We start from the raw sequence: 70,509 nt of genomic DNA on the forward strand, positions 1-70,509 counted from the left end.
AACAGAATGAGGTAAAGTCACATAAAGCAGGGCCCTACTTTCCAACTGTGTCTTGCATTCTAACTGGATTGCAATATGAACTTCTTACAGGGAATTATTGTTATGGCTGCAACGAATTTGCCTGACATACTTGATCCAGCTTTAACAAGACCGGGTAGATTTGACAGACATGTAAGTATATCTTCTCTTATTTGATGAGTACATTTTCTCATATTAGAAACTGCTTGGTTGACGCTGGAGTCAGTTCATCATTATCCATTGTGCCAAAGTTGTGCATTCTCAAGTATATCAGTCTAAAGTTGATTGAAAGTTATTAAACTGTTGGAACAATATTTAACAGTTGTAGACATACTGACATATCAACTTATGGTGTTGCCAGTAGATCTTAACTTTTCCAAGAGAAAAATATCTAAAGTCACATTTTTTTACTACTGTACATGGAAGCTTATTTACTCATTAATTAATATGAACATGTTGGACCTAATTTGTGTTCTTTTCAAACTTCTTTCTTTTGTTCTGTTTTTCAAGTGCATCAGACAGATTTGTTTAAGATTTTATCTGTATGCTTTCCTCAGAATGTTTTCATGCCTTGAATCTGACCCAAAAGACCTGTTTCTAGATTGTTGTACCTAGTCCAGATGTTAGGCGGCCGTGAAGAGATATGGAGCTCTATCTACAAGATAACCTTTGGGGAATGATGTTGATGTAAACTCAATCGCACGTGGTACCCCAGGATTCAATGGAGCAGGCAAGCTGTAGTTAGTCGTTATTCAATATTTTATCAATTCAATGGCAACTTGATATACAGCCCCGAAAACAGAGAACAGATATTGTATATTCTGTGCTGTTTCCTCACTTAGAATGCGTAAAACACAATACTCAACCAGTTTGCTCGAGGGTTGCTTGGGTTCTTTGTAGATCATTCTTGATTGCTTTGGTCAATGAAAATATAAGAAAAAGGACATTGCCTGATCTTAGTAGGATATATTCCGTTTTGTCCTTAATGTAATTGTTAATTATGAAACCTTACTAATGTGTTTCTGATCAACAGATCTTGCTAATTGGTAAATATTGCTGCCATTAAAGTGCTGTGGAAGGTGCTGAGAAGTTGACTGCAGCACAGTTAGAATTTGCCAAAGACAGGATAATCATGGGAACAGAAAGGAAGACGATGTTTCTATCAGAAGATTCCAAGAAGGTAACACTCAATTTTCACTTTCTTCTATATATGCTAAATAAATTCCTTTACGTGCCAAAGATAAAGATTCTCCTCCATTTTGTTTGTCCCCCTCCTTGTTTGTTTCATGGTGGATCAAATGTAATTTAGTATTACTTGAATCATTGGAAATTGTGCTCCCCTTATTTTAAAATGATCTATGTAATATTTTTTTATGTTGTCTGATTAACCTAGTTGCTTTCAGCTTACTGCATATCATGAGAGTGGCCATGCTATTGTTGCCTTGAACACTGAAGGTGCACATCCAATTCACAAAGCAACAATTGTGCCGAGGGGATCTGCTTTGGGCATGGTCACCCCGCTTCCTTCTGATGACGAGACCTCAATTCAGCAAGAGCAACTGCTGGCACGTCTTGATGTTTGTATGGGGGGAAAGAGTGGCCGAAGAGCTTATCTTTGGCCAAGGAACATATAACTACTGGAGCAAGTAGTGATCTTAACACAGCGACTGAGCTTGCTCAGTATATGGTATTTCCTGCAATGCATTACCTTGTCTGACATATTTGGATGCAATATTTATCATCACCCCTTGCAGAGGAATTTCAGATTTTCTTTCGATTTACTTTTATATGATATACAGTTCTGACAACTATTCCGGAGTAAAAGTATCTTCTTTTCCCCCCCCTTTTTTTTTCTAGGTATCATCCTGTGGGATGAGTGATGAAATTGGACAGTTCATATTAAGGAAAGACCTGGTTCAGAAATGCAATCTCGTATTGATGCAGAAGTATACTTCTGTTATCTCTTAGCATTACATTTAGTAGGATATATTGTGTCCATATAAAATTTTCTGTTCGTTTCTCAGGTTGTCAAACTATTGAGGGAGGCTTATAATCGTGTAAAAGCCCTGCCTGAAAAGGTTGGCTCATAATCATTATATTTTTCAAGGGTCACTCATCTTAGTTTCATGCTTAAGATAACTCTGCCAGTATAATAGCAGCTATAGAAAAAATAGACTGTAAAGATAGACTTGATTATATTATATGCATATTTCATTACATTTGTTTATGCATTCCCTAAAAGGTGCAATTTGTTGAATCTTGTGAAATGCTTGTTGCAGGCATGAGAAGGCATTACATGCTCTTGCAAATGCACTTTTGGAGTACGAGACTCTTAATTCGGAAGAGATAAAACGTATACTTGTTCCTTATAGTGGATCAGAGTTGTTCATAGAGCAGGAGCAGCAGGTGGAGGCGGAGCTTGTATTGGCTTAAGCCAGGATGCATCTCCGAATGGGAGGGTTTGTACAGGGTATAATTAGCTCATTAGCATTCATCATAAGTAATCTAGCCATTTTAATCTCATCCCAGAATTTTTTTTCTTTCTCATTCATGTTGGATGAACCATACGAAATTGGAAGGTAGGTCAATTACATTGGAAAATTGTGCCCTGTATTTGGGAAAAATTTTGGGTTTTTTTATATGAAAAATACAGGTTAGAATACTGTTAGAATACTGTGCTTTATGGGAGGTCTATTTACTGAGATATGTATATGTGTAGTTCTCTTCTCATTTCAATGCTTTTCAATTGAGCATTCAAAATAGAAAGTGCATCTAAAGATTCATAATGATTCAAAAAAGCCCCAGAAACTATCAAAAAGTTGTATGAGAATGTTTTTGTTAGTGTTTTCATTAAAAAAAATGTTCTACACTTCTTTGTGTAGATCACCTTGTACTTAAGTTATTTCGATCCTTGAGTCCTTTTTTTTGAATCACTTTTTATTAGTCATTTACGTTTTACATTGTTCCAATTCCAAAACAATTAACATGAGAGCATGTGTTAGTAATGTGAATCTGACGACAGATTATCAAGTGAACTACCAAATAACCAAACAATGAAACCAACCATTCCTAATCTGCAAGTGGAAATTGTAACAACCTAGTTCCTAGATTGATGGTTATCCTCATAGACTAATACAAGTCTTTTCAGCATGATTTGTCTCCATTCATACATTTAAAGCCATGATTTTTGAGTCATATACGATGGGCACAGGTCAATATCCCTCTTTGTGATACTACTATATGATATTTCACTCTTGCGTAATACTTTCACATTATCGATCACCACGTGTCGTATATTGATACGTCTACCAAACTATATTAATAATTCTGATTACTTATATATATATGTCACAGATGTATGCTGATACAATTAAAGTGACATGTACTGATGATTCCACGTACTTATCAGATGGAACATCAGAGAGTCCATCACAGGGCAAAGCAAAAGCAGGTCTACATCGTAACCATCCTCTTGTTCCTTTAGCATTAAAATTGATCGTTTTTTTAACCAAATAGCATAACTAAATAACTAATGTTTCTTACATGTTGTAAAGTAAAGCTCGGTGACCGTAAATACAAATAATATATTCTAGCTTAGATTTAGTCTATAACTTCACATAATTCGATCTGCTTACATTCCTAACTCAAATTTATGTTAGTCTGTTGCCCACATAGTCAAATTGCAATTGCAAAGCCAATAAGTACCTGAATCTCAGGTTTAGCAACAGTGAATTCATTCCGCATGCAAATCTAGAAATCATGGCTGACATACCTCTATGCCACCAAATACTTGATACAGAAACAATCGGAGTTCCTGATTCGGAGCAAAACAACGCCTCTGGGATAACTATCAAAAAGAACAAAATGAATATACAGATAGAGCATTCACTCTCAAGAAAGATCTTTGACACAAAACAGAACATATGTAAGAATGAGGAATTGAACAATGGAAGATTTTCACTTCATCAAAGTCCAGATTTATAATTATTCACCCAACTATTCAAAATTTGGACATAATGTTTGATGATATTCTCAATAAGATTTACCTTCAACATCATAGCATCCATGAGCCACCATGACATGTCACTATGCAATCCTCATTTTATGAGAGTAATTTTGTCCTTCTTACTCCAAACTTAGTCTTCTATTTGTAAAGACCATATTCAGTGTCATCCACTGAAATCCAACAGACAATTTCATGTGAGCCGTTAAGTGAGAGATTATTGTAAACAAACTCACTACTAAGATGTACTTCACCCCCGAAGATATCAATTTTTTTGGCTATTTACACAAACTTTAAGAAAAACACTCTAGGAAAAGAGTTGGCCATCATCCCAAAGAGGCAGATCAAACCATCCATCTTATCTTGGAAGCTTTAACAAACATCATAAAAGCTCCATGATACTATATCCATGACTTATGCTTCAGGAATTAAGAAAGTAGTAGACATGACTTCAATCACAACGAATCAGAAACAAATTCATGCAAATGTGAAAAGGGAAACAGCCAGCCAGAAGCAGCAGTACCGATATGTTGCAGTCAATAAAGCAGGTACACCAAGCATCTTGCATGTAACTTCCAATTATGCCAAAGAATGTTAAAAATAATTTGAATAGTTAGGGTATACTATGCTTGCACTGATTCATCTACGGGTGAGAAAAACTAGAAATAAGATCACATGGATGCAGAGTCTTTCAAAATATAGTATGAAAATAAAGATGCAGATGCAGATATTAGTCAGCAATCATACCTCCAAAATTTAGAACCTGATCCATCGTCATGGGGAATGCCTTGGAGCATAATCAAAGCAGTGGCAATTTCCTTCTGATGGTATGTTAAATAACTGGCACATGTACTTCAGCTGAAAACAGTAGGCACATAACTGAAGAGGACACAACACAAAGCTATGGCTGGTGCTTAGATTAAGAACCATCCATCAGTACAGAACATAGTTTTTGCACTTCTTTCATTGATAAAATCAATGTGCAGAAGGAGCTAGTGACATATCCTCGGGTAAATGACTTAAATGGAATCTCTATACATTGCTAATGGAGGTACTCATTCATTGTCATAAGACATTCATTACTAACAAAGTACTGTTACAAACAAAAGGCTTTTTTTTGTTAAAGATATTAGATGAACATCAACGATACACAGGTCATGACATCACTACTAATAACATAACTAATTTCTATTACCATGCCCTTTGCATATTGTTGTTCTACCTATACTCTTCCTTGTTACATCCCTTGATCTTGTAGTTTTCCCTATTGATCTATAATCTGGAGTCACTTAGCTTCTTCAGAATCTCCTTTTGAGTCTCGGGCACCAGGTTTCACGAGGTGGAAGCTCTCTGGTACTTCTTGGCTGACTGCAAGTGCCAGGAAATTCGTAAAACCCACACCCATGAGCCATTTATGTCCCAAAATTTCCTTGGGCCATACTGTTTTTTGTTTCGTATCCATTACTATCATCATCTACTTTTCCCTTTTTACAGCATTTTTTCATATTAGAAGAGGCATGTGATTCAATATGTGCTCTCTTCAAGTTATCATGTATGCTGAACAACATTGCCTGGATTTTCTGCAGCAGTATTAGCTGTTTTAGGAAGGGGAGCCTGCTGATAGTTTGTATACGTAAAAGAATTAGGACCGGTATGGCCTGATCCGGATTTTAGAGCAGCTGCAGCATTTCCTTTAGGATCATAAGCATTTTGACCACCAGGCAATATTTTAGATGAATGCTTCCAACGAGCCCAAGGAATCGGTTTCTCTGATTTGGAAAAGACTGGTGGAGCTATCTCTAAAGCCATAAACGGCTTTTACAACTGCGACAAAGAAGAGTATGGTTGCAATACTCTTAAGATACTCAAAATATATATTGCATCCACGGCAAACAGTCCAAAAGGTGTCGGATCTATGATGATGGGAGGCTGGATTTTGAGTTTTGGGCATCTTTGCAGTTTTACTCTGCGATTTCTGGGTTAAAGTTGAACTTCTTTCATTTCCCACAGATGGTGTTGATGAACCGCCCATTTGTGTTGAAACATTCTGTTGACTAGGCTGGGATGGTGCGGGAGGAACTTTCTTTTTACTCCGGTGCGGTGATGCTGATGGAACATTCTGTTGACTTGACTGTGGTGGCACTGATTTACCACAAGTATATGCGAAAACGGTTCTGTTGAGTGTGCCCTGCATGGTGCTGACGGACCACCAGTTTGTGTGGGACATTCTGTTGGAGTCCCTTATATCCTCTCCTTAGGTTGTATGCCGCCCCCTCTTTTCTTTATCAGATAGCAACCTCCAGGCTTCTGAAATGATTTTAAATGCACCATCTGCCCCAACAGATTTATTTTTATCTGGGTGCAGCAAGAGTGCCAGCTTCCTGTACTGCTTTTTTATGGTATCATGATCATCTGAGTGGTTCACACCTAGCACCCGATACCAATCTACTACCCCACTTATCTTATTCTCTGCAGATAGATACACATCCAGGGTAGTCAACAGCTGGGAAATACCACAAAGCCCTGGATATAGAGTCTGTGCTTTCAGGGCAAACTTCTTTGCACCGACAAAATCCTTTTCTCTAACTTACTCTCAGCAATTGACTTTGCCCTGGTGGCTTCATCTTTATTGCACTCCATATTTATAATATTCAGCACTTAGCATAACATGACAGCAGCTTAAGCAACAACATGGCAGCTGAAAAGAATTAAGTTGAATACCAAGCGTCTCCAGAAGAGATATTCATATAATCTTGATCAGGCCTGATTTACAGGAAAAACAATTAGGCAACAGATAATTATCCATGTGGCTATGTCATATCAACTTAGACAAAAAGTTATTGGTGAAAACAACTGCAAGGGTATAAACTGTAGAATCAAAATTTAAATAATCCAGGAAAAAACAAAGTGAGATTCAAGGAAAAATCTGATCCTTATTACTTCAACGTAATTGATACAAGAAATCCTAAAGTTCTCCTAATTTCAATTTTTTAAAGTTAGATTGTGGAATGTGATTTCAAGAAAGGTTAACAATAAAATAAAGTAGCAGCAAATATGAAGCTGCATTATCCCAAGCAAGACAAGTAACCCAGTTCTGACAAGTAACCCACCGCCGCACTAGGAATTACCCACTTCTGTAACAATGTCATGTTGAATGCCCAATGACGGCGAAAATCAAAAGAGATTGCAAGTTGAGGGAAGTTTTGTCATTTTAGAATGGATAATATTTTAGGGAACCTGAAAGAATTAGTTCGATGTGTGAAGTGACGAGTATTTTTCTTTTACAGTTAGATTACATAAATTTAATAAATTACACACATAATTTATATGCTAACTCATGACAGGCTCCTTCCAAACACGTTTGGAAGTTGACTAGTTTCATGACCAAAGTGATCAAAACAGCAACTGTTTTAAACACGTGTTGGTGATGGCTATTTTGTGCGAGATTGAAAGTTATGGGAAGTTTTGTCATTTCAGAATCGGATACTATTTTAGGGCACCCTGAAAAGGAATTGGTTCAACGCGTGAACTGACGAGTATTTTCTTTTAAGGTTAGATGTCATAAATTTAATTAATTACACACAACATTTATATGTCAGCTCATGACGAGGTCCTTCCCAACATGTTCGGAAGTTGACAAGCTTCAAACAAGTACTTAACTGATCAAAGTGGTGGTGGCTAAAACAGAAAACCATTTTAAAACGTGTTGGTAATGGCTACTTTGCGCGCAAATGCCTATCACTCAGAAATAGACTGAAGTTGGGGAAGTTTTGTCATTTTGAAATAGATTAAAAGGTATTAAACTGACAAGTATTTTCTTTTACGGTCACATAAATTTAATTAGTTACACACGACATTTACATGTCAGCTCATGACAAGCTCCTTTCGAACACGTTCGGCAGGTGACTAGTTTCAAATTTCAAACAGTACTTAACTGCCCAAAGTGGCCAAAACAGCAAAGCGTTTTAAACACGTGTTGGCAATGGCTACTTTGTGTAAATAATCTGTTTGCGTGCGAATAATCTGTTTTATGACGGCTAACTCAACAGTACAAATTTTAAGTGCAGCTAACGCATTTGTAGTCAATGTTTATTTGCGTACAATGCACAAATATGCAAATATGAACTTTACACATGACTACATATTTGGTCGACTCAGTTAAAGTGCCCTTAATCTAACTTGTACGACTAAATCAAAATGTTCAAGTTTCATCCATGACTAATCCATTTAATAAAATTTGTTTCTTCTGCACCGAACATTGCAAGAATGAACATAAAAATGTGAACTACTCCGGTTAATAGTGTTTTATTCATTTTCCAAGCTCACCAAACTCAATTTGAATTCCTATAACATCAATACATCGTGAAAGACACATGCAAAGAACAGAAAACATATGTGAACCTAGAAATAATGCGCCGCACACGTCAATAAAGCACATTACACAGGATTAATAAATTCGTCCGCAAAATCTCTAATCACAGCATAGACTTAGAAAAAAGCAATCTTGTTAAGCAACCAAAAACAAGTAAAACAGCCCAAAATCATTAAAACCTATACAATAAAAACAAAAAACAAAATGACAGCACACAGAGCGCGAAAGATGGATCTATAAGATTGAACACACTCAACAGCTCTTGATTAATTTCACACATTAGTAGGGGACAAGTTCCACGTTAAAATCAACAATCAAATGTAAGATACAAGACGAAGTATTACCCTTAAAGGTTCGAATTTCAATCAGCTGGACTTGAAGCTATTGGCTTTGTGATTTTATCTTCTTCTTTTTTTGGTGAACACCACCAATTGGAAGGGGGAGAAGTCAAACCCCCTTGAGAAATTTGGAAATGTTAATTTATCTGTAAATGGAAAAAATGGTGAGGCCTCCAAGGGTTTGTTCGTCATTTATAGTACTAAAAAATGTTTAACTATAGTTTGACATTAACCATGGTTAATACACGTTTTAGCTTAACTAGAGTTATTTTTTATCTTTTGAAGATAGCTATCTCACCGTAACAAATCAAATTATAGGTACTCTGCATTTAACGTTCGCCAAAAAAATAGTCTCATTTTTTTCACCAACCAAAATAACTGTCATTTTTTATTTATAAAAATTTCTCTTTAATGTTTTCTTGTGCTCTCTCCTATTTTATCTACTTTTTGTTTATATTTCTCTCATATTTATTGCCTTTTCTCTTTCTCTCATTTTCACATGTTGTGCATAGCCTAAGAGTGCTTCGCATTTAACTTTTTTATCAACATACTTTTTTTAACTTTTGAAGATAGGATTTTCTATCTAGTCGATACAAGTTGAGTTATACATATTCCACATTTAATATTTGTTTCCGTGCAATAAATAGTCTCATTTTTTGTCCACCTATCAAAATTACTTTCATTTTTATTAAAAAAAATCTCTTAACCTTTTCTTTTGTCCTCTCCTATTTCATCTGCTTTTTCTTATACTTACCGGTCTTTTCTCTTTCTCTCTCAATTACTTGTTGTGCATTAAAATTCGTGTCATAAAACAATGAGCGTTTTTTATGGATGGAAAAATATATAACTTGAATAATACTACATCCGTCCAAAAAAATAGACAAAGTTATGAATGACAAGGTTTTAATACACAATTGGTAAAGTAATAGAGAGATAGAAAAAACGTAAGAAAGAGAGAGGGAAAAGCCCGCGACGTCCACTTTATCAACCGCCGTCGACCTCACGTCGTCGTCGGAACCTTGTTAAGGGAGAACACCCTTAACAATTGGTGCTTTCATTGAGAGGGTGTGCTCCCTTAACAAGGTTTCCGACGGGACGAGAGGTCGACGGCGGTGATAAAGTGGACGTCGCAGGCTTGCCCTGGGATCAAAATCCAACGAACTAGGGTTGCCATACAATAAAGAAGACGATGAAGTAGGAAAATATTGTTATTTCATTGATTGATTCTCAAATATAACAATAGCTCTAGTTATAATACTAATACTAACTTAACGAACAAGAAAATAGATATGCTAATGATACGTTAAATCAAGCTAATAATTAATAAAGATATGGGATATTCTAATAGTTATGCACGTATCACTAAACACAACTTCTTAAAATCCAAAGAAAACCGTCTCAAGTAAGTGAGACGGATGGAGTATTATATTATTCTCTCCATCCCCCAGATTAAGAGTCATATTTGGTCATTTTCGTCCGTTCCCCATTAAGAGTCTTCTTTCACTTTTACCATAAATTACCAAGTAGGCTCTGGCATTCCACCAACTTATTTCACACACATTTATTGCTATAAATAATATATATATATATATATATATATATATCTATATATATATTATGTGTGTGTGTGTGTGTGTGTGTGACCATATTTCACTAACTTATTCAACCGACTTTTTTTACATTTCTTTAAAATCCTTGCCGAAACCAAATAGGACTCTTATCTGGAACGGAAAGAGTATATTTCATTCAATTTCATCTCAGTTTTTATAATTTTTAATTTTACTATAATAAACCTAATATTTTGGAATTTATATCAATTTTTTTATTGGAATCAAACATACTATTAATTATTCATATTTCACTCCATTTCATTCATGTATTATTTATTGTCATCGAGTTATAAGAATGAAATTAACATAGGATTAATTATTCCATTCCTGTTGTATTTTTTATCAATACAAACAACTCGTCCATCCGATGTTCATTCCATTATAATGTCATTTCATTCCCTCATTATCTCATTTAATCACACCAAGAAGGGCGTTAGATTTTTAATTTGACAGCCTGAATTTATTTAGCCCTGTGTTTTGATGCTTTGGTTGAAAATATCAACCATAATCTTCCTTCTTAGCAGAAAAAAGCAATCCTTGTGTTTTATTTTTGAAAATGTCTATCTCTGGCTGATATCCTCCTTCCAGATCTACTATCCATGCCGTTACCGGCGGAGGCAACTGTCGCCTTCGCCGACTGTCTCAGACCATGGGAAAGAGTAACAAAATCTATGCCGAAAATAACTAATCAAGTTGTACACATTAGTTAATTTTTTTATCACAACCAGAAATTAATTAAGACGAATGGCCCCGTTTATGAGAAAAATAAATAAATAAGTAATGCATTTAGAATGAAATTTTGAGTTTACAAAGAGTGCACAACTTTTGAAATTTTAATTGGCCCATTGTCCCGATACTTTGTTCAAGACATTAAATATTTATTACTATACTACTATTACTAGTACTGTTTTCACTTTAAGACAATCTCATATTGAACGACGAGTATTTGGGCTAATTAAAAGATATTGAGATTTTATATATTTGGGCTAATTCGGGCTTTGTTATCGCTTTAAAAGTATGGTCCCATTCCAATTTATAATACTATTGTTATTTGACGATTTTTTTTTGGTTCCTTATTTCATAATAAAATAAAAAACCCAATAGTCCCCAATGACCAACTTATTCCTCATTCGAGTTGTGAATTCACGTGCTCGTCATCCAAATTCTATCTATAACACTAGTTGCAAGTTGCATCATACATAAAAAAATACCACTCCACTACAAGATATTTTGTCAAATGTATTTATGCCCACAAGCCACCGATGCTCAACAGTCAACAAACATACACTCCTACTATACATATAGGCAAATTTAATTCGACTCTTTGCATTGGTACTTCTTCCACATTTATTAATTCCCACTTCGGTATGTTTGTCATAGTATATTTTTCACAGTCACCAAAATATCATATACGTATATAATACTCATTAATCAATATATTTTTCACCTAGACCCGCAGTCAATAAGTCAACTGTATTAATGATTTGAACCAACAGTTCACTGAAATCAATTGATTTCACCAAAAGTTTCATATCCATACATCTATATCTTTTCGCTTATAATTGGACGAAGAAATTTTTTTAAAATTTTTCTTATTTTGTACTCCTTCGTCCCATAAAAATATAGTCAATAAATATGACACGAGAGTTAAGAGAAAATTGATAAAATAAGAGAGAAGCTGAATTATATGGTAAGTAAAGTAAGAGAGGGGAAGATAATGGTAATTAAACTAGTCATAGTGAATAATGAGACCTACATTATTAAATTGCTATAACTTTTCAAAAATGAAATGCACGGAGTATTTTTTGGAACAGACAAAAATGGTAACTGCACATATTTTTATGGACGGAGGGAGTATAATTTGCAAATCTAGAGTTCTATTTACTCTCTCTGTCCCATTTTAAGATAACCATTTTTCTTTTTGGGATGTCTCACTCTAAATGACACAATTCTAAAAATAGAAACATCGCTCTCTCTACCTTTTTCTTCGCTCTTACTTTATTATCTCTATTTTACTCACAAAACAACACTACATAAATCTTGTGCCGAATTAGAAATGCTCTACTTTGAATAGGAGAGAGTATTTTTCATGGGATGACAAATCAGAAGTGTTTTTATAGTTGAGTCTTATTCATCTAGACGTGTCATTTGGGTAGGCATTGAAATACAAAGCTTGTAACATCGTAATAGTATTTACATTTTTAAACTGCTACCTCCATCTTCACCTGCATTCAACCGTCTTTTGTCTAATCGAATGACTCAAATACTCGACTCCATGTGAATGCTCCCGCCCGCCTTGTCGCTCCGAACGAGGTTGATCGAACTGTTAATGGAGAATTGATCGTCAATTGTCTGCTTTGTTCTTTTCGGTCATTGTCAGCCTATTTTATGCAATTTTATTTTGTATCTTAGGTGGAGAGAATAAAGTAAGAGAGAGAAAATAAAGTAGAGGTAAAGACATTTTATATTTAGTAACGAGTTATCTTAAGTGGGACAAACTAAAACCGAAATGGATCATCTTCTGTGGGACAGAATGAGTACTTCCTAGTTGTTTATCACATCTTTAATAGTAGTAGTTTGTTCCTCTTATCTAAGTTGTTCTTTGTTTTGACTTATGAGTTAACTCTGTTGTATGAGTCTCCACCCATACTATATGGGCGCTTTGAGTTGCTTGTTGGGCGTACTTGCGATTTCACCTCTTCTCAAGTTTTTCCTAAATTACATTTGATTGTTATTAGTTGACATTAATGATTGGATATTCACTCATACAGACTTTAAATATTTGCATGGTTTCAACCGCGAAGTACTGCGCTCGTACTTTCGGAACACCGGGTGAATGAAATTCCACACTACTTCGGGTGGAAGTGAGGAATAGTAAGGTAACTAGGTCAAAACATATGTTTTTCTTGCTTAAAATCCCATTTTATTTGAAAATAATTAATAGTACTACTTGTTACGAATTACTCCCTCGTCTCAAGATATTTGATCCACTTCTTATCTACATTATTCTCACTTTTACGTTACTATTTATCCACTCTAACTATTTATTGCAATTTTTTCAAAACAGTGTAAAAAAGAAGTCCAATCAAATATCTTGGGACGGAGAGAGTATTTAACACCAACTTATTGAATAAAAGAAAATGTGTCATATCAATCAAGTTACATTTCATTATCAACTTAAAACCTAGCTATATTTTATTCAACAAAGATATTGTCCCAGTTCATGAAAAATAGTTATTTGTGACGACACAAATTGCAAAATTTGGTAAAGCAAGTGAGATGACAAAAAAAGTGAGTAAAAATGAATATAACATTATTAAAAAAGAAAGTAAATAGAAATTAATTTTAACAGACCGATCTAAATAGAAAAGTAATACTACATTTGTCCATGAAATATAGACTAATTTTACCATTTAGGACGTCCATAAAAATTAGACCAATTTCTAAATATGAAAATTTTAAACAATTAAATATTAATAACGTGGATCACACAATCCACTAACATTACTTCCATCACTTTCCCTCATCTATTGCGCATTAAAATCCGTGTTATTTAGAACTTAATATTTTTTGTGGATGGTTTTGTGGGTGAATATAATAATTTTTATATAAAAAAACGTGTAGTAGGACGAAATAAATAAATAAAACTCCATGTATCTGAATTTAGATAAGGCGGAATAGACACTTTCTTTTTGTTTTTATATTGCTGCTAATCTGCTATTATTTGGGCAAAACAAGTTGTTAGTTGATAGATCCGCGAATTTTTGATGTTAGTAAATGCTGGTAGAAGAATGAAAATACAGACACAAAGAAATTTACGTGGTTCGATTTACTGAAGTAAATCTACGTCCACGGGAAAAAAGGGAGGGCAAGATTGTATTGCTTGATCTGGGATTACAGCTTACAAATATAAACTTGCTATTTGCTATATGGTGTTTTATCTCTAGAGAGCTTAACCTCCTCATATCAGATCTAAGTTCCATTTATATCTTGGACTAAGATCGTGGCTTGCATCACCACCCTAAGTCGTGGATGTCGTGTAGGTCATGGCCTAAGATCGTGGATGTAGCGTAGGTCATGGCCTACGATCGTGGCCTGAGTTGACACCACGTGGTAGTGGGTGTGTTGGACCTCCTGTATGGGTCCACTAACTCCTTGTTCGGTCGAATACTGAGACCGAACTGCTTTGGTTGCCGATCTGAGAGTAGAACTTGATGCCGACCTGAGAGCAGAGCTTGATTGGTTGGCTTTTACCGAGCTGTAGGCTGAGGCCGAACTCTTTGGTAATGCCGAACTCATACTCCTGCTTTGGTTGCCGATCTGAGAGTAGAGCTTGATGCCGACCTGAGAGCAGAGCTTGATAGGTTGGCTTTTACCGAGCTGTAGGCTGAGGCCGAACTCTTTGGTAATGCCGAACTCATACTCTTCCTTGGGCTTTGGGCTGATGGGCCGTCATTGCTGTTGGGCTTGTTTAGTACGCACCCCATCACTACCCCCCCCGAAAAGCGAAGTGAATCACTTCGGCGAAGCGAGTCACTTCGGCATTCTGGAATACGGGGGGAGGCTGAAGTCGGGGGACGTGCCCTGCGCGTGACTGCATTAAATGCGGCATTAAATGCGACAGTAAAATCTGGCCGTCGAATCCTGAAAAGGTGGGATATGAAACGGTGCGATGATTTGAAATCTTTTCCAAATCTGATAAATACCGCCTTTCTTCATCATTTGAACACCTTTGCTATTGGCTTCTTCTGCACTCTCTATCTTTTGCGTGAAAAATTTCCTTCCGCTTTCAAAAATTTCTTCAGGATTTCTTCAAACTTTCAAAGAGTAAGAACCATGTCTGCTTCTTCTTCGTCTGAGTCTGGTAGCGGTAGAAAAGGGGGTAAGGGGTCTTCTAGCCGGAAAGAATCCGGGGAGAAGACCGTAGAGTATTTTCACAGTATCTTGAGTAAGGATACTGTGATATCCCTTTACGAAAAATACTCTTTTTCCTGGGGGGAAGGCGGTGGTTCCCGACGATGATCATAGGGCTAACGATCCGCCGGAGGGTTATGCCACCGTTTACGAAGCCTGCTTAGAATGCGGGCTTCGTTTCCCTCTTCCCCCACCTTTTGTAGAGTTTCTTGATTTTTTTCAACTCCCTTTAGGTCAGGTGACTCCGAATTCTTGGAGGCACCTTGTCGGCTTTTGCTGCCGAACTCCGTAGGTTAGATAAGGATCTGTCTCTGCGGGCAATCCTTAATTTTTTCCAATTTAAAAGGAAGGGATCTTGGTTTTACTTGATCCCCTTACAGCCTTTTAGGGCATTCTGCAAACCAAGTGGCCGAAATGGCAAAAACCGCTTCTTTTTTTATAATAGGACAGCGGCTCCGGGCTTCCCCTGGAGAGGGCCGAAGTCCGTGATTCCTCACCCTCGGTTAGAACCATTGGCCGAGCTCGATGACGAGCTCAACAAGATTCCCATAGTTAGGAAACAATACACGGAGTCTGAGCTCGTCAAGGGCGACGTCGTGTTCGACATCTCGTCTTCGGACGAAGAGGCCGAGGGTGAGGATTTCTCTTTACCTTTATGTTCTACTGCTTTAACGAAGAAAACTAACCTTGCTTTTCTTGCTTTTTGGCAGTGTACATGCTGAACAAGGCTACCCGAAAATCTTCGGAGTCCAAGGAGCCGGAGAGGCCGAAAACCGCCAGCTCGGCGTCTGATGCCGAGAGGACTCCGAAAAGGCAAAAAACCTCTTCGGATCCGAAGAAGCCGGAGTCAACTTCGGCAAAGGGGAGGGGAAGGCCCAGAAGCCCCCGAGAGCGCCAGAGAAAGACGTGGTCTTGGCGCCTCCTTCGGAACATATCTGTGAGCCGTTTTTATGGCCCACGGACTTTGCCGAGGTGAATTCTCTTCTTGATTTTCTGGCCTTGCTTTTTTTTTTTCTGTATTTTTTGTGGTCCCTTTGTTGACTTTTTTCTTTATTCATTTTCAGAGGAACGATATGCTCTCCAAGCTCGTCGCCGTCGAACTCTCCAAAGCGTCCAATGACTATGCCGAGATGCAGAGGAAGTTGGCAGCTGCTTGTCATCGGGCCGAACAGGCTGAGGCTAACTTTGAGAAGGCCAGAGCTGCTAGGATTTCGGCCCAGGATGAAGCTCAGTTTGCCAAAAACCAGCTCGTCATCCAGCGAGAGCAGGCGAAGCGGAGCGATGCTGCTGCCGTGGTTGCCCAAGGGGAGGCTCTCCGTGTTTACACGGAGAAACTCTTTTTGCGCAGCCAGTTCTCGGCCTTTGTCGGTAGCCTGGTAAGGCTAATTGCCGATAAGGGCGAGCAGGGGGCCGACGTCGTGCTGCCTCTGTACAGCCGAGAGATAGCAGCTCGGCTTCAGAATCTGCCGCTCCTTGAGGAGCTCGCTTCATCTTCGGTCCTGCTTTCTGCAGACCGAGTCCGGAGTTGTCGAGCTGATCGGGACGAGAACCTGGAGGCTATCTTTGCCTCCGTGGGACCCGTTTCACCCGCTTCGACTTACAACGGAGAGGGTGAGGGCCGAGCCGCTGGAGCGGGAGGCCGAAGTCGATCAGGCCGGGCATCCGGAGAAGGAGGCCGATCAGGAGGCGGAGGCGAGGCCGGCAGGGAGGCGAGGCCGAGGCTGAGGTAGCCCAGGAGAAGGAAGCTGTACCAGACCGAGGAGCCGGAGACGAAGCAGGCGGAGTATGATTTCGTCTCCCTTCTCTTAGTCTAGTTTCTTCCTTGTAAAATGGCCTTGAAGCCCTAGTGTAAAAATTTTCCTTGTGAATGAAAAATTCTCTACATTTGTCTTCGTATAGCTTTTCGTACTCGCCTTTATTCCTGTTGTATTTTACTATCTGCTCGGTATAGCTGCCGAACTAATATAGCTGCTTTGTACCCAAGGAGATGGAGATACTTCACTGGAAACGGCTGTACTCTTCGGCTTTGGACGAAGCTGAGAGAAGAGCTATAGCCGATCAGACGAAGAATGACGAGCTTCTGGCTCGTTTAGTGAAGCTGGAGGCCGATATCAAGGACTTAGAGTCCGATAAGAAAGATCTGGAGGCCGAGCTGAATACGGCCATTGCTGAGAGGACTGCGTATGAGGATTACATCCGTGTGCGCGGGGGGAATGACCATATCAGAAGTTCAGGAACGAGTTGACGAACTGTGGGAGGAGTATAATGTACTCCGGAGGAACAATGCACTGGAGAGCTCGGCTTGCCAACAAGTCGTGAAATCATTGCGGCGCTGGGCTTCTCGGTACGACATTGTTCTTGCCCGGCGTCCCTCAATTGAGAGATTCCTCCGGCATATCGCGCCAACAGATGCTCGCACTCCAGATCAAACCTCTGGTTCCCTTGTTCAAAATCCTACTCCCAGCCAACAACGAACTCCGGAACAGCCGGAAACGTCAAGACGAGAACGGGCTCAGGAGCAACCGGAATCGTCAAGACGGGGACGGACTGAAATTCGCCGAGGAGTTGTGACTATGAGCGAGCAAGATCAGCAGATGCTTATTGCAGAGACTCTTCATCGCCGAGGTGTTAGGACTTCTCGGGCTCGGGGAAGAGGCGTTGGGTCGAGGATAGCATCTCGTCGACCTGCTTATTCTTCATCTGCTCGGAACAACCGAACTCGGCTTCCAGAGGATTTTGCAGATAGGTGGCTTAACTTCAGCAACCCTGGACAGTAGAATAGTCCTTTGTAGTAGCGTAACGCCATTTTGTAGGGTAGCGGAGTTGTATGCTGAACAAGATTTGATAAATGAAATTTTGTTTTCGCTTCTAACACTGTATTTACAGCTTAGCGAAAAAATTTCATCGTACTTGTCCTCGGTCTTATGAAGTAAATTTCTTTGACCGGACTTGGTCCTTGGTCTGATGAAATAAACATCTTTGACCGGACTCGTCTTTGGTCTGATGAAATAAACGTCTTCGACCGGATTCGTCTTTGGTCTGATGAAATAAACATCTTTGACCGGACTTGGTTTGTGTTCTAATTTGGCGATTTTTGTCGCCGGGATCGAACTTTCCCTTGTCCTAATTCGGCGAGTTTTATCGCGTGGATCGGACTTTCCCAGTTAACCGAAGTGGTCTTATGCAGTAAACCTCTTTGACTAGACATGGTCGTCCCCGGTCTTATGAGGTAAACTTCTTTGACCGAACTTGGTCGTCCTAATTCGGCGAGGTTTATCGCGTGGATCGGACTTTCCCTAATTGCAGTTCGTTTCAGACGAAGTGCTTATTAAGCTGAATTGCGGTCTTGTATCCTCCTTGGAAGCTTGGACTCACAATCGTTGGCTTATTGCAGTTCGTTTCAGACGGACTGCTTGTTAAGCTGAATTGTGGTCTTATATCCTCCTTAGAAGCTTGGACTCACAATAGTCTTTAATAATCGATCTAAAAAGGGGATCAGTCTTTAAAGAACGATATACCTTGGTACCATTTGTAAGAGACGACAAGCACATAGAGACAAAACACATAGGGAAAAAATGAAAAAGACGAAGGAAAAAAACTTTAAACCTTTTTTTTTAAAACGACAAGTAAAAGGTACAAGTAAAAAACAAACAAATAAAACACATACCCCTATGACCGAACTAGACACGAGACGGACTGACCGGACTTTGTCTCTTACAAGTGGAACTTCTTGAGGTTGGAGACGTGCCATGTTCGGGGTACTTGTTCTCCTGACATGTGAGTCAATTTATAAGACCCTTTGCCGAGGACTTCGGACACCCGATATGGACCCTCCCATGTGGGTTCGAGTTTGCCCAGCTTTTCTGCTCGGCTTACTTCGTTGTTTCTCAAGACGAGATCTCCCACTTGAAATTGAAGCTTTTTCACCCTTTGGTTATAATACCGGGCTACTTGCTCCTTATACTTGGCTGCTTTTATGCACGCCAATTCTCTTCTTTCTTCGGCGAGATCTAGTTCTGCTCTCAGTCCGTCGTCATTCATTTCTGAGGAGAAATTTAGGGTTCGGGGACTGGGTACGCCGATCTCCACCGGAATTACGGCTTCAGTGCCGTACACCAGGCTATACGGAGTTTCACCGTTGGAGGTTTTGGGTGTAGTTCGGTAGGACCATAGGACTTGAGGGAGATTTTCTACCCATTGTCCTTTGGCTTGTTCTAACCGAGCTTTTAACCCTTTCACCAGAATCCGGTTCGTTACTTCCGTTTGTCCGTTTGCTTGGGGATGGGAGACCGAAGTGAACCGCTGTTGAATGTTCAGCTCTTGGCACCAATTCTTGAACGTCTTGTCGGTGAACTGAGTCCCATTATCCGAGATGAGGATGTGGGGTATGCCAAATCGGCACACTATGTTCTTCCAGACGAAGTCCAATGCCTTTGAGCTCGTTATCGTAGCTAATGGTTCAGCCTCCACCCACTTCGTGAAGTAGTCCACGGCAACGATAAGGAATTTCATTTGCCGAGGAGCTTGAGGAAGTGGTCCCACTATGTCTATGCCCCATTGCATGAAAGGCCAAGGGCTTTGCATAGTGTATAGATCGGTCTGCGGCATCCTTGGGACATTTGCGTGAATTTGGCACTTCGTACACTTCTTGACGAGCTGCACTGCCTCTTGTACCATGGTTGGCCAATAATATCCCCATCTCAGAACTTTTTTAGCTAAAGCTCTGGCTCCGATGTGGCTACCGCACGATCCTTCATGAACTTCTCTGAGGATGTAGTCCGTCTCTTCTGGTCCTACGCACCGCAATAACGGCTGGAGGTAAGACTTTCTAAAGAGGACTCCTTCATGAAGTTCGTACCGAAGAGCTCGGCACGTGATCTTCCGAGCTTCTCTCTTATCCTCGGGCAATTGTCCTTGATCCAGATACTGCAAGATCGGCGTCATCCAGTTCGGCGAGCTGGATACAGAATGTACCTCGGCTTCATCAATGCTTCGATGCATTAATTCTTCCGCCTTTGAGCTCGGATCTGAGGCCAACTTACTTAAGGTATCTGCTCGGCTATTTTCCGCTCTGGGAATGCGGATTATCCGAAAATAGGAGAAACTTCGGCTGATGCTTTGCGCTTTGTCCAAATACTTCTTCATTCTCTCGTCACGGGCTTCACTTGTACCCAACATGTGATTTACTATGACTTGTGAATCACAATGGACTTTGAGAGATTTGACGAGTAGACTTTGCGCTAACTGGAGTCCGGCCAGGAGGGCTTCGTACTCGGCTTCATTATTAGTAGTGGGGAATAGGAAACGAAGTGAGTAGGTTACCTCGTGTCCGTCGGGAGCGACAAGTAAAATACCAGCTCCACTTCCCATCTTGTTTGAAGCTCCATCTACGAATCCGCTCCAGCAGTCCGGCGGCTCTACTTCGGATTCCAAGGGCTGTGCTAGTTCGGCATTGGCAGAATTCTTCTGTTCGGCAATAATAGGAATTGCTTGATCGAACTTCGCTTCTGCAAGAAAATCTGCCAAGGCTTGTCCCTTGATGGCTTTCCGAGGTAGATATTCAATTGTGTGCTCTCCCAACTCTATAGCCCACTTGGCGATTCTGCCCGATGCTTCTGGCTTGGTCAAAACTTGCCGAAGAGGTAGATCGGTTAAGACGCATACCTTGTGAGCATAGAAGTATGGCCGCAGTCTCCTTGCTGCATTTACTAACGCCAGAGCAATTTTTTCCAGAGGTTGATACCTTGTTTCTGGACCTCTTAATGCTCGGCTTGTAAAGTAGATGGGAAACTGCTTTAGGCCTTCTTCTCGTACAAGCACCGCGCTGATGGTTTGATCCGATGCCGCTAAGTATAAGAATAGTACTTCGGCTTCGGCTGGAGCAGAGAGAATAGGAAGCTCGGCTAGATAACTTTTGAGCTCGTCAAAGGCCTTTTTCTGCTCGGCTCCCCACTCGAACTTTGGTGCCTTTTTCAACACCTTGAAGAACGGCAGTTGCTTTTCGGCTGCTTGGGAAAGGAATCGACTCAGTGCGGCTAGACATCCGGTTAGCCTTTGCACGTCATGTATGGACTTCGGCATTGCCATGTTCTGAACGACTTGAACTTTTGAGGGGTTTGCCTTGAGTCCGTCTTTTGAAACCCAACAACCCAGAAACTTTCCCGAATCTACCAAAAAGGTACACTTTTGGGGATTAAGTTTGAGGTTGGCTTTCTTGAGCACGTTGAGAGTGGACTTGAGGTTGTGCTCGTACTCCGAGGTGCTTTTGCTCTTGACGACTATATCGTCAACATATACTTCGACTTCCTTTCCAATCAGGTGCCGAAAAAGCTTGTCTACCATCCTTTGATAAGTGGCTCCGGCATTCTTTAAACCGAATGGCATCTTTTTATAAGCGAAAATGCCGAAATCAGTAATGAAGGCCGTTTTTGAAGCGTCAATCTCATCCATTAAAACCTGATGGTATCCTTTGTATAGATCAAGAAAACAAAAAATTTCAAAGCCTATCAGAGCTTCTACTTTTTTATCTATGTTCGGAAGGGGATAGCAATCTTTGGGACAGTGCTTATTTAGATCGGTGAAATCTATGCACATCCGCCATCCTCCTTCCTTTTTCTTGATCATGACAGGATTGGCCACCCACGAAGGATACTTCACTTCGAATAACACATCCGCCTTCAATAATTGACGGACTTCGTCATGGATGACTTGACTTCGTTCTGCCGCAAAGAGTCTTTGCTTCTGTTTTATCGGCCGGACCGAAGGATCAATATTTAAACGATGAGTGATTACCTCGGGGGGCACTCCGGTCATGTCCAACGGAGACCATGCAAAGACGTCTTTGTACTCCTTGAGGAGCTGGATGGTTTTTTCCCGAAGTAGAGGCGTTCCCGCGAAGCCGATCTTAACCGTTCTGGATGGATCGTCTTCGTACAGCTGAACTGTCATCGAGTTCGGCTCCGGTATGACTTCGGTCATCGCCTCTGACTCCGGCTGCTGTGATTGCTATGCTTGGTGGTGCCGATCTGACTGCTCGGCACTTCTAAGCGCAATTTGCAGGCATTCCTTTGCTCTTTTTTGGTCACCTCGGATGACCGCTATCCCTCCTTTAGTAGGGATCTTGATGGTGAGGTGATAGGTGGAGCAAACGGCCCGAACTGTGTTGAGCCAGTCTCTTCCCAGGATGACGTTGTACGGGGACCGAGCTTTTACCACGAAAAACTCAATCATCGTACTGGAGCTAGTAGGCGCTTTCCCCACCGTGATCGGAAGGCTGATAATACCTTCAGGGCGGGTGTCCTCCTGGGCGAAGCTCTTCAGGGGAAGCGGAGCCGGGCTGAGCCGAGCTGGGTCCACTTCTAGTTTGTCGAAGCACTCTTTAAAAAGAATGCTGACTGACGCTCCTGTATCCACAAACACCCTGTGGATCAGTTTGTTTGCCACTCCGGCTTGGATGACAATGGCGTCTTGGTGAGGAGAGATGGCCGGGACGGGATCAGCATCCGAGAACGTAATCACTTCGTCCTGCTTCAGCCTTTTATGCGTTGGCTCCTCTCGATTGGAGCCCCTGCGCTCTGACTTCAGGGACGACTTGGTCTTCCCGGCAGGGAGAGCGTCAATAGTCAGGATTACTCCATCATATTGCGGCTCGTCATCGTCTTCGGGATCCGGCTGCCTTTTCGGATCCTGAGGAGCGCAGTTCGCACCTCTCTGCTTCTTATTCTTCTTTGACTGCTTGCTTTGGTATTTTTTCAATGTCCCTGCCCTCACAAGAACATCGATACCTGCAGCCAAGTTTCTGCACTCCTCGGTATCGTGACCGTGGTCTTGATGGTAGGAGCAGTAGTTATCCTGGGGTCGGCGCGCGGCAGATTTCGTCATCCGCTTTGGCTTTTCGAACAGGTCGGAGTGTAGTTCGAAAATTTCCGCTCTCGGCTTGTTCAGCGGTACGAACTGAGCGGGCGGCTTCTCGGGATTGAGACGGGGTCCCAATCTGTCTTGCACCGGAGTCCTTTGAATCCTTTCAAAAGGAGTTCGGCGAGGATGTCCCTGATCGCCAAAAGGAGTTCGGCGAGGATGTCCCTGATCGCTATGATCGGGCTTCCTCCTGTCTCCTCGGGACGATGAGCTGTCTAACGACCGTTTGCGACGGTCTGCCTCATCGGCCCGGGAGTACTGGTCCGCAATGTCCCACATTTCCTGAGCTGTCTGCGGACCGCACTCAACGAGCTTCCTGTAGAGAGCTCCGGGCAGGATTCCATTTTGGAATGCCGAGATGACAAGCAGATCGTTGAGATCGTCTACTTGCAGGCATTCCTTGTGGAATCTTGTCATAAAGTCGCTGATCTTTTCGTCGCGACCTTGACGAATGGAAAGCAGCTGAGCCGAAGTGATTCGGGCTTCCGCTTTCTGAAAGAACCTCCTGTGGAAGGCATCCATTAGATCTCGGTAAGATCTGATGCTGCCCTGGGGGAGGCTATCGAACCACCTTCTCGCGTTCCCGATGAGCAGCTCGGGAAACAGCTTGCACATGTGGACCTCGTTGAGACCCTGGTTCGCCATGTTATACTGATAGCGCCCCAAGAAATCGTGAGGGTCCACGAGCCCGTCGTAAGTCATCGACGGAGTTCGGTAGTTCTGTGGTAGGGGAGTTCGGGTGATGTCGTCCGAGAACGGAGTCTTCAGTGCTCCGTACACGGCGAATCCGATATTTCGTCGGTATGGAGGAGATTGAGTTCTCCTGTGATTCCGGTACCGAGGAAGAGCAGGAATATGTCGGGGTTGAGGATTCTTCTTCCTGGAAGACACGGCACTACTGCGGTAGTGACTTTCATGTCTGGATGAGGAAGGAGAATCCTCCGCTTTCGTCTTCGGCTCTTGGCTCTTTTGCAGGAAGGCTAAGAACTCATCCTGCTTCTCAGCCAAGAACAGCTTGACAGCCTCATTCAAATCAGGCTGCTGGGAAGACTCAGTGGGACGATTTTTGGAGCGGCCTGTTCCTTCGCCATGAGAACTGGTGGTGGATTTATCCCTAGGCTGTTTTCCAGACCTATGGGATGGATTGGCTTCCTCCTGGTTCTCACGGGCAGGAATACGGGTACTCTGCGATCTGGTATGCATTTTTTGGGTGGAAAAAAATGGATCAAAAATTCGCTTTATCACAAATTTTGTTCTCTGCTTCCCACAGACGGCGCCAGTGATAGATCCGCGAATTTTTGATGTTAGCAAATGCTGGTAGAGAATGAAAATACAGACACAAAGAATTTACGTGGTTCGATTTACTGAAGTAAATCTACGTCCACGGGAAAAAGGGAGGGCAAGATTGTATTGCTTGATCTGTTTTCTACAGCTTACAAATATAAACTTGCTATTTGCTATATGGTGTTTTATCTCTAGAGAGCTTAACCTCCTCATATCAGATCTAAGTTCCATTTATATCTTGGACTAAGATCGTGGCTTGCATCACCACCCTAAGTCGTGGATGTCGTGTAGGTCATGGCCTAAGATCGTGGATGTAGCGTAGGTCATGGCCTACGATCGTGGCCTGAGTTGACACCACGTGGTAGTGGGTGTGTTGGACATCCTGTATGGGTCCACTAACTCCTTGTTCGGTCGAATACTGAGACCGAACTGCTTTGGTTGCCGATCTGAGAGTAGAACTTGATGCCGACCTGAGAGCAGAGCTTGATTGGTTGGCTTTTACCGAGCTGTAGGCTGAGGCCGAACTCTTTGGTAATGCCGAACTCATACTCCTGCTTTGGTTGCCGATCTGAGAGTAGAGCTTGATGCCGACCTGAGAGCAGAGCTTGATAGGTTGGCTTTTACCGAGCTGTAGGCTGAGGCCGAACTCTTTGGTAATGCCGAACTCATACTCTTCCTTGGGCTTTGGGCTGATGGGCCGTCATTGCTGTTGGGCTTGTTTAGTACGCACCCCATCACTAGTATTTGGGTGTATAAACGTAGGCCCTATATTAAATGAAATACCACTGAGTAATTTCTTATCATAAATTATTTTATTATTAAAACGGAGAAAAAGAGTACTAAAAAGGGAGATAGTGCATGCGTCGTTTAATGAAGAGCAGTGCTCCATTTTCTAGTGAAGATGGTCGTCGTGCATGTCAAACAGTAATTTGAAATATGGGCCACCAACGACGCCACTCAATACCTTCAAGTTATTGGTGAGTCGACACCAATCCAATGCCAGAATTCTCGTCTTTCTCTCTCTCTAAAATCTACTAATGCAAGTGACAAGATTTTTGCGTTCACTCCAATCTGCAAGCTCCACAATTACTCTCTCATCCTACAGACATACAAGTACAAAAAATGTTGGAAATATCCACGAAACTTCACCCCTTCCCTCCCTCTCAAAGAAAGAGCAGGCAGTGGTGTACGGACTCTTTATCATTTATAACGACTCACGACTTCATGTGCATGATTGTTGGACTGCTCTTCTCTTTTTCTCGCTTCTGTTTCTGGTTCAGACTCTTCAATTTATTGCCGAGGAAATAAATTTGAAGTCACGTATCCCTTTTCCTTAACTGCCTCAGCTTTTTATTTCATTATTTTTGGCTGTTTCTGCAAAACTTTGTTAGATTTGGATTTCTTCCACTTTTCCTCTTTTCGTATGGGGTTTTAAACTATGGATATTTTCTGATTTGAGAAAACAAAACTTGGTCAGGAGTTGAAATGTGCTGGGTAGGTCTAAATTTGAACTTCTTACCCAATGAAGGATGTTTCTGTTTCACTAGGCAATTTCATCGAATTTTCTAATAGAGCATATATTTATTCAGGGTTTAATTTAATTTGCTACACAAATGTGGAGCTAGCAGCAGGATCCTATTTTTCTCCCTCCATTTCTTTGTCAACCTAATCAGAAATCTATATAATCTGCAATTGAGCGGGATTATGAGTTCCCGACAAGAGAAGACTGTCAGGTTAGTTATTGTGATCACTGTTATGTTCATTCACAAAAGATAGCTAGAGCTCTACAATCAATTTACATTATATGTTGTATATTAACTTGTTTCCAAATTTGCATCATATCCAATCAGGTTAGTTTATGTTTTGTTGCTTTAGTTTAACTGGTACTTGTTGAATCTGCTGTTGTTATGTATCTCTATTTTTCCACAATCATATAGTGTCACATTATCAGGTTTCAAGATTGGAGATCACAAGGAAGGTTTGATGCACAATCCTCCTCTAGAGGTGGGCTGGAACTGGGGAGACTTAAATCAGCAGCATATTCAGTTTCCGACAAGTTTCATAGAGGTTTTGAGTATGGCTCGGAGAGAATTAAAAGAATCACAGGATCACTGAGATCTTTTTCTATGGGAAAGTTGAAAGCAGATGAAATGGGATCTGTGAAAAAAATTCTGGATCCTCAAGGATCATTTCTTCAAAAATGGAATAAAGTTTTTGTTCTGTCATGTGTGGTTGCAGTCTCGCTGGACCCCTTGTTTTTCTACATACCAATTATAAATGGCGACAAGAGGTGCCTTGAGCTGGACTGGAAATTGGAACTTATAGTTTCTGTTCTACGGTCATTTACTGATATCTTTTACCTCATCCATGTCATGTTTCAATTCCGTACTGGTTTTATTTGCCCTTCTTCTCGTGTGTTTGGAAGAGGTGTTCTTGTTGAAAATTCGTGGGAGATTGCAAAGAGATATCTGTCTTCCTACTTCATAATTGATATTCTTGCAGTTCTCCCACTTCCACAGGTAAGGGAGAGAATCTTTATGCACACAGATATAGTATGATTTCATTGTAGCTCTACTTTACAAGCAGGATTACATATCTTTATTGTCCATGGAACTTGTTTTTTGAAAGTTTTATTGTTCATAATTTTGATGTATAGTTTAATGCATGAAAGGAAAATTTAATCATAGCAACTTCTGCTGTATTAAGTATAGTCTTTCAGTCTCATAATTTATAATTATGATATCTGTTCTCAGATACCCTATACAAACTTCTATCTCCCTATATGCATTTTCTTCTTCTGCAAATTTGCCTTCTTATTTGTACTTATAGAATTACACAAAAGTATACACGAAATTCCTTCAACTCTGAGTGAACATGACTGCAACTATACGATGCATGTGGTACGCATAATGCATATTATGTTTAACAAATTGCTTTAGTGCAATAAGTTTTCTGCATGTATATAACTGGATGATCATTCTTTGGCTTGCACAGATTGTAATAGTGATCATCGTACCCAGATTGAAAGGTGCAAGGTCTTTGAACACAAAGAATTTGTTAAAAATTGTGGCGATCCTTCAATACATTCCAAGGGTTCTCCGAATCCGTCCTCTATACAAAGAAGTCACAAGAAGTTCTGGCATACTCACTGAAACAGCATGGGCTGGAGCTGCCCTTAATCTTTTTCTTTATATGCTCGCTAGTCATGTAAGTATCCCCAGAAGTTTTATGCATGTTGGTTGATCTTATAAGCATCAAGTAGCTTGGTTATATTATTTGTAACATTGTTTTCTCCTTTCATTCTTTTATGGAGTATGTAAGTTACCTTACTTGCATATTTTCTTTTCTTTTCTTTCTGGTTTCTTTTTCCCTGTCCAAAACTTTTATGGTGAAGTATCATGAAATAGCTGCATCTGGCCTTCAGCCAAAATGGGGCAGGAACCATGATGTAATTTTTGGTATGCCCCTTAGATGTTGTGTAAATGTGGTTTGGTGTTCCATATAACGTATTAGTATATTATTGTTGCCATGTTGATTGGCATATACTTGTTAGTTCTTACTGAACCATAGAGATTGGGTAGGATTAGTTTAGGGGTGATTCTTGCTGGTTGGCCTACGAGTCTTCTAGACTTTTCACATGAAAAATAGTGCTCCTGCCATAACTACGTTCTTTGTTCTCTGTTTATTTTTGCTCCTCTGTTAGGTGATTGGAGCCTGTTGGTATGTGCTTTCTATAGAGCGTGAAACTACCTGCTGGATAAAAGCTTGTGGGGATGAGTCTGATTGTAGGAAGGCTTCCTTTAATTGCCAACTTAATCATGCTGGACTGCCTCAGATTTTGAACCAATCTTGCCCTTTTCAGCCACCTGATGCTTCCATTTTTTATTTTGGGATATTCCTTAATGCTCTTCAGTCTGGTGTTTTTGAATCACAAGATTTTCCCAAGAAGTTCTTTTATTGTTTCTGGTGGGGACTCCAGAATCTAAGGTATGTTTCCTAATTTGATGTGCCTGACATAATCATATCTATTGAGGCAGATATGTCTAAAGAAGAATGCAACAAAAAAAATTTAAAAATGTGGTAATTGTTTTTTCTAGATAATATTTTGCATGCTTGGCAGAGTAATTATTTTCAGGGTTTCTTGTACATAATATGTAAGCTTAACTAACTTTGCAGTTCTCTCGGCCAGAACCTTAAAACAAGTACCTATGTTTGGGAAATTACCTTCGCAATTTTCATATCCATATCTGGCTTGGTCCTATTCTCATTTCTGATTGGAAATATGCAGGTAAGTTAATTCTTTATCCAAAATAGGATACAGTATTTGCACTCTTTCTTCAATTATTACCAATGTTTTCTGTAAAATGTCTTGGATTTTGTTGTTGCAGACATATCTGCAGTCTACCACACTGAGATTGGAGGAGATGAGGGTGAAAAGACGAGATGCGGAGCAGTGGATGTCTCACCGTCTCCTTCCTGAGAGTTTGAGGCAGCGAATCAGGAGATACGAGCAGTGTATGTTACAAGGGTCTTGGTTACAACTTGCACGCTCTTGATCAAGAAAGGGAATTGGAAAGCTTACATTCTAGAGTATTTTACAAAGAAGACAAAAAATATTAGGTGTCACATAAACCAGATTGTTGAATTGCTTTAGGTTTTCTCAAATCCACCAAAACCACACTAACATTGTGCTTGCTACCTTGAGCCAGCGCCATCTCCGCCATGACTGCCGCGGCCTTGTCCACCCCATCATCAAGAGGAGTGGCGCCGCTGCAATACCTGGAGGCAATCTGGTAAGGCAGGTCGTCAGAGATAACATCCCAAAATCCATCACTCCCTAATATGAGAAACTCATCCTCTCCACTCCTCCTCACACCTCTCACCTTCACTTGCTCTGCCTCCTCGCTCTCCAACAGCCGCACAACCTCCCCTCCGCGGCACAGCACCGCCTTGGAGCCCGCCACCACCACCTCAGACTCCCCCACCACCGCCACCGAACCCAATCCCATCAGGGGCGCCACCTTCTGAAAGGCCTCCCTCATCACCTCCTCCCACGCTCTGTCTCTCTCCTCTCCGACAATCTCAGCGAGCCTCTCGCGGCAGGCGCGACCCACGCGGTGGCCCTCGAACACGCCGAAGAAGTCGTAGCTCTGACCATCTCTCTTGAGAAAACCTAGTTCCACCGCCACGGCGTCGTGCATCTCCCTACGCCGCCCGACCACGGATATCTTGCCGTAGGAAGTTTTGCGCCTCAAACTCGGCGGTGAATCATCCTCCACAGCTGCGGCGGAAGTGGATAGAGGTAGTGACCGAATGCGGCGGAGCTCGCGTCTTCGGCGGCGAGCATCTTTGGCGGACTTGGAAGAAAAGCAGGGAAGAGTGGTATCAGGCATGAGGCTGTGAGTGTGGAGCAGAGGAGGAAGTGAAGTAGGAGGTATATGTACGTGGCATGCCACGCTTAAGGAACTGACACGTACCCTAATCTGCATGACTCATCATTCCCAAGTCCCAACTTAACCTTCAACGACGCCAAGAGGCTAAAATCACCACTAAAATATCCTCCGTGAGTCCACAAAGATTTTAATACAGTACTTCATCTCATATAAATACAAAATTTTAAAATGATAGTATGTGTTTTGCATCAACTTTAACCATATACCTAAATTATGAACTTTAACCGTACAGGCTATAGCTAATAAATTTTCATGAAATCTTGTGTAGCAGAATTTTGCGTGATAACTGAATCTATTAGCAATGCAACGTTTAAATATTATAATAATAATAATAATAATAAAATCTTAACTCATCTTCTCTTTTCACAGCATGGAAGATATTATAATTCAATCATACCAATAATTATAAATTAAATTCATGGCTATCGAAAACTTAAAAGAGATGAAAGTAAATACATGAGGGAATACTACTAGCTAGCTAGTCATAATGCATGGGTCTCTGGAAAGGCATTGGTGGCAAGTGCAGCAACTCAACTCCTCCTTGAAGCATGCCAACAACTTTCTCCATAGTTGGCCTATCTCCAGCCTTAATCTGAATGCACCATAATGCTGCTACAATCATCTTTCTCATCATCTCCTTCTCTTCTTCTCCACCACCTCTCATTTCCAACTCCCTCCCTTCACACAATTGGTTGTAAATCCACAAGGGGTAGTAAACATGGCTTGCGTGTGACTGCAGCCGCGCAGTCATTTCCAGCACCAGCATTCCAAAACTGTACACATCAGCTTTGCAAGTAACCTCTCCTCCAATGTTCTTGTACACCATTTCCGGAGGCATGAATCCCATCTTCCCCTTAATCCGTGACGGCTCAAGTTTTTCAAGTCCGGGATCTGAAATCCCCATCAAGTAGAATGTTCTGAGGCTTGATTGCAAGATGCAGGATGTTAGCAGCATGCAAGCACTGTATCCCACGGGCTATCCCCACAGCTATCTTGAACGTCTCTCCACAGCTCAGATCGCATTTCTTGGTCCCTTCCTGCAAGGAGATGTATTTTTCAAGAGAGACACATTGCACAAACTCATGCACCAGAGCTCTTTTGTTTCCCTTTATGCAGAATCCAAAGAGTTTGACCACGTTTGCATTGGTGATCCTTGAGATTTCTGATGCATGCCTGATGAACTCCTTGTCACTAGCTGAAGAAGAAGAGGAACTAGTCAGCATCTTCACTGCAGCAATGGGGCCGCTTCGTAGCTTGCCTCTGAAAACAGTTCCATGAGGCCCTCCTCCTAATTTAGCTTTGAAATTGTGAGTCATCTTTTTAATCTCCCTATAGCTATAGTTTATTGGCATGTGATTCAGCTGGTGTTTCATGAGTTCTTCGATGTTTTCACTATCGTTTATCCATGAACGCTGCCTTTTCCTCCTAATCACTACCATTCCAAGTAAACATGGAATCCCAACTACAAATCTTAGTGCTATAAACCCTCCTGCAGTGATGAAGTAAAGAAATAAAATTCCAATTAACGTATGGAAATGGTATGTTTTGTAGTATTATTCCAAGGAGTAGTGAGAACTTACCGATTGCTAAGGCCGGAAAGTACAAATAAACTGTTCAATGGAGAAAGCAGATAATTAAAAAGATGAACAATATATGTAGCAAATTCAAGAAAAGGTTTTATATGTAAAACTAATAAGAAGCTAGCTAGCACAATGAGAACTAACCTGCATAATACTCCAATTTGCCTGCATTCCCAAGTGAAGTTGAATGTTAGTAATCTTCTTGTACACGAATAAGGCTATTCATAATGAAATCCATCTAATATTTTGGAACTAAGAGAACAAGGAAGGCATAAAAGTTTGCTTACAGATGAAAGTACGCTCTTCAAAAGGGGTGTCCTCAAAGCAATAGTAGCGACACCGGATTTTGTCGCCCTCCAAATTGCATTCGCCATTGCTCTCGTCGCATTCTATACACAACGCCTGAAACCATGATAACTCAAATCCATAGGCAAGCAGATCATGAATCTGAGCATACGAATAGTTATGGTGATCTGTTGAAGGCCAAACAAATGTAGCCTGAGTCGCGGTGTCAAAGGTGCAAGACGCCTCCAAATCGGGTACTAATATTTTTTCAGCCGTGACATAGCTGTAAATTCTGGAGGTGTTGGATAAGGTGCTCGTGTTGGCACAGAAAGGATTCTCAATGTATAACGGATTAGCTACAGGACTTAGACAGTTGATATATGTTATGTAAATGCCGATAGGGTAATATGTGTATATATAGCTTGAGTACACAAAATCATTGTCTACGTACGAATAAATCGGACAGGATGAGATATTTTTGCTGTCTAAACCTGGATCAGATATCCGAATGGAGAAGTTGCTGTAAGTGATTGCCTCAACATTGTATCTTCTGGAATTTGTGTGCAGTGTGAGTTGATCTTTCTTGCATTCGAGTGCAAAGATGGAGTCCGGATGGCCACAGTTTGCAGGATCACTTCTCAGCCTAAAAGGGTAGCTAATGCTGATATTCCCACATGAAGAAGTGATGCAATGTGAGCTGTTTTTAGCTCTGCACCTTTCTGTAAAACATAGAAGCAGAATCAGAAGGGCGAGATGCGAATGAAAGAGCGTTCGGTTTGCCATGATTGTTGATGGTGAGAAGATGTGAGCAATGAAAGAGTGTTTCATTATGCTAATTAATATGGAACTTGATGGTTAGTTTCTTGGAAGTTTTGGAGACATTTCTGTTATTGCTTCAGTTGGAATGTATTCATGTAATGATCAAGTGGATTAATGCGTTGACTTGCCTAATTAATCAAAGTCAATGCCACATTCTTGTCACTAATTGCTCTATTTGGCTATAAATAATTCAAGAATCCACATTCAAATCATCATGATAATTGAACTGGACTCCATTATCTGGTAGCTCAAAGCATTCCATTCCAAGTCAGAAAAGTTGGCAAATGAGATGAACTAATTCTATTCTGATTCATTCAACACGTTTTGGTTGAGTGAGGAGGAAGAAGTGGAGGAAAAAGCACAAAGTCAACACAAAACTTAATCACTTGTCTTTAATTTATTTAATCAATCATTCTACATAGGAATCTTGAAAATGAGTTAGTTTAAGTAAGATGAAGATGATCTATGGAAAGTAGTAAGCTATTCGTTTCACAGAGAATCCATACCAGACATGAAAATTTTCCTTCTTACCTTGATATCCATTTTCCACCTTGCACTAAGCCAAAATGAGTGTCTCCCAGCAACATGTGGCCATTACGCGCCCTTTGTCCGTTTCCCATTCTGGATAAAAGGCCAGCAACCGGAGCATTGTGGATACCCGGGGTTCGGATTATCATGCAACGAAAGCAGAGCAGATCTTGATCTACTATTCCCAGTGACAGCAGCATCAGCCACAAATGTCATGCTTCCATTAAACATGACAGTTGCAGTGTGGGATATCGATTACAAAGCTCAAAAGATGCTGGTTGACTATGCCCGGCCTCACTCCTGCCTCCCGGAGAAGCTCCCCACTGTGAACTCTTCGGCTTCTCCAATATTCGAGGCAGAGGCAATAGGATATGGTGAAGGATCAACTCTGTTCAATTGCTCCAACACAGGGAACTATGAGGCAGTTGCTTGTCTTAGCAGCCGCAGTTACAAAGTTATTGAGTTTGGTTCTGTGTATGACATCACATCCTTGCCCCCGTACTCGTCTTGTTTCAAGATGTACAGCATTTCATATGTTCCAGACCGCGCATTGACTGGAGGAAACGATGAATATGGTTCTCATTTTTATCTTAAATGGAGCAGGCCTTCTTGTGGTAAGTGTGAAGCACAAGGGGATTATTGTAGGTTGCAAAATAGCTCTGCTGCAGAAGAAACTGAATGCTTCACCCCTCAATGTGATATAACAGGTAACGAAATCGATACAGGTGCATCAACAAACCACAAACCCCTGGCTGCAGGTAAGCTTATCGATCTTCTTGCTTCATCGTATTTTATATGAAATCTTTCGATAATAATCATCCTGCTTTACAGGGATTACAGCAGGAGTAACACTCCTGGCATTTACTGTGATTGCCTCGTTTTTCATCTTTAAGGTGGTGACGAGAAGGAGAAAAGATAACGAAAGGATAGAAAATGCTGTGAAAAATCACAAGGATATGAGGCCAAGAAGATACAGCTATGCAGATGTGAAGAGGCTCACAAATCATTTCAAAGAGAAACTCAGCCACGAAGCACTGCACAAGGGGAAGCTCGCAGATGGAACTCCTGTTGCTGTCAAAGTGCTCGATGCCTCTCAACAAGACGATGAGGACTTCATTGCTGAAGTGGAGATTATAGGTGGGATGCAGCATGCAAACATCCTTCAAATAATCGGATACTGCATAGATGGAGGCACAAGAGCTCTCATCTACGAGTTCTTGCAAGGCGGAACACTTGCTGACATGGTTTTATCTCCAGAAAACCAAAACCAAACAGTTGGTTGGGAGAAGCAACATCAGATTGCACTAGACATAGCCAAAGGAGTTGAGTATGTTCACCAAGAATCTGCCCAGAAATTCCTCAACTTGGTTTGGAATCCTCAGAGTATCTTGCTAGACCACAACTTCAACCCCAAAATCATAGTGTCTACGACGTCTGCTGATGGAAGGACATCACAATATACTGCTCCTGAGTTATTTTCATCTTCATCAAATGTCATACCACAGAAAGCATATGCTTATGGTTTTGGCATGCTGTTGCTGGATATGGTAGGCACACGTGTGAGTACTTATAGCCGTGGAGACGACATCAGTGATGTCCGCTTTCCAGAATGGTTGTTTAGGGAGGTGGAGGAGAGAGAAGAAGGGAAATTAAACGAATCAGTGAAGAAACTGTTGATTGTTGCGGTATGGTGTATTCAGTGGTTTCCATCAGATCGTCCATCCATGAAAGCAGTGATCGAAATGCTTCAACAGCAAACCATGCCTGCTAATGCTATGCCTCAATATCCTTTTCATCTCAACACCCAAAATTGAAATACTTATTTACATTATGCCTCATTGTATTTGTATTTTTGCTCACTTCCACATGACTTGTATCATGAAATTGACTACAAGGGGACATTGTAATCAAAATTTCACAACTGAACTAGCTCAGAAATATATGTTCACAATCAAATAATAACACTCTTTCAATCAAATACAAGTATAAAACATCAGCTATGAATAAGGATATACACTTGACACAATGTACTAAAAATCAGAGAAAAGCATAATGAAGCAATAATAAGTTAAAGGGGCAAGTCGTGCCGTTTTCTCCATTGGAACACCACCAAAACCATCAGGAGCACGAATCCAATCACGAATCGCAGGCCTATAAGTCCACCTGCATAGACAAAATTAGCAATCTCCTACATTGAAACAAACAAAACAAGGTTGGAAATCTTACCATATGCAACCACTGTATATGCTCCATAGATAACTGTCCAGAAAAAAAATGTTAGAAGAGAGTATTCCATAAGTAAAAAAAAGTTTAACAGGAGAAGAAGATCTGAGAAGATGGATCACTCACATCCCCAATACTCCAATTGACCTGCATTAATCCATATGAAAAAAATAGCATCAGCAAACAAAAAGTTGAAAGAAATAACTAGAAAAAAAATGTGCCTACTTACATCGAAAACCTTGCTGTGAGAGAGTTGTTACATCATCCTGGCACTGGCGTTTGCAAGTGATCCGGCTGTCCTCCAAGAGGCACACTGTGAATCTTGGGCAGTCTCCGCAGTGAACAATAAACCACGAGAGCTCCACCCCATTGCTCAAATCGCCATAGATGCCGGCCAAAGAAGGATTGGAGATAGTGCTAGTGCCCTTAGCCCTGGAGCTCCAAACCACATGATCAAGCATGCATGAGTCCTCCACGATCCCATCTCCCTCAACAACGTAACTGTAAAGTCGGGAAGAGTTGGAGAGAATGCTACTCCTGTTGCCGCAGAAGGGGGCTTCGACATAGCTGGAAGAGCTGACAGGAGCTAGGCAGTGTAAAAAGGATACGGGGCGATTCATGTCGAAGAAGTAGTTGTGGGAGAACAAGTATGGCCAAGAAGGAAGGTCGTTGGGATAAAGAGGGCATGAAGAGAGATTTGCATTTGCTGTGTTCATGGATGGATCAACCATCCATATGGAGTATGTAGCATAGTTTATGTCTCGGACGATATACCTCGCGTTTCCCACCTTGAAGATGGTCTCATTGTTGTGGCATTCGAGCTCGGAGCCAGAGTCATCGTAGCCACAAGATTTGGGGCTGCTTGTCAATCGGAAAGGGTAGCTAATTTTCACATTGCCACAAGATGAAGAAGGGCAGTTGTCTTGGGCTGTGGAGTTAGCTGTTAAGAAAAGAAGAAGGATCAAGATGGCAAACAACATTCTATTTTTTTATTTTCTTTCTGGGAATTGTCTTTGATGTAGTAGTAGTAGTAGTAGTACTGTGATATTAGTCCACAAATGAAGGAGAACATATATATATAGTTATATAAACACGCTCGCGCGCGGACATATTTGACTTATCCTTAAAAATGATTGGCTTGTATGCAAACCAACTTGCTGAAAAGGGTAGAATAGTAAACCCCCATCAAAAGTGGGTAAAAACAGAGAAAGAGCCAAAAGGACTAAAAAGTTCATTCAAGTGAAACGATGGAGAAAGAAGAATTATTTGTAGACGGTAATTATAGCTGTTGAAAAGGGTATTTTAATTTCACTTTTCTACTTTCTTGTGATTATGCGAGTGACGATGCTCAACACTCGGCGCAGGTGAATACGAGCTATCACAATGACCAATCCCCTAACAACTTGTTACATTTCCCTTTTTTCATTTTAAAGATGGAATTTAAAAATTAATACCTCAAGAGCTTTATTAATGGATCGTTTTTAAAGTCATTTTAAGTTTATTTTCATTTTCATACCATGAATACCCCATTTACACAAATTCAAACTAAAATTCTACCTTTTCCAATTGGTTTTCGAGGTAGAGACATGATCATGTAGAGTATAGTATATACGCAGACATTCTATTATAGCTCTGTGAATTGTTTTCGCGTCGGGCAGAAATAGGCGAATAAGTCAATTATGCGTCGTTGACTCGTCAACAATGAGCTTTGAGGATTCAACTGAAATTAGAAAATTAAGATATATGCGACTGCCAAATCGCTGCTTTCGTTTTCTTATCACGGTTATTTGAACCTTTTATTATTAATTAATCAATTAAAGGAAAAATATCCTACTAATAATGTGCACTTCATCAACAACATTCCACTTATAAGTTTGCCCGCAATAATTACCACACCACAAATGTTTAATGAATTATTCCAGTTAATTAATACTGTAAATTGTAAATACTACTAGCACTGCACTATTACTTAGATGGGATTAGTTTTTAGGTTGAGCCCGTTGACATAATCTTAGTTTGAAGTCAATATTGGCTTCTTCTCCATCGCAATTACCTGTATCTTTGTGTCAGAAAAATAAATAAATAATGCACCTTTATTCAATATCTGTTTCTTCCATCGCTGAATTTCCATCCACATCTCGCAGATCCTCGCACCATGATTCTTTTTCTTCACTAAATATCCAGCAACCAAGATTTGCAGCAGCCCAGCAGGACTGCCCTCCCGCAAGCTGCAGCCCCATCGTCCGCCACCCCCAGCACCGCACCGAATTCGACTTCCAATTTCCAGTCCGTGCCTCGGCCCGCAATATCATCCTCCCACTTTCAGCAAAAGCTACCGCAAATGAAATCGACTACAGAGCTCAAGTAATCCGACTCAGCGTCTTCGTGCCTCCCTGCCCGGGTGCCTGAAGTCAGCTCCTCTCCCTCTCCTTTCGAATTCCACATCAAGATCATGTACTATGGTGCACGCTTTTCAATTGCTCTGGAGCGCTGGACAACTATAAGGAATGGGCCCGATCACTTGCCTTGTTTATGCTTACCGATCCTCTACTTCGGTCACCGAGCTGCCTCTCTCCAGATGTGTGAAAATGTACAACGTTTCTGATGTCTCTGAGGTGCTTTTGGACGGGCTGAGAGAGAGTATTCGGTCGATGATACCTACCTGCATTGGCCCCAACCCATCTGCAGCAACTGCGAAAGCCGAGCCAAGTACTGTGGGTTCAATACCAATAACCAACCTCAATGCTTTGACATACCCAAACAATCTCACCACGAGAAACAAGGTAGTATATCAGATAAGGCAGTCATTGCAATTGTAGTAGTTGCTGTTTTCACGGCGCTAGCTTTTGCTGCCCTATTTTACTTCTATACACTAAAGAGGCGAAAACAGAGCAAGGAGCGAAGGACTGAGCGTTTCTTAGAGGATCACAAAGCAAGAAGGCTAACCAGATACACTTACTCTGATATCAAGACAATCACGGACGGTTTCAAACACAAACTGGGGCAGGGAGGCTACGGATCAGTCTTCAGAGGGAAGCTCTCGACAGACATTCTGGTAGCGGTGAAAGTCCTAACCAATATCAAAGGGAATGGCGAGGACTTCATCAACGAGGTAGGAACCATCGGCAACATCCACCACGTGAATGTGGTGCGTTTGGTCGGGTACAAGCGCGCCCTAGTGTACAAGTTCTTGGAGAATGATTCGCTTAACAAGTACCTCTCATCGGGCAAGCAGAGCAGCTCGGTGGGGTGGGAGAAGCTGCTGGAGATCGCGCTGGGGGTAGCCAGAGGCCTCGATTATCTCCACCAAGGCTGCAAACAAAGGATCCTTCATTTCAACATCAAGCCACACAACATCTTGCTGGACCATAACCTCAACCCCAAAGTTGCCGATTTTGGTCTGGCTAAGCTGTCATGACTGGGGCGAGGGGGACAATAGGGTACATTGCACCTGAGGTGTTCTCGAGGAACTTTGGGGGTGTCGTACAAGTCGGACATCTATAGCTACGGGATGGAGTTGCTGGACATGGTTGGTGGACGAAGGGAGCTTGGAGAAGCGGGACAGGATGGCGGGGAAGTGTACTTTCCAGAGTGGATGTACAATCAGCTGGAGAAGGGAGAGGATATAGCTATCCATGTTGATAATGTGGAGGAGACTGATATTGTGAAAAGGCTTATAATTGTGGGACTTTGGTGTATACAGTGGTATCCTGCAGATAGGCCATCCATGAAACTTATCATCCAGATGCTTGAAGCTCAAACCATGCCCATTATGCCGCCCAATCCTTTCGCTGCCTCAAATTCTGCAAATTCAACTTCATCTTTATCTTCATCTTCTTCCACCACGTACACCACCTCAACAACCACCACTTTTACTTCTTGACATTTAACCATCTTGCTTGTGAATAAAAGTATACAACTGTTCATTTTCATTCAGAAAGTAGAGGAATCTTTTTTAAGATAAACAATCTCATAACTGAAATTGATAACAATTTTGCTCTTCACAGCAATTAATTTGAGCATGTTACATCAACAAACTCAAGTAGATTAAACATCGCAGGAGCGAAATCACAAATTTCTGTTTTATTCTAATTTTATACTAGGATACAAAAACATCAGAAATCAGAGCACCGACCGTTCTTCTCCCAATCGCCGTAGCGAGTCGGTTCCGGTCCGCGGGGGCCGCCGACTTCACCAGTACCTTTATTCACGAACTCGTCGCCGCCGTCATCTTCTCCGTCTTTTTTAGAGTCGAAGTTCCTCTCATCATCGATATGGCTGTTGATGTTTTCCTTGTCGTCGGAAATCGCAGGCTCTTTGGTTGCTGGTTGCTGATTTTGCAGGAGGTGCGCCGTCGTGGCGATGGCTCTGCAGCTCGCGGCGTTGGACAGCTTAGATCTAGAGATCGCCGATGAGATTGCTCGACATAGTTTGCTAGCCATTTATTGATCCCTAACGATTATGCTTTCCTTGTGGCGATGCTGGAACGACGAAGCTCGTAATCAGAATCAAATTGAGTCGAAATCACTATCGTTGAGATCTGGCGGCGGTTCTGCCAGAGCATATATGGTGATCGAAACGACGACGTGTTGGACCACGGAAGATACACGTTTGACGATTCCTTTATTGTGGCCCAACAGCCCAATAAGGAGCCCATTTCTTCTTCCAATGTGCTTTTATATAAAATGGTTCAACCAAATTCATGCATCTCTACGAAAAAATCATGTGCAAAATTTAAACCTAGTATAATTATTAAACCCTACCTCAAACTACATTACCAGATTAATATACAATCAAATCCAATATTAAAACCAGAAGAGAAGAGAACGCTCTCATAGCCTCCCAGCCAGCAATCTGGAGTATATAATAAAGGGAAATTGTAACTACAGATTGATGAAATCATACATAGTATTGGTGTAGCATTAAACAAACAGTATATACATATCTAGTTTAGCCACGATGGACATTATGAGGGATGTTAAGATAGGTTGGGAGGTGAGTTGATGATCATGGTGATCACTTCTACGTATCCTTATCCATAATCAATAATACAGACATTACTGCATCTTAGGGCTTTCCATTTCCTCCGTCTTGGCAAATCTTCCGCGGATTCGAGGCTGGCTGTCAGCCAAGGCTTTCCTACAAGCATACTGCAGCGAAACGCGTCATTAGTTAGTCTTTTGCTGCCTCAGTATGTATTTTCGTGACAGAATATGATGAATATGAGTGAGATTTAATATGAGGTGGATGGATAATATTAGACTTTGGGAAATGAAGGAAGATTATATAAGTCTCACCTTGATTTTTCTTCCAAAGTTTCGCTTGGACTTCTTGTTCCAGTATCTAGACAGCTTTTCCTTGCGATCTTCAGAACGGCAGCTGCTTATAACCCGAGGTTGCACCACCGAGGACTGCTCTAGACTTGTTTTAACATCGTTATCAAGAGTCTGCCATAAAAACTCAGTATCAGTCACACCCACCCCTATCCTGTCCAAGAGTCCACAAACATCTAACCATTTCTCAGTTCATACACATTGTTGCACAACCAATAAATTTGTGTGGTAGTCACGAGCAGAGGTAAATTGCGAATCATTCGCTGGCCCAATTCAATATAGAGGTGTTTCAAGATACATTTTAGGTATGTGACTAACATTATCCAATTCTGAAGCCAAATTACTTGGCATATAAGATTCATGATACAATATTTAGTATGAGAGAGTAGTGAGTCCTAACAAAATGTGCATAAAGATTGCTAGAAGAGTTTACCTTGATGTCTCCTTCGCTAAATGCTCTCCGCATCCCATTAAAAGCCCCGAAGTCCAAAACTGGGAAATCGAGAAATCTTGGCCTCAGTGGAGCCTCATGCACACCGTCCACAGGTCTTAGACAACTCGAGCTAAGACTTTTCTGGAGTGCGCCCTCTGCAAACAGCTTCTCGTCAACAACAATGTTCTCATCTATCTGTAGAGACGGAATCTTGATACTCAGGGCATCACAGAGTGGCGTCCCATTCCCTTGCTGTGCCAAAAGATCCTTTCTGCATTCATAGAAAACCTCACTGATGAGCTTTCCACTCTCAATAGACGACTCGATATCAGATACTGTTAGCGACTGGGGGGAGATCACGTCTTCTCCACAGGAGATCATTGAGATAGCAGCTGTCATTGGATCCACAGCCATTAATGGTTCTCCGATTACTGGTTCAGGTGCCTTGAAGAGATCACCTTCTCCCCCCAGGTTGTAATCTGATATGGTGGATGTTTGCATGAGGCTGCTTGTTATGCCCTATATAGGAATTTGGGGGGGAAAATTCTCAAAGTTAACTAAAATATTTGATAAAAATATCTCATGAAGCAGAGTAAAAAATGAGCAATCATGACTAGTGGTTTGCCAAAACTGTGGAGCTGTAGGCACACATCTAGCAAATAAGCTTTTTTTGTCCAAACATGATGGTTAGTATGCATCAGTACAACCTATAAAAGCAAACGAAGAAGCCCACAACAGACACAGAAGTTCAACTCGAGGGCACCAGTTAAATCACATGTTAGGACAAAGATTCACTATAGTTGGGGCCAAGCCAACATTAATAAATAGAAATCATGGTAAGATGGTTAAAATTTTACAAGAAATACCAAGTATGGAGTATATTATCTTAGTTACCAAAAACTAGCTAGACAAATAGGTGACTTGGCTGGATAATTCATCTCGCTCCATTACAGTTATCGCCACCAGAAAATGTCATCTACTAGATCTCAGACACCTCCCTATGCCAAAAGTAAAAATTAATATCAATGATTGAGGTGTCTATAAGTATCTGCAGGTGCAATTTCTCATAACTAGGACTAACTTTTCAATCAGAAACTTATGTGATAATTCACTTGAATCAAAAACTAAGATGCTACTGATTTTTAAGCTGCCTTTAAACACTCTAGCACATGAAAAATAGGGTAATCAAGATCATTTTAGCTAAATGTGTAACAGAAATAGAAAATCCCATTGTAAAACAGAGCTTCAAGAGTAACCACCAATAATTGAAGGCTTATTCACTCACTTCACTTCTCTATCTTGAACCAGCATACAACAGAGTGTGAAAAGAAAAGGTACCGAAGGGGGAGGAGAAAAAACGAAGACCTTCACAAAAATAGGAACTCTTTTGAAGTTGGGAAAGATGAGAAAGGTCGGAAATTATTTCATAACCTAATTAATGGGTTTTCAAAGAAACGGAAGTAATGATTGTGATATTATGTTCCAATAATTTCCCTTTTCACCATAAATAGAACTCAAGGTGCTAACCATTAATGGTGCCAATTGAAAAAGCACATTCGAAGAAAAATCTAATCTAAGCTCTTACATAAGTCAACATTTGTGGCAGTCAAATCGAAATTCATCATGATAACTTTCATTTAAGAGAAAATGAGCAGTAATAAAAAACTCAGGGAAAAGAACCATGGAGATGCCCCAATTAACATGAGCAAGCAAATAGCAATTCATAAAATAAAATAGAAAAAAGGTTTCAGCATAATCCATCTTGCAGGAAAAGGCAGGGTGCATAAAAATCTTGGAATGAAGATAATTAAGTGGAACAAAATGTGAAAAGAGGAAAAGATCATTAACACACAGATGAAGAGTGGAAACCTCAGATATTTTGACACCCTTTCCCCAAAAAATGATCAAAAAAGCATAAGATAATTTACCAAGGAGGAATTAGGCCTTTGTGAGCAGCCAAAATCATCAAACTGCTGAGCTTCTTGAGAGAAGTATGGGAACATAAGCCCAGTTTCTGCATACATTCTCTGTTTCTCTCCAAAAAATTGGGGGAAGGGGAGAAAGACACCGAGCTGTGTATCTAAGCGTAGGTATAGACTATAGATGGAGGAGAATAGCTTTAATGGGGGCGAGGTCTTTTTATAGGTGTCAAACAGTCAGAAATATCACCAGAAGCAGCAGCAGAGCAGCGACCGTAACAGCCGTAAAGGAGAGAGAAGAGAGTGAGGAATCTGATTTTGTTTGGGTCTTGGCTCGACTCTCTCACTTCGATCGTGGAATGAAATTTGATTTTGTTTGGGTCTTGGCTCGACTCTCTCACTTCGATCGTGGAATGAAATTTGCAATGAGTTGAAAAGGTTAAAAGTCATATCATACGGGTCTCTTATCCGTCTATTAACCGTCTCATCTCTTAACTATTCATGAACCTCACAGTATTTTTTACTCCATCTCTTAACTAAGAGACAACATATGCAACCCTTCATCTCTTATCCGTCTCTTAAGAGCATTCACTACGCTGTCCCCCACCACCCCTTAACCGTCCCTTAAACTACTATTTGAGGGCGCCACTGTACTTTATTCCTCCATCCCTTAACTAAGGGACGGAACCTGTAACGCTCCGTCCCTTAACCGTTCCTTATTCCGTCCCTTAAATTAATATTCATTCAATTTCATTTTTTATTTTTTCCAACCCAATTCAATTAAAACAAACACACTTTATTAAAAACACACTTTATTAAAAAACACACAACATAAAAAAACACACAACATAATTTAAAATACAAATTTGGAGGAAAAAAACTACTCCACAGGCGAATCATCCTCCGGAGGCGGTCGAGGTGGAGGGGGAGTCGGAAGGCTAAGTCGTGCTGCCATATGCACAACTCCGTTCCACCTGGCCGCGTATTGGGAGGGCGAGTAGCGGGAAACGTCCGCCATTGTGGCGGTCATGTACACCGCCATAAGTGTGTCCGAGCCTCCCTGCGAGCCCGATCCCGAGGCCGCCTGGCTTGATTCGCCTCGCCCGTTCCTCGCTCTAGCCGCTTTCGCCGCCTTCGTCCCTTGCGGCCGACGACGCCCACCTCCAGATCCTCCAGCATCGCCGACCGTACCAGCAAACTCCTGCGATTCAGCCTCATGTGGGCTGATGCCCTCAGCGGTGTCACCACCAGACGAGTATTGGCCACTCTCCGTATGCTTGGTGCGCTTCGAGTTTGAGCCCGAGCTGGAGCGGAAACCGCCGGCCCACCGTTCCTCGTCCTTCACGGCCTGCCAAACATCAACAAATCTGAATTGTTGACGGGTGTCCTGGTAGTAAGCACGCAAAGCGGATGTCAAAATGTTAGTTGCCGTGGAGCCGCTTCGGCCGAGTAGATGCCGCAGAATTTTTTGACATGTCGGTCGACTTGGTCAAAGTGAGAGCGGAACATTTTATATTTGCGCTTGCGGGAGCCTTTCGGCTTTATCTGGTGGTAGACCTCGCAGACCTTTTCCCAGAAACACTTCCGGGGTTGTTGATTCCCGACGATGGGATCGTATGAGACGGTGATCCAGGCGTTGTACACCACCAGCGTTTCGAGGTTGCTGTAAGGATGTCGGCCTTAGATCCTCTTCATCCTCCTCGTCCTCGCCCGCCTGGGGTTGTACACGGCCTCGGCCACCTCCACCGCCTCGCCCACCTCCCGACGTGGGATCAACGGGAAAATCCTCCCTGATCTGGGATAATCCCTGCGAATACCGTGGGGCGGAGGAACGGGCATATGCATCAACGTCAAAATTGGGTGGTTGGTACCCACCCGGCGTCGCCGAACCCTGGGTCCCCGGCGTTGACGAACCGGAACCTCCCAGTGTCTTGATCATGGTCTCCCAATCGCCGAAGGCGTTGAGATCCCACCCGCCGGAGCCGGAACCGCCGTAGTTGCCGTAGCCGGACATCTTGAGTTGTTATATAAAAAATTGAGAGGAAATTGAGATGATAGGAAGAATAGATGTGTAGTTGTGTGTGAAATGGGGAGTTTAGGAGTATTTATAGAGTAAAAAAATTAATTAAAAAAAATTAAAAAAAAAAAACAAAAAAACGTTATTATTACCGTTAGAATTTTTTTTCCATTTATTTTTATTTTTATTTTTAAAAAATTCAAATTTTGTAAAAAAAAATATTTATTGCGTCAGCACGTGACGACGCCCACTCGCGGGCCGGCGAGTGGGCGTCACGCACGACGCCGGGTCGCGCCACGTCGCCTAGGCGCGTGGCGAGACGGCCCGTCGCTTGTCTCGGCGACACGGGACGCGGGACGGGACGGCGAGCTGCAACGCGTCGCGCGACGGATTCGTCGCTCCGGGACGAGCCGCGGGACGCCGGCGCGATGCATAGTGGATGCTCTAACCATCTCATCCCTTAACTGTTCATTCAATTTCATTTTTTATTTTTATTTCCAACAAATTCAATTAATAAAAACACACTTCATTAAATAAAATAAAATTACAACTTAAAATTCTAAAAAAATTAAAAACCTCGTTAATAAAATCCTAAAAATTTAAAATACATAATTTAAATAAAAAAACATATTTTTTATGGTGGATTAATTTGTGGGAATGATTTGATATTTATAGAACTGATTGGAGGCTTAAAATTTTTAAAATTTGCAAAAAACGCTTATAAACTGCTAGTATATTTTTTGGGATTTTTTAAATTTTTGAATTTTTCCTGATTTTTTTAAAAAAAAACTAAAAAAACATTTTTTCGGATAAAAACGACACCCACTTGCGGGCCGGTGAGTGGGCGTTACGGACGAACAAAACAAGGTTGGAAATCTTACCATATGCAACCACTGTATATGCTCCATAGATAACTGTCCAGAAAAAAAATGTTAGAAGAGAGTATTCCATAAGTAAAAAAAAGTTTAACAGGAGAAGAAGATCTGAGAAGATGGATCACTCACATCCCCAATACTCCAATTGACCTGCATTAATCCATATGAAAAAAATAGCATCAGCAAACAAAAAGTTGAAAGAAATAACTAGAAAAAAAATGTGCCTACTTACATCGAAAACCTTGCTGTGAGAGAGTTGTTACATCATCCTGGCACTGGCGTTTGCAAGTGATCCGGCTGTCCTCCAAGAGGCACACTGTGAATCTTGGGCAGTCTCCGCAGTGAACAATAAACCACGAGAGCTCCACCCCATTGCTCAAATCGCCATAGATGCCGGCCAAAGAAGGATTGGAGATAGTGCTAGTGCCCTTAGCCCTGGAGCTCCAAACCACATGATCAAGCATGCATGAGTCCTCCACGATCCCATCTCCCTCAACAACGTAACTGTAAAGTCGGGAAGAGTTGGAGAGAATGCTACTCCTGTTGCCGCAGAAGGGGGCTTCGACATAGCTGGAAGAGCTGACAGGAGCTAGGCAGTGTAAAAAGGATACGGGGCGATTCATGTCGAAGAAGTAGTTGTGGGAGAACAAGTATGGCCAAGAAGGAAGGTCGTTGGGATAAAGAGGGCATGAAGAGAGATTTGCATTTGCTGTGTTCATGGATGGATCAACCATCCATATGGAGTATGTAGCATAGTTTATGTCTCGGACGATATACCTCGCGTTTCCCACCTTGAAGATGGTCTCATTGTTGTGGCATTCGAGCTCGGAGCCAGAGTCATCGTAGCCACAAGATTTGGGGCTGCTTGTCAATCGGAAAGGGTAGCTAATTTTCACATTGCCACAAGATGAAGAAGGGCAGTTGTCTTGGGCTGTGGAGTTAGCTGTTAAGAAAAGAAGAAGGATCAAGATGGCAAACAACATTCTATTTTTTTATTTTCTTTCTGGGAATTGTCTTTGATGTAGTAGTAGTAGTAGTAGTACTGTGATATTAGTCCACAAATGAAGGAGAACATATATATATAGTTATATAAACACGCTCGCGCGCGGACATATTTGACTTATCCTTAAAAATGATTGGCTTGTATGCAAACCAACTTGCTGAAAAGGGTAGAATAGTAAACCCCCATCAAAAGTGGGTAAAAACAGAGAAAGAGCCAAAAGGACTAAAAAGTTCATTCAAGTGAAACGATGGAGAAAGAAGAATTATTTGTAGACGGTAATTATAGCTGTTGAAAAGGGTATTTTAATTTCACTTTTCTACTTTCTTGTGATTATGCGAGTGACGATGCTCAACACTCGGCGCAGGTGAATACGAGCTATCACAATGACCAATCCCCTAACAACTTGTTACATTTCCCTTTTTCATTTTAAAGATGGAATTTAAAAATTAATACCTCAAGAGCTTTATTAAGGATCGTTTTTAAAGTCATTTTAATTTTATTTTCATTTTCATACCATGAATACCCCATTTACACAAATTCAAACTAAAATTCTACCTTTTCCAATGGTTTTCGAGGTAGAGACATGATCATGTAGAGTATAGTATATACGCAGACATTCTATTATAGCTCTGTGAATTGTTTTCGCGTCGGGCAGAAATAGGCGAATAAGTCAATTATGCGTCGTTGACTCGTCAACAATGAGCTTTGAGGATTCAACTGAAATTAGAAAATTAAGATATATGCGACTGCCAAATCGCTGCTTTCGTTTTCTTATCACGGTTATTTGAACCTTTTATTATTAATTAATCAATTAAAGGAAAAATATCCTACTAATAATGTGCACTTCATCAACAACATTCCACTTATAAGTTTGCCCGCAATAATTACCACACCACAAATGTTTAATGAATTATTCCAGTTAATTAATACTGTAAATTGTAAATACTACTAGCACTGCACTATTACTTAGATGGGATTAGTTTTTAGGTTGAGCCCGTTGACATAATCTTAGTTTGAAGTCAATATTGGCTTCTTCTCCATCGCAATTACCTGTATCTTTGTGTCAGAAAAATAAATAAATAATGCACCTTTATTCAATATCTGTTTCTTCCATCGCTGAATTTCCATCCACATCTCGCAGATCCTCGCACCATGATTCTTTTTCTTCACTAAATATCCAGCAACCAAGATTTGCAGCAGCCCAGCAGGACTGCCCTCCCGCAAGCTGCAGCCCCATCGTCCGCCACCCCCAGCACCGCACCGAATTCGACTTCCAATTTCCAGTCCGTGCCTCGGCCCGCAATATCATCCTCCCACTTTCAGCAAAAGCTACCGCAAATGAAATCGACTACAGAGCTCAAGTAATCCGACTCAGCGTCTTCGTGCCTCCCTGCCCGGGTGCCTGAAGTCAGCTCCTCTCCCTCTCCTTTCGAATTCCACATCAAGATCATGTACTATGGTGCACGCTTTTCAATTGCTCTGGAGCGCTGGACAACTATAAGGAATGGGCCCGATCACTTGCCTTGTTTATGCTTACCGATCCTCTACTTCGGTCACCGAGCTGCCTCTCTCCAGATGTGTGAAAATGTACAACGTTTCTGATGTCTCTGAGGTGCTTTTGGACGGGCTGAGAGAGAGTATTCGGTCGATGATACCTACCTGCATTGGCCCCAACCCATCTGCAGCAACTGCGAAAGCCGAGCCAAGTACTGTGGGTTCAATACCAATAACCAACCTCAATGCTTTGACATACCCAAACAATCTCACCACGAGAAACAAGGTAGTATATCAGATAAGGCAGTCATTGCAATTGTAGTAGTTGCTGTTTTCACGGCGCTAGCTTTTGCTGCCCTATTTTACTTCTATACACTAAAGAGGCGAAAACAGAGCAAGGAGCGAAGGACTGAGCGTTTCTTAGAGGATCACAAAGCAAGAAGGCTAACCAGATACACTTACTCTGATATCAAGACAATCACGGACGGTTTCAAACACAAACTGGGGCAGGGAGGCTACGGATCAGTCTTCAGAGGGAAGCTCTCGACAGACATTCTGGTAGCGGTGAAAGTCCTAACCAATATCAAAGGGAATGGCGAGGACTTCATCAACGAGGTAGGAACCATCGGCAACATCCACCACGTGAATGTGGTGCGTTTGGTCGGGTACAAGCGCGCCCTAGTGTACAAGTTCTTGGAGAATGATTCGCTTAACAAGTACCTCTCATCGGGCAAGCAGAGCAGCTCGGTGGGGTGGGAGAAGCTGCTGGAGATCGCGCTGGGGGTAGCCAGAGGCCTCGATTATCTCCACCAAGGCTGCAAACAAAGGATCCTTCATTTCAACATCAAGCCACACAACATCTTGCTGGACCATAACCTCAACCCCAAAGTTGCCGATTTTGGTCTGGCTAAGCTGTCATGACTGGGGCGAGGGGGACAATAGGGTACATTGCACCTGAGGTGTTCTCGAGGAACTTTGGGGGTGTCGTACAAGTCGGACATCTATAGCTACGGGATGGAGTTGCTGGACATGGTTGGTGGACGAAGGGAGCTTGGAGAAGCGGGACAGGATGGCGGGGAAGTGTACTTTCCAGAGTGGATGTACAATCAGCTGGAGAAGGGAGAGGATATAGCTATCCATGTTGATAATGTGGAGGAGACTGATATTGTGAAAAGGCTTATAATTGTGGGACTTTGGTGTATACAGTGGTATCCTGCAGATAGGCCATCCATGAAACTTATCATCCAGATGCTTGAAGCTCAAACCATGCCCATTATGCCGCCCAATCCTTTCGCTGCCTCAAATTCTGCAAATTCAACTTCATCTTTATCTTCATCTTCTTCCACCACGTACACCACCTCAACAACCACCACTTTTACTTCTTGACATTTAACCATCTTGCTTGTGAATAAAAGTATACAACTGTTCATTTTCATTCAGAAAGTAGAGGAATCTTTTTTAAGATAAACAATCTCATAACTGAAATTGATAACAATTTTGCTCTTCACAGCAATTAATTTGAGCATGTTACATCAACAAACTCAAGTAGATTAAACATCGCAGGAGCGAAATCACAAATTTCTGTTTTATTCTAATTTTATACTAGGATACAAAAACATCAGAAATCAGAGCACCGACCGTTCTTCTCCCAATCGCCGTAGCGAGTCGGTTCCGGTCCGCGGGGGCCGCCGACTTCACCAGTACCTTTATTCACGAACTCGTCGCCGCCGTCATCTTCTCCGTCTTTTTTAGAGTCGAAGTTCCTCTCATCATCGATATGGCTGTTGATGTTTTCCTTGTCGTCGGAAATCGCAGGCTCTTTGGTTGCTGGTTGCTGATTTTGCAGGAGGTGCGCCGTCGTGGCGATGGCTCTGCAGCTCGCGGCGTTGGACAGCTTAGATCTAGAGATCGCCGATGAGATTGCTCGACATAGTTTGCTAGCCATTTATTGATCCCTAACGATTATGCTTTCCTTGTGGCGATGCTGGAACGACGAAGCTCGTAATCAGAATCAAATTGAGTCGAAATCACTATCGTTGAGATCTGGCGGCGGTTCTGCCAGAGCATATATGGTGATCGAAACGACGACGTGTTGGACCACGGAAGATACACGTTTGACGATTCCTTTATTGTGGCCCAACAGCCCAATAAGGAGCCCATTTCTTCTTCCAATGTGCTTTTATATAAAATGGTTCAACCAAATTCATGCATCTCTACGAAAAAATCATGTGCAAAATTTAAACCTAGTATAATTATTAAACCCTACCTCAAACTACATTACCAGATTAATATACAATCAAATCCAATATTAAAACCAGAAGAGAAGAGAACGCTCTCATAGCCTCCCAGCCAGCAATCTGGAGTATATAATAAAGGGAAATTGTAACTACAGATTGATGAAATCATACATAGTATTGGTGTAGCATTAAACAAACAGTATATACATATCTAGTTTAGCCACGATGGACATTATGAGGGATGTTAAGATAGGTTGGGAGGTGAGTTGATGATCATGGTGATCACTTCTACGTATCCTTATCCATAATCAATAATACAGACATTACTGCATCTTAGGGCTTTCCATTTCCTCCGTCTTGGCAAATCTTCCGCGGATTCGAGGCTGGCTGTCAGCCAAGGCTTTCCTACAAGCATACTGCAGCGAAACGCGTCATTAGTTAGTCTTTTGCTGCCTCAGTATGTATTTTCGTGACAGAATATGATGAATATGAGTGAGATTTAATATGAGGTGGATGGATAATATTAGACTTTGGGAAATGAAGGAAGATTATATAAGTCTCACCTTGATTTTTCTTCCAAAGTTTCGCTTGGACTTCTTGTTCCAGTATCTAGACAGCTTTTCCTTGCGATCTTCAGAACGGCAGCTGCTTATAACCCGAGGTTGCACCACCGAGGACTGCTCTAGACTTGTTTTAACATCGTTATCAAGAGTCTGCCATAAAAACTCAGTATCAGTCACACCCACCCCTATCCTGTCCAAGAGTCCACAAACATCTAACCATTTCTCAGTTCATACACATTGTTGCACAACCAATAAATTTGTGTGGTAGTCACGAGCAGAGGTAAATTGCGAATCATTCGCTGGCCCAATTCAATATAGAGGTGTTTCAAGATACATTTTAGGTATGTGACTAACATTATCCAATTCTGAAGCCAAATTACTTGGCATATAAGATTCATGATACAATATTTAGTATGAGAGAGTAGTGAGTCCTAACAAAATGTGCATAAAGATTGCTAGAAGAGTTTACCTTGATGTCTCCTTCGCTAAATGCTCTCCGCATCCCATTAAAAGCCCCGAAGTCCAAAACTGGGAAATCGAGAATCTTGGCCTCAGTGGAGCCTCATGCACACCGTCCACAGGTCTTAGACAACTCGAGCTAAGACTTTTCTGGAGTGCGCCCTCTGCAAACAGCTTCTCGTCAACAACAATGTTCTCATCTATCTGTAGAGACGGAATCTTGATACTCAGGGCATCACAGAGTGGCGTCCCATTCCCTTGCTGTGCCAAAAGATCCTTTCTGCATTCATAGAAAACCTCACTGATGAGCTTTCCACTCTCAATAGACGACTCGATATCAGATACTGTTAGCGACTGGGGGGAGATCACGTCTTCTCCACAGGAGATCATTGAGATAGCAGCTGTCATTGGATCCACAGCCATTAATGGTTCTCCGATTACTGGTTCAGGTGCCTTGAAGAGATCACCTTCTCCCCCCAGGTTGTAATCTGATATGGTGGATGTTTGCATGAGGCTGCTTGTTATGCCCTATATAGGAATTTGGGGGGGAAAATTCTCAAAGTTAACTAAAATATTTGATAAAAATATCTCATGAAGCAGAGTAAAAAATGAGCAATCATGACTAGTGGTTTGCCAAAACTGTGGAGCTGTAGGCACACATCTAGCAAATAAGCTTTTTTTGTCCAAACATGATGGTTAGTATGCATCAGTACAACCTATAAAAGCAAACGAAGAAGCCCACAACAGACACAGAAGTTCAACTCGAGGGCACCAGTTAAATCACATGTTAGGACAAAGATTCACTATAGTTGGGGCCAAGCCAACATTAATAAATAGAAATCATGGTAAGATGGTTAAAATTTTACAAGAAATACCAAGTATGGAGTATATTATCTTAGTTACCAAAAACTAGCTAGACAAATAGGTGACTTGGCTGGATAATTCATCTCGCTCCATTACAGTTATCGCCACCAGAAAATGTCATCTACTAGATCTCAGACACCTCCCTATGCCAAAAGTAAAAATTAATATCAATGATTGAGGTGTCTATAAGTATCTGCAGGTGCAATTTCTCATAACTAGGACTAACTTTTCAATCAGAAACTTATGTGATAATTCACTTGAATCAAAAACTAAGATGCTACTGATTTTTAAGCTGCCTTTAAACACTCTAGCACATGAAAAATAGGGTAATCAAGATCATTTTAGCTAAATGTGTAACAGAAATAGAAAATCCCATTGTAAAACAGAGCTTCAAGAGTAACCACCAATAATTGAAGGCTTATTCACTCACTTCACTTCTCTATCTTGAACCAGCATACAACAGAGTGTGAAAAGAAAAGGTACCGAAGGGGGAGGAGAAAAAACGAAGACCTTCACAAAATAGGAACTCTTTTGAAGTTGGGAAAGATGAGAAAGGTCGGAAATTATTTCATAACCTAATTAATGGGTTTTCAAAGAAACGGAAGTAATGATTGTGATATTATGTTCCAATAATTTCCCTTTTCACCATAAATAGAACTCAAGGTGCTAACCATTAATGGTGCCAATTGAAAAAGCACATTCGAAGAAAAATCTAATCTAAGCTCTTACATAAGTCAACATTTGTGGCAGTCAAATCGAAATTCATCATGATAACTTTCATTTAAGAGAAAATGAGCAGTAATAAAAAACTCAGGGAAAAGAACCATGGAGATGCCCCAATTAACATGAGCAAGCAAATAGCAATTCATAAAATAAAATAGAAAAAAGGTTTCAGCATAATCCATCTTGCAGGAAAAGGCAGGGTGCATAAAAATCTTGGAATGAAGATAATTAAGTGGAACAAAATGTGAAAAGAGGAAAAGATCATTAACACACAGATGAAGAGTGGAAACCTCAGATATTTTGACACCCTTTCCCCAAAAAATTATCAAAAAAGCATAAGATAATTTACCAAGGAGGAATTAGGCCTTTGTGAGCAGCCAAAATCATCAAACTGCTGAGCTTCTTGAGAGAAGTATGGGAACGTAAGCCCCGTTTCTGCATACATTCTCTGTTTCTCTCCAAAAAATTGGGGGAAGGGGAGAAAGACACCGAGCTGTGTATCTAAGCGTAGGTATAGACTATAGATGGAGGAGAATAGCTTTAATGGGGGCGAGGTGTCAAACAGTCAGAAATATCACCAGAAGCAGCAGCAGAGCAGCGACCGTAACAGGCGTAAAGGAGAGAGAAGAGAGTGAGGAATCTGATTTTGTTTGGGTCTTGGCTCGACTCTCTCACTTCGATCGTGGAATGAAATTTGTAATGAGTTGAAAAGGTTAAAAGTCATATCATACGGGTCTCTTATCCGTCTATTAACCGTCTCATCTTTTAACTATTCATGAACCTCACAGTATTTTTTACTCCATCTCTTAACTAAGAGACAACATATGCAACCCTTCATCTCTTATCCGTCTCTTAAGAGCATTCACTACGCTGTCCCCCCACCACCCCTTAACCGTCCCTTAAACTACTATTTGAGGGTGCCACTGTACTTTATTCCTCCATCCCTTAACTAAGGGACGGAACCTGTAACGCTCCGTCCCTTAACCGTTCCTTATTCCGTCCCTTAAATTAATATTCATTCAATTTCATTTTTTATTTTTTTCCAACCCAATTCAATTAAAACAAACACACTTTATTAAAAAACACACTTTATTAAAAAAACACACAACATAAAAAAACACACAACATAAAAAAACACACAACATAATTTAAAATACAAATTTGGAGGAAAAAAAACTACTCCACAGGCGAATCATCCTCCGGAGGCGGTCGAGGTGGAGGGGGAGTCGGAAGGCCAAGTCGTGCTGCCATATGCACAACTCCGTTCCACCTGGCCGCGTATTGGGAGGGCGAGTAGCGGGAAACGTCCGCCATTGTGGCGGTCATGTACACCGCCATAAGTGTGTCCGAGCCTCCCTGCGAGCCCGATCCCGAGGCCGCCTGGCTTGATTCGCCTCGCCCGTTCCTCGCTCTAGCCGCTTTCGCCGCCTTCGTCCCTTGCGGCCGACGACGCCCACCTCCAGATCCTCCAGCATCGCCGACCGTACCAGCAAACTCCTGCGATTCAGCCTCATGTGGGCTGATGCCCTCAGCGGTGTCACCACCAGACGAGTATTGGCCACTCTCCGTATGCTTGGTGCGCTTCGAGTTTGAGCCCGAGCTGGAGCGGAAACCGCCGGCCCACCGTTCCTCGTCCTTCACGGCCTGCCAAACATCAACAAATCTGAATTGTTGACGGGTGTCCTGGTAGTAAGCACGCAAAGCGGATGTCAAAATGTTAGTTGCCGTGGAGCCGCTTCGGCCGAGTAGATGCCGCAGAATTTTTTGACCTGTCGGTCGACTTGGTCAAAGTGAGAGCGGAACATTTTATATTTGCGCTTGCGGGAGCCTTTCGGCTTTATCTGGTGGTAGACCTCGCAGACCTTTTCCCAGAAACACTTCCGGGGTTGTTGATTCCCGACGATGGGATCGTATGAGACGGTGATCCAGGCGTTGTACACCACCAGCGTTTCGAGGTTGCTGTAAGGATGCCGGTCTTAGATCCTCTTCCTCTTCATCCTCCTCGTCCTCGCCCGCCTGGGGTTGTACACGGCCTCGGCCACCTCCACCGCCTCGCCCACCTCCCGGCGTGGGATCAACGGGAAAATCCTCCCTGATCTGGGATAATCCCTGCGAATACCGCGGGGCGGAGGAACGGGCATATGCATCAACGTCAAAATTGGGTGGTTGGTACCCACCCGGCGTCGCCGAACCCTGGGTCCCCGGCGTTGACGAACCGAAACCTCCCAGTGTCTTGATCATGGTCTCCCAATCGCCGAAGGCGTTGAGATCCCACCCGCCGGAACCGCCGTAGTTGCCGTAGCCGGACATCTTGAGTTGTTATATAAAAAATTGAGAGGAAATTGAGATGATAGGAAGAATAGATGTGTAGTTGTGTGTGAAATGGGGAGTTTAGGAGTATTTATAGAGTAAAAAAATTAATTAAAAAAATAAAAACAAAAAAACAAAAAAACGGTATTATTACCGTTAGAATTTTTTTCCATTTGTTTTTATTTTTATTTTTAAAAAATTCGAATTTTGTAAAAAAAAATATTTATTGCGTCAGCACGTGACGACGCCCACTCGCGGGCCGGCGAGTGGGCGTCACGCACGACGCCGGGTCGCGCCACGTCGCCTAGGCGCGTGGCGAGACGGCCCGTCGCTTGTCTCGGCGACACGGGACGGCGAGCTGCAACGCGTCGCGCGACGGATTCGTCGCTCCGGGACGAGTCGGTGGACGCCGGCGTGATGCGTAGTGGATGCTCTAACCATCTCATCCCTTAACTGTTCATTCAATTTCATTTTTTATTTTTATTTCCCACAAATTCAATTAATAAAAACACACTTCATTAAATAAAATAAAATTACAACTTAAAATTCTAAAAAAATTAAAACCCTCGTTAATAAAATCCTAAAAAAATTAAAAATACATAATTTAAATAAAAAAACATATTTTTTTATGGTGGATTAATTTGTGGGAATGATTTGATATTTATAGAATTGATTGGAGGCTTAAAAATTTTAAAATTTGCAAAAAACGCTTATAAACTGCTAGTATATTTTTTGGGATTTTTTAAATTTTTGAATTTTTCCTGAATTTTAAAAAAAAACAAAAAAAAACATTTTTTCGGATAAAAACGACACCCACTTGCGGGCCGGTGAGTGGGCGTTACGGACGAACCGGAGCTCGCCACGTCGCCAACGCGCGTGACGAGACGTCTCGCGAGCTGTCCCTCCGGGACGGGCATCTCTCCGAGACGGATGGAGATGGAAGGCCGCAACGCCGTCTCTTATCCGTCTCGTCTCTCTGAGACGAGATAAGAGACGGCTAAGGGATGTGTTGCGGATGGCCTTCGAAGCAAATAAACTAAAAATAGTTAGTGCAAATTATTGAGCAAGAGACAGTTGTTTCTTTTGCTTATTGATCGATTTTGTTCTGAGTTGTTAACTTAATATATCTCTTACTATTACTGAAGTAATTAGTATTGTTAAATTTTTTAAATAAATTTGGGGATCATAATATCTATAATAATCAAACTTACGCATTTATCATCTACGTGACGATGATCTATCAAGTGTAATTTGCAAAAATGTTAGTTTACTCAATTTTCGCTAATCATTTTTCACATTTATTTGGTTTTATCTTATCATTTATGTGCTTAACTCAATTTTGTTCTATAAAACATTAAAGCAGAACCATACTATTAAACATTAAATCAGAACCATATCTTACAACAAGAATGTAAACTAGTTTTAACGTTACAAGTAAAATGATACTCTCACTTAGAGCATCTCCAACAAGGAGAGGTAAACGAAAGATGTATATTGTCTATTTATGTTCTCATAAAGTGACATATATCCTTCCAAAAAGTAACATACTCCAGAGGAAAAATGTATATATTAGAAGGTCAATTATTTTTTTAGTAATAAAATGATAGTATAAAATGCATTAAAAATATATTCTCAAATACATTCCTCCTTGGAGAATGGTTTTTCATGAAAAGAAGACAAATATGGTATGTATAAGATTTTACTTCTCCATTAATAAAGAGGTAAAGATACCTTTTCAAAATGAGAAAATGTATAATACCTTCTCAAATACCTCTCCCATTGGAGAATGATATTTTATAAAAAAAAAGTAAATATAATAATTGTATGACTTTACCTCTTCGTTTACCTATTCCCTTGGAGATGCTCTTAGTAGTATTGTTTAATTTTATGCATTGATATTAGTAATTGGTGTTGTTATGGTTTTTAATTATAAAAGGTCATGGTTGATCAAACCGAACTGATACGTGTATATAATTATAAAAATGTTATAACTTTTTTTGGACTGATAAAAAATTGTATCCGTCTACTTCGTCACTAATTTCATTAGTATACCATAATTTTTAACATGTGTATGCTGAAACATTCTGTACTATTTTAATGACTAATAATTCCATGTTAAAGAGAAAATTGACTATAGTATTAGTTATTAAATTTCGGGATGATAACGAATCCTAAATTTTGGGTTGATAAAGAGAAATTCTACTAAAGTATTATAAATTGCAGCTTATACTTTGTAATAATGGGAATTAAATTATACTATATTTTGTAACGATAATAATTATTTTATAATAGTGACACAGTAGTAATACTTTACCTTAGATTTTTTGCAAGGAAATTTTACTCTATAAGGATCGAGAATAATTGCATTTTAAAAGCTCTAATTAAGTTGTAAATATCATTGTAGACACGAAATGAAATTTTACTTCCCAAGGAATGAGAATAATTGCATTTTAAAAGCTATGAGTTGCACATATCATTGTAGACATGAAATTGATTCCTCATCAGTCCAAATTCTTACTTTCATAATTAGTTAGGTTTTGTGAATATACATTTCTGTCATATATTTTGAGTATGATCACTTGTTTCTCAATACCAATACCTTGGGTTATTTTTTCCTCGTCTTCAACTTTTATTTGATGCTTAGGGCATCCGAAGTGGTGCGGATGTCCCTGCAGAATTCTCACTGCCACGTCATAAGAACTTCCCACTGCACAGTGGCGGAATTCCCGACGGAATTCTCACATTAAAAAAAATTCACAAATTCACAAATTCATAAATTAACCACTTTCTGGAAGTAAAGAATTTACGAAATTAAAATTTCGACGTGAATAGGGAAAAAATCCATTAAAAAAAGAAAAGTACATTTCACCAAAAAAATAAATAAATCGGAATTCCGATCGGAATTCCGCGGGAGTCGACGCAATGGCGGACGTCCGCGCGGAATTCCGCTGAAGGCCGCAGACCTGCGACGTCCTCAGCTCAATTCCGTATCCGTGCCATTCGTGCCTAATGGCAGACGTCCGCCACGGAATTCCGGCACATCTGTGGGAATTCCGCGGCGAAGTCCGCCATTGCGGATGCTCTTAAAGGAAAAAAATCTAGTTAAATGGTGAAAATAGATAATAATGAAAATCAAATATAAGCAATTGTTTATTTGTTAAACCCCTTGGTGGCGCGAAGCGTCATGGATATGCAGTAGAATTTCTAATTTAATTTTATTAACGTGAACTAATTGTATTTGTGGGACCTCTTGATAATAGGAGTAATTATTTAGAGCATCTCCAGTGGGCGGATGTCCCACTCGGACATCTACTAGGATATCCCGAAAACACCTCCCGCCACGTCACTAGGACATCCCCTTCACAATCCGCCATTCCCATCGCCCTTCCCACTAGGACTTCCCGCAATAAAAAAAATCACAAATTCACAAATAAAACAATTTACGTTTACGGAAATAAAATTTCAACACGATTACGAACGCGAAAAATTAATAACTTCATTTAAAAAAAACATAAATGATTTGAAAAAAAAATTACATAGTAATAAAACAAAAAAAAGTACTAACATCAACGTCAACCCTTTCGCGTCCAAACCTCTTCGATAATATCGTTCTGAAGTGGAACATGGGCATCTGTTTGCCGCATGTCGGCAAATGCACGCATCCGCTCGACCTCTCCATGAGGTACCCCCATATTCACATTCGTGGTGGCCACACCGTGACTTGGACCTGCACCCGTATCATCTTCATTGGTCCACTGAGTCAGTTCCGCACCTTCATTTTCGACAAATCATGTTGTGCATTATGATACATGCGTACATGACATCGCCGATGTTGGGAATATACCACTGCCGTGCAAAACCCTTGACTACCGCCCATCGACTCTGGAGCATATCAAATGCCCGCTCCACATCCTTGCTCGCTGCTTCCTGACGGCTCGCAAAGTATGACTTCTTTTGTCCGAGCGGATGCTTGATTGTCTTCACAAAGACGGGCCAGTTTGGGTATATCCCATCCGCCAAATAGTATCCCATATTGTGCTGGTTGCCGTTGGCGACGAAACTGATGGCGGGACCAACGCCCGCGCACTGAGCATTGAACAGGGGCAACGACTGGAGAACGTTGATGTCGTTGTTCGACCCGGCGACTCCAAAATAAGCATGCCATATCCACAGCCGGTAGTCAGCTACAACTTATAGGATCATCGAGGGATGCTTGGCTTTGAAGCCAGTAGTGTACATCCCCTTCCAGGCGGCGGGACAGTTCTTCCACTCCCAATGCATACAATCTATGCTGCCCAACATCCCAGGGAACCCGTGCACCGACCCATGCATATCTACCAGGCTCTGGCAGTCTTCGGGGCTCGGACTCCGAAAATACCGCTCACCGAATATCGCTCTCACGCCCGCGCAAAAATTCTGCAGACACTCGACGGCTGTCGACTCGCCAATGTGGAGGTACTCGTCGAACATGTCGGCCGCGCCTCCGTACGCCAGTTGTCTGATTGCGACAGTGCACTTCTGCAAGGGCGTGAGTCCGGGTTTGCCAGCTGCATCCTCCCTGATCCTAAAATACAGGTATCTTCTCTCTAAAGCACCCACGATGTGCAGAAACAGCGGACGATACATCCTAAAGCGTCGCCGGAATAAGGCTTCCCCAAAACGCGGTTGTGGAGCAAAGTAGTCTGCATACAACTGAATATGTGCAGCAATGTGGTCACAGGGTACTGTAGTTCGACTATGGATCGGCCGAGGTACCGCAGCCTGCTGCCGCCGCTGCGCCCTCTGCTGTAGCAGCCTATCTATCGCACCTTCCACAGCGACCTCCAATTCATTCTCGCTATCACTGTCACTAGACATTCTAGATATACTTGAAATTAGAGATGTAGAGAGAGAAACTTGTTAACACAAGTGGTGCGAATGAAATAAAATTCAACGAGCCGTATATATAGAGTTTAAAAAAAATTAAAAAAATTTAAAAATCGGACGTCCGACCCACGCCACAATGGCGGACGTCCGCCCGCCCGTCGCGCCGACGTCCTCACGGGACGTTCGTATCCGACCTCCCCTGTCACAATGGCGGACGTCCCGGTCGCCCGTCGCGCACGTCCGACCGGACGTCCGCCATTGGAGATGCTCTTAGTCGGACATTTCTCTGATATTTTACTGCACTTGTTTACAACATTCCTTAATGATTAATTGATTTATAAACTCAGTAATAACGCAAAATTACACTAAGTGCTCTAGATAGATTTTAGACTGCATTAATTAGTAGTATTTACATAAATACATACAATTACTAATTTAAAATACTCCAATTAATATTATTTTATTTGATCATATAAACATACTACAATTAATATTATTTTATTTTCAATATGTGAACAGCTAATTACTTATTTAAATGTGTGAACTAATGAATGGTAGCTCTACGATTAAATAATTAGGTAAGTATCCAGCTTAAAACAACAAAGACAATTTTTTTTATTAAATTAGAGAAATGACAAAAAGAAAAAGAGGCTACGATAATCGGATTATGGGCTATACTATGCAAATTAGTCGAAACGACTGTTTTCCACCATTATTGATTATTTAATCATTGCTTATACTGATATTAACTTAGTAAAATAATGGATGGACTTCTTTTAATTGCAGCTGAAGCCAGCAAATTACTGACTGCGACTTATTACGCTAATTAAATAGTGTAAAATTTCGGCTTGATTGGAAAGTAGTGAATGTATCTAGACGGCTGCTCGGCTTTAGAGCATCCACAACCGTGCTCTTGCCAGCGGCACGGTTGTGGGCCCTGGCGGTACTATTCATACCTGCTCTCTGGCAAGGGCACAACACCCACAACTGTGCTCTTCCGCAAGGACGAGCACAATTAATATAAAATTCAATTAAACAAAAACATTTCCATAATATTAAAATCCATTTAAAAACCACAATAAATATTACAAATTACAAATAAAATTAAAAAATACATAATTAAAATCCTAAAAATTAAAAATTACATAATTAAACTCCTTAAAATTAAAAATTACATAATTAAAATCCTAAAAATTAAAAATTACATAATTAAACTCCTAATAAGACTACGCATCCGGCGGGATCAACCCCAATTGTTTTTGGAGACCTTTTATCATGGTCTCGTGTGTTTCAAGTTGCGTGGGGGTCATAGATGACCTATCGGCCATATTGAGTTGGCTTAAGAGCATCCACATCGAGTTGTTCGGGGGTGGAGATGGCACATAGGGAGCGGGAGCGGCTTCGGGAGTGGCTTCGGGAGTCGAGCCGCAACAACGGGTGGCCGCCGCCTTCTTCCTTCCTTGGGGGCGGCGTTGGGAACCGCTCGGTCTGGCGTCGGGGCTACCCAAGTTAGCTCCGGCGAGTTGGCTAGCCACTTCTTCCGAGCCGGAGTCGGATAGGGCTACTGACCTTGATCGTTTGGAGGAGCCGCTAGAGGAGGATGTTATGCCTCCCTTATACTTCGGGTGCGTCCGCGTCTCCTGCCAAACGTTAAGATATTTGAACGACTTACCGTTCATGGATTGGTAGGTGCTCAGCGCGGCGGTGATGATGTCGACCTCGCTTCGGCCGCTCCCGGCATTCCGGGACTCCTAGATGAAATAGCCGTTGAACTTGTCAATTTCTTCGTTGGCTCGGCCGATGCAGTTGCGCACCATACTCTCGTTGCGCTCGATCGTTCCCGGCGGCCGGTTTGCATTGTACCGGCTAGAGACGTGCCACCAAAAGTGATCGCCGGATTGGTTCGTTCCAATCACCGCATCTTCGCGAGATGGAGGAGTCGACATTTGGGAAGGGGCGTGAGGCCTAGGCTCCGGTGTCCACCCGTAGCGTCCTTCGGAGGCACCTTGGTCGTCGATTGGGTATGGACGGTAGCCACCCGGAACAGCCGAATCTTGGGTTTGAGGAGGGGCCGAATATTCCGTTTCTGGACTAGGAAACGGTTGTGAACCGAACCATTCGGGGTTCCAACCGTGGGAGCCCGTAGGGTTATCGTCTTGGTCGGACATAGTGATGTTGTAGGGTATGAGAGAATGGAGATGAAAATGGATATGAGAGAATGGAGATGAGAATGGATATTGGAGAATGGTGATGAGAGTTGTGTAGTTTGATGTGAATTTTTGGGGTGAAATTGGGGGTATTTACAGATGAAAGTGTGTATTTTTGGGGTAAAAAAATGAAAAAAAAAATAAAAAGGTGTAAAAAACGGTTATAAATGGATATATTTTTTTGGGGAAGTGAAATTTTTTTTATCGGTTTTTTTTAATAAAAACAGATTTTTTTTATAAAAAATAATAAAAAATGTTTAAATGCAACGGCTATGCCGTTGATGAATCGGAGCGTGCCACGTGTGCGTCCGCTGGCACGGACGTGCTCGATACATCGAGCAGCGTAGTGCCAGCGGCGCGAGCGCAGCGGCGGCGGATGGCGTCCGTGCCAGCGGCGCGGACGGCGGTGGCGACGGACGCCACCGCTGCGCATACTCTTACCCCATAGCGGGGGATAGCGAATTTAGTAAATCAAAAATCTATGGGGGATTTTTTTTAATTTTATTTTCAGAGGTCTCTCACTTTTGTTTGAAATTAGTAAAATAAGATTGTTAATTTATCTTTTGAAAAAAAGACTAAAGTCCCAAAATGGTCCTTAACATATTGCGTTTTTTTTTATTTTGGTCCAAAACATTATCTTTTGAATTATTTGGTCCCTCACATTTGAAATCGGATCACATTTGGTCCATTTTGGACGGTTCCATCAAATTTTTGACGGTTTTAATTATTGGGTCACAAATCCGTCACTAATTACGAGAAACTGATCCGTCACTAATCCGTCACCACGCCGCCCTCAACGCCTCCTCCACCGGCCGAATGTCCGCCGACGAGCTGAACACCGTCGTCGCCATGCTCCGCCGCTGCGCCGCCTCCTGCAACCTCCTCGTCTTCGGGCTTAGCCACGAAACCATACTGTGGAATTCCCTCAACCACAACGGCCGCACCGTGTTCTCGCGTGTATTAGTGACGGATTTGTGACGGATTTTGTGACGGATCAGTGACGGATCAGTTTCTCTCAATTAGTGACGGATTAGTGACCCGGTAATTAAAACCGTCGAAAATTTGACGGAACCGTCCAAAATGGACTAAATGTGATCCGATTTCAAATGTGAAGAACTGAATAATTCAAAAGATAATGTTTTGGATCAAAATAAAAAAAACCGCAATATGTTAAGGACCATTTTGGGACTTTAGTAAAAAAAATGGTAACACGGTACGTAGATACTCAAAGTAAGGTTGATTCATTTTTCTTCTGTAATATCTAAACCATTCGACAAATATATATTTTGTAATAAAGATGTCAACTTAAAAAAGCGATGGATTGAAATAATGGCTGCTCTGGCTTGGTCAGGGGCAAGTTCTGTGTGACATCAGCCTCATTACATATTTTAGCATAACATTTCTTTCTCTTTCTATAGACTATATATATCAAAATAAAAATATGATGTACTGTGGTATTTGATTTGTGATGGTATTTGCTACATTTTGAAAGATTTCGCTTAATTACATAAATCGCTGAGGTGGTCGGCAAGAACTCTTCAACCAATACATAATTTGGTATTATCACTAAATAATCACTGCGCTTGTTACTCCAATCAGCTAAACATTTGAGATTAGAAGAAATGTAGTACTGTGACTACTGTCGTGCATTCAAATAATCTTTGACGTGGCTATATATACGTAAGATCATCTTAATCAATGTTTCATTTGATTAAAATACCCTTATGGGAATGTTCTCATTTAATAGTTCATGTACATAAATCATAAACAAGATTAATATGTGCGTGAGCTGACATTTTGAAACATTGATTAAAATACCCTTATGGGAATGTTCTCATTTAATAGTTCATGTACATAAATCATAAACAAGATTAATATGTGCGTGAGCTGACATTTTAATAGATTATTTAATGTCTGAGATCAAAGATTGTCTTAATTTTTCAATTAAAAACAAGATTAATATGGCCTAAATGATTGAATAAATCATAGACTAAAGTCCATTTTTGGTTCTTAACATATAGCGATTTTTTGATTCTGGTCCAAAACATTATCTTTTGAATTATTCGGTCCCTCACAAATAAAAACGAGTCACATTTGGTCCATTTTGGACGGAACCGTCAAATTTTTGACGGTTTTAATTAACGGGTCACAAATCCGTCACTAATTGGGAGAAACTAATCCGTCACTAATCTCCACCACTAAACTCCGTGCCCTTTCTCCCAATTGCAATATTCTCACTAAATTTCAAAGCACAAAATTTCAGGAAATTCGCCAAAATAGAAGGCTAAAAAATTCTTCAAATTCGTTGAATGTATAGATTCCGAGAGATGGCGGAAATAGACGGCGCTCCGTCGTCGGAGCAGCCGCCGCCGCTGATTTCCGACATGTTCTAGAAATTCGCGCTCGCGTTCAAGACCAAAACCTACGAGCTCTTCGCCGAGGAAGACGACTACGCCGCCGTGGACTCCGATTGCGACGTCACCCTCCTCCTCGACTCCGCCGAGGAGTTCATCCCCCACCAGAAAGTCGTCGTCATCAAACCGGACTCGGATAATTCGGATGCGGAATTGATTCGGCCTTTAATTCCCTCTCTCTTCGCCACACTCTCATCGTTTGAAGTTTCGTATTTGCAATTTCAAGCGGCGCACGTGCCGGATATCGACCTGGCCGCCCTCGAGGAAGCTGATAAGTCCATCGTTTCGATTCTGCAGAAATTGATCGAGCTAAAGAATTTGTACAGGGAATCGAAGAGAAATGGGCCGGAGTTTAGTGGTGGAGATTAGTGACGGATTAGTGACGGATCAGTTTCTCCCAATTAGTGACGGATTAGTGACGGATTTGTGACCCGATAATTAAAACCGTCAAAAATTTGACGGTTCCGTCCAAAATGGACCAAATGTGACCCGTTTTTATTTGTGAGGGACCGAATAATTCAAAAGATAATGTTTTGGACCAAAATAAAAAAATCGTTATATGTTAAGGACCAAAAAGGTACTTTAGTCTAAATCATAATTATAACATTTCAAAATCGGGCAAAAGAGAAGAGAATGTGTTAAGTATTGTCATTTACTTCAGTAATAGTAGTACAACTGATCTATACGAACATACATGAGATCTAATAATACAAAGAATGAATCAAATATTTGTGGCTCAAATGTCACAGTGTCACAAATCTATAAAGATCTCAACATTTTACCGATAATTGTAGTATATGAATGTATAAGGATCAATACAAGTTGTCGACCAATCAACTCACAGACCTAAAACTCTACCACCGGATCAAATATGGCATACACAGAACGCTTAGGCTAGTCACGAAGTGTCTCTCTCTCAAGAACACTCGAAAAATCACTCTTAGAGTTTCTCTGAAAATCTTAATTTTAGAGTGAACGGATGTCATAATCTAGAAATTTTATCTCTATTAGAAGCTCACAACCCTCCACTCATGGGCGGACCTACATGCAATGAGAAGGGGCTTTAGCCCCTAATGAATATAATTTTTTAATTTTGTTCTATTATAAAATTTTAAAATGTATTCATATTTTGTACATTTTAGTGTATAAAAGCCCCTAATAATAATTTAAATTAGCTGAAAGTTTATTTTTAAATAAAATTTTTAAAATTTAGCCCCTACTCATGTTCATTTCTGTGTTCGCCCCTGCCTCCACTCACGCACACGGCTTTAGATGAAAAACAGAAGAATATTTCAGGAGAAACACATTGATACGAGACATATCTTCCCTATCTCCCATATATTAGTAATTAATATCTTTACAATATATTTTGCTTAGTTGGTTAAGATTAGATTAGATTTATTTATTTGAGGATTCCACATTATAATATGTGGGAATATTTCATAATTGACAATCAATCAAGAAATAAAATATTTTCACACTCTCTTCTCTTTTTCATTCGTGCACAACGCACAAACCCTATTTTTTGACGCCGGAGTGATCGACGGGCAAAAGCTCTCGCGACGTTCGACGCGGAATCTATCGTTGAGGAACTTCTTCCTTAACACACATAGAAGAAGATGAATGGAGAAGAAGAAATCTCTTGTCAAAGAAACCATAAAAGATAAGAGGATGTAACGAGAGATAGAAAATGATCGCAAAGAACCAAGAATTAGTAAATGAAAGAGATAATATCTATTTCTCCAAGGAGTCGAAATGATGCGGGTCATCGGTGTCGGGTCAATCGAGCGAGTATCCGGTTTTGGGTCTTAAGGTATTTAAGCATTTCAAACTTGGACTACGAAATAGAGAGGCTTCTAATCCACGTTAAAATTATTAATTACCATTAAAATCACTGTAGAGAATATGGAATAATGAACCAAATCGGAAGAAAATCTGGAGCCTATGAAAATAAAATAGGCGAGAAATATGGAAACAAAATCGCTGAGAAGAGAGAATCGAACTGTGAGAGAGTGAAAGAATGGAGCGAAATTCAGAAATTAAATGAGGGAAATGACATATTTACCCTCTGTGCCTTTTATATGAAGTAAATCTAAGTTTGAATCTCAGCCACAAGATTAAAAAATATGTGTGGTTCAGATTTGGTTATAGAGTTATTACGTGATTTGGGGGTTATCATATGATCACAACTATATATATATATAGGGTTGTGTTAGCGTGCTAACTAATTTACAGTAATAACTAATAACTTTCAATTCTGTGCATTAAAATTATCAATACAAAGACATAATTTATCAACACAAGAAAGATTGATAAATTTATGTCTTTGTGTAGATATTTTTAACATACAAAATTGATATTTAGTTATTAGTTATTACTGTAAAAAGTTAATATTTGATCATACACCTATATATATATATATATATATATATATATATATATATATATATATGGAGATTATCAAAGTATAACTAATATTAAGTGTATAACTAGAAAATAAATATTAGTCATTAGATCAAAATGATCTAGTTCACTATATGTGTGATCTAGTTCACTATAAGAGTGATTTAGTTCACTAAAGAAACGAGTGAACCAAAACACCATTATAGTGAAGTATTTACTTCGTGAAGGATTTAGTTCACTGTAAAGGCGTTTTAGTTCACTCCTTCCTGTAGTGAACTAAATTACTCTTATAGTGAACTAAATTTGTATTATCTAGTTATGCATTTAAGTAGTGGTTTCCCTAGATCACTACTATATATATATATATATATATATATATATATATATATATATATATATATATATATATATATATATATATATATATATATATATATATACATAGGGGTGCGTTAAAATGACAACACCTCTTAAAGTAACACCATACCACCATTCCTAGCCAATATTTGTACACGTGGACGAATAATCAGCTGCCATGTGACAATAATAAAAAATGCTCAAGGGTAAATTTTCTCGGCTAGCAATATCCAATACGCTATACAGCATTTTTTCTCGGCTAGCAATATCCAATACGCTAGACAGCAATCTATAGATTGCGTCTAGCGTTTATACTATTGCCGTGTAGTGTTTATAATATTGCTGGATACGTGGTGTCACAGTGTCACTTTAAGAGGTGTTGTCATTTTAACACACACACACACACACACACACACACACACACATATATATATATAGGGTTGTGATCAATTTAGATTTTTTAGCCTAATTGAGATGCATTATCAGCCACTCATTTTTATTAAATGAGTGGTCCAGAATTTGCCACATGGAAAATATTTTTAGATTAATTAATTATGAAAGGGCAGAATGTTAATTTCATGGTACATTTTATTCAATAAATATTTTTTTAATTTAAATTTTTTAAAATTTTTAAAAAATTAATGTTTTTTTAATTTTTTATTATATTTTTATTTGTCAACTACATATACAATTCATGTCAACTACACACATATAATGTCAATTATGTGTACAATCCATGTCAACTACATATACAATTCATGTCAACTATACACATATAATGTCAACTACATATACAATTCATATCAACTATACACATATAATGTCGACTATGTGTACAATCCATGTCAATAATATAGGTCGTTGACATGAAAATATTTGTTGTTGACATTAATTATTTGTAACATATTGTTGTTGACATAAATACGTTTGTTGTTGACACCGTAATTGACATAATGTCTTTGTAGTTGACATCGCGCGAAAATGACAATTATGCCCCTAGTTGACATAATGTCTCCGTAGTTGACATCGCGCGAAAATTGTGAATGAGTGGCTGAAAATGGATCTTAGTTTTCAATTAGGCCAAAAAATCTCAACCTAACAAGACCCTATATATATATAGGGTTGTGATCAATTGAGATTTTTTAGCCTAATTGAGAATTGAGATGCATTATTAGCCACTCATTTTTATTAAACGAGTGGTCCAGAATTTGCCACATGGAAAATATTTTTAGATTAATTAATTATAAAAGGGTAGAATGGTAATTTCATGGTACATTTTATTCAATAAATACTTTTTTTAATTCTAATTTTTAAAATTTTTTTGTTATTTACATATACAATCCATGTCAACTACACATATAATGTCAACTATGTGTACAATCCATGTCAACTACATATACAATCCATGTCAACTACGCACATATAATGTCAACCACATATACAATTCATATCAACTATACGCATATAATGTCAACTATAAGTTGTTGACATTTGATGTGCAAGCTATTGGCATTTGATGTGTAGGCTATTGACGATAATACCCCCGAGTTGACATAATCTACTTGAAATTGACATTTCGAAAATGTTGTGGATGAGTGACTGAAAATGCATCTCAATTCTCAATTAAGCTAAAAAATCTCAACTTAACAAGATCCTATATATATATTTTTTTATTAAGACAATAGCTTTATTAATTATAGTTAAATTATAAATTAATTAAAAAATATAATAGAAAATAATCTTATTGCTTTCGCCCATGTGGCAAATAGACTATATATATAAATTCAAATTGTAAAGAATGAACAATACACAAAATCTAATTCTCTTATTAACGCATAAAATACATAAAGTTATGGAGTACAAAACCATAACATATTAATGGATAGTTTGCAAGCTTAATTCCAAACACTATACAAATTTGCTCATATGAATTTTATGCAGAGTTTACATTATATATGCCAATTTTATTGGTTTATTATCCCCAAACTGCAATACTATTAACGAATGATGACGCAGTAATGCATTTTGTATTTATTTATATAATTATATTGTTTCGTCTTCATTTTGTTAAGTTGCTAATCTCAATTTTTATATTTCATGCGAGCACCAAGGTTCTTCTATATGATTTCCCTACTTGAATTACTAATGTAATCTCTCAACCGCGATTCCGAATGTCTAAAATAGCGAGGATGCTCACATAAAATCAATTTTTTAAAAATCATTTCTTAAATTACGAATATCTAGAATTCGTGGTCATACATTTGAATATTATAGGTAACCACAACAAATTCATGACTTAGTTTACGACAACTATAATTTAAAAAAATTTGTTGCTAAGCCTAACTCATAATATAAGTTTACTTTCATAAAAAAGCAATAATTTCTAATTCATTTGCTAAATTAGCTATAGATAAATTAATTTTGATAGAATAGATAGCAGTGTTTCCCCCTAAAAGATAAAAAAATGAAAAGTATCTCCAAAAGAGGGGACAAAGGCTTCTGTGTTTTAAGTTGGGTGAATTTAATTATTCTCCATCAATTTATGCCCAACGCAAGTTGCTTTAGAAATGTGGAGTGAATTGAACACGAAAATACATATTTGTCTTATTAAAAATTTCATTTATAAGCGAACGAAAGAATAAAGTGATATTTGCAGTTATGGAAAAGCCACAAAGTTGTGCATTAATA

At 40.6% G+C, this 70,509-nt stretch overlaps 6 protein-coding genes and 5 pseudogenes across 11 annotated transcripts; 4 read left to right on the plus strand and 7 right to left on the minus strand.

Annotated features, from left to right (window-relative positions):
- Positions 1 to 5,306: 5,306 nt before the first annotated feature.
- LOC121800587 lies at positions 5,307 to 6,700 on the minus strand (annotated as a pseudogene).
- Positions 6,701 to 25,470: 18,770 nt separating this feature from the next.
- LOC121798321 lies at positions 25,471 to 29,140 on the plus strand (annotated as a pseudogene).
- Positions 29,073 to 29,849, minus strand: LOC121800588 (protein phosphatase 2C 51-like). Its single transcript, XM_042200131.1, has one exon. The coding sequence runs from the start codon at positions 29,847 to 29,849 to the stop codon at positions 29,073 to 29,075; it is 777 nt and encodes a 258-aa protein (XP_042056065.1).
- Positions 29,850 to 30,303: 454 nt separating this feature from the next.
- On the minus strand, positions 30,304 to 32,595 carry LOC121800170 (LEAF RUST 10 DISEASE-RESISTANCE LOCUS RECEPTOR-LIKE PROTEIN KINASE-like 2.1). The gene is made up of 4 exons (XM_042199760.1): positions 31,777 to 32,595; positions 31,634 to 31,654; positions 31,490 to 31,519; positions 30,304 to 31,398 (listed from the first exon to the last, which is right to left on the minus strand). Exons 1-4 carry the CDS (start codon positions 32,555 to 32,557, stop codon positions 30,788 to 30,790), a joined length of 1,443 nt encoding a protein of 480 aa, XP_042055694.1. The 5' UTR covers positions 32,558 to 32,595; the 3' UTR covers positions 30,304 to 30,787.
- A 460-nt stretch (positions 32,596 to 33,055) lies between these two features.
- On the plus strand, positions 33,056 to 34,947 carry LOC121798322 (rust resistance kinase Lr10-like). 3 transcript variants are annotated; one of them, XM_042197260.1, is made up of 3 exons: positions 33,056 to 33,735; positions 33,829 to 33,879; positions 33,953 to 34,947. In XM_042197260.1, the coding sequence occupies exons 1-3, from the start codon at positions 33,105 to 33,107 to the stop codon at positions 34,933 to 34,935; spliced, it is 1,665 nt and encodes a 554-aa protein (XP_042053194.1). In that variant the 5' UTR covers positions 33,056 to 33,104; the 3' UTR covers positions 34,936 to 34,947. The 3 variants fall into 3 exon arrangements, with proteins under 3 accessions (XP_042053194.1, XP_042053191.1, XP_042053192.1); XM_042197257.1 differs by having other exon boundaries at positions 33,056 to 33,879; XM_042197258.1 differs by having other exon boundaries at positions 33,056 to 33,879; positions 33,962 to 34,947.
- A 197-nt stretch (positions 34,948 to 35,144) lies between these two features.
- On the minus strand, positions 35,145 to 36,366 carry LOC121798323. The gene is made up of 4 exons (XM_042197261.1): positions 35,574 to 36,366; positions 35,471 to 35,491; positions 35,348 to 35,380; positions 35,145 to 35,284 (listed from the first exon to the last, which is right to left on the minus strand). The coding sequence occupies exons 1-4, from the start codon at positions 36,322 to 36,324 to the stop codon at positions 35,190 to 35,192; spliced, it is 900 nt and encodes a 299-aa protein (XP_042053195.1). The 5' UTR covers positions 36,325 to 36,366; the 3' UTR covers positions 35,145 to 35,189.
- A 225-nt stretch (positions 36,367 to 36,591) lies between these two features.
- Positions 36,592 to 39,276, plus strand: LOC121800589 (annotated as a pseudogene).
- Positions 39,277 to 40,189: 913 nt separating this feature from the next.
- LOC121798324 (zinc finger protein CONSTANS-LIKE 9-like) lies at positions 40,190 to 43,428 on the minus strand. Of its 4 annotated transcripts, none has more exons than XM_042197263.1 (5): positions 43,039 to 43,428; positions 42,005 to 42,108; positions 41,111 to 41,629; positions 40,642 to 40,791; positions 40,190 to 40,494 (listed from the first exon to the last, which is right to left on the minus strand). In XM_042197263.1, exons 3-5 carry the CDS (start codon positions 41,609 to 41,611, stop codon positions 40,402 to 40,404), a joined length of 744 nt encoding a protein of 247 aa, XP_042053197.1. In that variant the 5' UTR covers positions 41,612 to 41,629; positions 42,005 to 42,108; positions 43,039 to 43,428; the 3' UTR covers positions 40,190 to 40,401. The 4 variants fall into 4 exon arrangements, with proteins under 4 accessions (XP_042053197.1, XP_042053198.1, XP_042053196.1 ...); XM_042197264.1 differs by lacking the exon at positions 43,039 to 43,428 and adding an exon at positions 42,396 to 42,936; XM_042197262.1 differs by lacking the exon at positions 42,005 to 42,108 and having other exon boundaries at positions 43,039 to 43,427.
- Positions 43,429 to 45,835: 2,407 nt separating this feature from the next.
- On the minus strand, positions 45,836 to 46,946 carry LOC121800590. Its single transcript, XM_042200132.1, has 3 exons — positions 46,154 to 46,946; positions 46,051 to 46,071; positions 45,836 to 45,960 (listed from the first exon to the last, which is right to left on the minus strand). The coding sequence occupies exons 1-3, from the start codon at positions 46,902 to 46,904 to the stop codon at positions 45,836 to 45,838; spliced, it is 897 nt and encodes a 298-aa protein (XP_042056066.1). The 5' UTR covers positions 46,905 to 46,946.
- Positions 46,947 to 47,171: 225 nt separating this feature from the next.
- LOC121800591 lies at positions 47,172 to 49,853 on the plus strand (annotated as a pseudogene).
- A 913-nt stretch (positions 49,854 to 50,766) lies between these two features.
- LOC121798325 lies at positions 50,767 to 53,931 on the minus strand (annotated as a pseudogene).
- Between the last annotated feature and the right edge of the window lie 16,578 nt (positions 53,932 to 70,509).

This window comes from Salvia splendens, chromosome 4 (genome assembly GCF_004379255.2).
Source record: "Salvia splendens isolate huo1 chromosome 4, SspV2, whole genome shotgun sequence".
Taxonomy (NCBI): domain Eukaryota; kingdom Viridiplantae; phylum Streptophyta; class Magnoliopsida; order Lamiales; family Lamiaceae; genus Salvia; species Salvia splendens.

Coding starts and splice junctions, on each gene's coding strand:
- LOC121800588 (XM_042200131.1), bottom strand. CDS start 29,849: ATGCCTGATACCACTCTTCCCTGCTTTTCTTCCAAGTCCGCCAAAGAT.
- LOC121800170 (XM_042199760.1), bottom strand. CDS start 32,557: ATGGCAAACCGAACGCTCTTTCATTCGCATCTCGCCCTTCTGATTCTG. Junction 31,655..31,776: donor TGAAGAGCGTACTTTCATCT/GTAAGCAAACTT, acceptor TTGGGAATGCAG/GCAAATTGGAGTATTATGCA. Junction 31,520..31,633: donor CAAATTGGAGTATTATGCAG/GTTAGTTCTCAT, acceptor TCCATTGAACAG/TTTATTTGTACTTTCCGGCC.
- LOC121798322 (XM_042197257.1), top strand. CDS start 33,105: ATGAAAATTTTCCTTCTTACCTTGATATCCATTTTCCACCTTGCACTA. Junction 33,880..33,952: donor CCACAAACCCCTGGCTGCAG/GTAAGCTTATCG, acceptor CCTGCTTTACAG/GGATTACAGCAGGAGTAACA.
- LOC121798323 (XM_042197261.1), bottom strand. CDS start 36,324: ATGTTGTTTGCCATCTTGATCCTTCTTCTTTTCTTAACAGCTAACTCC. Junction 35,492..35,573: donor CTCACAGCAAGGTTTTCGAT/GTAAGTAGGCAC, acceptor GGATTAATGCAG/GTCAATTGGAGTATTGGGGA. Junction 35,381..35,470: donor TCAATTGGAGTATTGGGGAT/GTGAGTGATCCA, acceptor TTTTCTGGACAG/TTATCTATGGAGCATATACA.
- LOC121798324 (XM_042197262.1), bottom strand. CDS start 43,134: ATGTATGCAGAAACTGGGCTTATGTTCCCATACTTCTCTCAAGAAGCT. Junction 41,630..43,038: donor AAAGGCCTAATTCCTCCTTG/GTAAATTATCTT, acceptor ATTCCTATATAG/GGCATAACAAGCAGCCTCAT. Junction 40,495..40,641: donor ACTTTGGAAGAAAAATCAAG/GTGAGACTTATA, acceptor GTTTCGCTGCAG/TATGCTTGTAGGAAAGCCTT.
- LOC121800590 (XM_042200132.1), bottom strand. CDS start 46,904: ATGTTGTTTGCCATCTTGATCCTTCTTCTTTTCTTAACAGCTAACTCC. Junction 46,072..46,153: donor CTCACAGCAAGGTTTTCGAT/GTAAGTAGGCAC, acceptor GGATTAATGCAG/GTCAATTGGAGTATTGGGGA. Junction 45,961..46,050: donor TCAATTGGAGTATTGGGGAT/GTGAGTGATCCA, acceptor TTTTCTGGACAG/TTATCTATGGAGCATATACA.